Source organism: Cornus florida, unplaced genomic scaffold, assembly GCF_030987335.1.
Source record: "Cornus florida cultivar Cherokee Brave unplaced genomic scaffold, ASM3098733v1 CherokeeBrave_3.0.0_Hap2_Chr06, whole genome shotgun sequence".
Classification (NCBI taxonomy): Eukaryota; Viridiplantae; Streptophyta; class Magnoliopsida; order Cornales; family Cornaceae; genus Cornus; species Cornus florida.
The window spans coordinates 72,001,734-72,073,822 of record NW_026775576.1 but is presented as its reverse complement, the minus strand read 5'-3'; the positions used below and the strand labels follow the sequence as shown (position 1 = coordinate 72,073,822).

Below are 72,089 nucleotides of genomic sequence, written 5' to 3'. Positions count from 1 at the left end.
TTAATCAAGTACAAGTCTAAATTTAGAATCCGTTCCAACCCACTTATTTGAGTTGTATGTTATTGATTGGAGTGCAAAACAATCATTTTCCATAGGACTAAGATCACGATCACATTAATTCTTATTGCAAAAGTAGTCATTAATAATAGTTCTCACAATATTGCAATACTCATTTTTACAATATATATATATATATATATATATATAGGATTTGTGTTATCATCTTCAAAAATCTTGGTGATAGTCTACACTTTTTAGTTATGTAAATATTTTTCACTTAGATACTCTTGTAATTATAAAAATAAAGAAGAGATTATTGTGTCAAAAACACGTTAAATACTAATCTCTACTCAAAACGCAATTTAAAAAATTTAGATTTTTACTAAAAAAATGTTTTTTCTTCACCAAACACCACTAAAAGCTATTTTTAAAATTTTAACACGCTATTTTAAAAAATTTAACGCGCTTTTAAAGACTATAAACATAATTTGAAACGGATTCTTAGTCGAATTTGCATGACTTTGAGACATTCTATTATTACTCTTATTAGTTTCCTTGGCCTAAAGATTTGTTGCTCTGATCCAAATATTATGCAAGATTTTGTTTATTGCAATACTTCAAAATATAGCTGTTCACTACAAATTATATATTCCGAGTGTTCCCCACATGAATCTCTCTGTCTAATCAGAAATAGTTTGGATATGAATATTTAAAAGGAAAATTTACATAGACGTTCCCTGTAGTTTGCTATAATTATAAGGACCTCTTTTTATGTTTCAAAAATTACGCGACCCTCCCCTAAGAATGAAAATAATCTATACGGACTAGTGACAAAGTTAGAACCAAGCGTCACGACAACATCCAAAGGTGACCTTGAATCAACGAATTGCCTGCCTCAACGATTATCGCTGTCGCCGTCATAGATCCTCTCCATCACCGTCGTCGACTCATAGCCTCGCCGTTTCTCGCCGTCGCCGTCTCACAAATCCTCGCCCTCGTCGTTGCCGTTTCACAGCCTGGCCGTCTCAAACCCACCACCACAATGACTGTATATGTAAAATTCATTTCTCTTTCGAATTGTAGGTACATGAGGCATTGTGGGTTAAATTACAGAATGCAGTCATCACTTGGTTTGTCCATTTCGCTTGATCTTATAGGATTTCTATTCTCTTTTGAATTGTAAATTATTAATGTTCAGTGGACAGATTAATCGCCGTCACTGCCGCCATCACCACTGACTAAACCAGATGTACCTTTAGTAGTAAATGAAGGCTTGAAGCTCTAATGTGGCAACATATTGACCGTGGATGAAGCAGATGTTGGATATGAAAAATGAAAATAATTATATATATATATATTTGAGTTTATATGTGCGTGTGTATATATATATAATAAAGGTAGTTTGGGCATTTTACTTAATTTAGAAGATGATATCAGCAAAATCCGTCAGTCAATGATGTTGACTCTAAGAGAAGGGAAAAGTGTGTAGAATATTTTTATTCTCAAGGAGGTCTGAATAATTTTTGCAATAAAAAGGAAGATCTCTGTAATTATAGAAAATCACAGAGAAAGTCTGTAAATTACCCATATTAAAAACATGTGCTTATTTCTTGGGTTTTGAATTTTAGAATTTCGGAAGACGTCGGTGGGGCCTAGCTAACGACTAGCAAGAGCACGAGACGGCACTTTTGACTCGTCATCTGCATCGTGTGAATTCTGTGTGTGTGTGCAATTTTGCGTGCGTGACTGTGTGTGGGGATATTAATCGTGTTCACAAACGCCGGCTCTTTTATTGGGCTGCGACTACTACTAATCGGCCATATTATTCAGCCCACGCGCTTTACATGAAAGTCAACTTCTGGATTAAAAAAGTCACGATCTTGCAACTGTGTGTTCAAAACCCAATACACCGGGTCAAACCTTTTCTTATGTTGTTGATTAACAAATGTCATGTTTGTCCTTGTCTATTTTCTTTAACTTTACCTTTCAATTGAAATAACATACTAAACGTAAGGACAAAAAAATAAAATAAATAACACTGTTTATTAATTAGTGTTACCCAACAAAAATAGTTTGAGAAGAAAGAATCAATGGTTAGTGTAATTTTTGAATAGGGAGGTGTAATTTGTTTTAAATTGTATTCTAAAAATGGAAAAATTAACTTGGAGCATTGGTGTAATTAGCAAGGTTATTTCATTATGACCCGAAACTTATGTTTCCGGAAGATCAATTAGACTTATGTATTATAAATATCATATTATAAAATCATTCAACGGCTCTTTGTTTCATTTTTGTTAAGTTGAAAAAATTGAATCGCACGTATCGGCCTCTAGATCGCTATATGGGTCGCCAAAAAGGGCAACCCACATAGTGATTTAATTTTTCCAAATCAATTTTGTTGACTTTGATAAATGTGGACCATTGGAGCTGCTCTTAAAATGCTCTTACAGTGACTGAACCCACTGTAAAAGAGAATCACCAACTATCGTGGGCACATTGTGGCAAACAAAACACTAGAGTGAAAGACTTGTCCATGACCTCTTGTCTTCATGTCACATTTTGATGCATGATTTGCTTGGATGATATATATATAACATATGGTTGTGATTCTCGTGACCAGTCTGATAATCCAAATTCACAAGGCATGGCCATAAATCCAAATCAGAAAGGCCAACCGAAAAATCAAGTACCTAATGTCTGGTTGTGTGTAGAGTGTAGTAGCATTACAACCTCACACTATCAACTATCAGTCCAAAATCAAAGACAATAGTTATATATATATATATATATATATATATATATATATGAAATACCTAATGTCTGGTAGTGTATAGTAGCATTACAATCTCATACTGTCAAATAATATCAGTGTAACGTCAAAGACGATAGTGCCAAAACGTTGGTGCTTTAGTGTATCCCACCGTCCATCTTTTTTTGTTGTACAAGCTTGTCTTTTACATTCTTTGTAGTCGGATGTGACAGACTCATTATTTGGATTTATTGGGTTCCAACAATGATAATTAGCGAAAGTCTGATATATCCAATGATTCAGGAATTTTTTTTGAGAGGGGGGAGAATAATAAAAAAAAAAAAAATCGAAGATAATTTTTTGTGGCTTATCTAACTCAAATTGTATGATTTTTTAACTGTGTCTGTGATTTATAGATTACCATGTATGTGGGATGTGAAGAAACAAGAAAACAGATTTACTTTACTTTCTTTTGAATCTAAATTCAAGAATAGTGGGTATTTTAAAAAATTGAATAGGAATATCGAAGTGTGTAAGAGAGAATCATGAATATGACAAGCTGTAGAGAGTGAAAAAGAGGTGATTATCTTTTGGATTAAAGAAATCAGTAAGGGCAAGAATGTGAAGTGTGGTATTTCTACAAATTGAGAGGGGACATTTTCAAAATTTTAACAAAAGTATAGATCAAATTATTCTGCTTGTATCCTTCCATACTTTCCAAAGTTAGCAGCCTGCAAGTCAACCAAGAAGGTCTGAATATTTTAATTTATTGGATAAATTATACTAATCTCTCTAATATTTTGTTAATATACACTGATCTCTCCATTGTTCACTAAATTATACTTACTTTTTTTTAGATTTGTCTGTAAATAACAAATACTTCATCTTCGTCAACTGCTGATGATAACAATTTTGTGCATTTCATATTTCAATTGTAGCATTGGAAGGTATGTTTATTATAATAAAATACAATATATATAGACTGAAATGTAATTATAATAAACTCGACAAGTCTGCCAACAAGTCTCCAGGAAAAGTGTATAATTTGACAAATAAGAGGAAATGTCAGTATACTTTGACGAAATTAACCTCAAGAATGAAAATATAATTTACCCTAATTTATTTTATATTTATGATTTTGATTGAAGGAAGGGGCTATTTATAGATCCAAAGACTGTCCACGTTGACAAATGAATAATCACAAGTTTATAAGGTCAATTTTTTTTTTTTTTTTTTTTTTAATGGATATTCATTCTATCTACTTCTTCTTTTCACTTCTTTTTAAGAATTTTCTAAAGATGCAACTTGAATCCATCAATTTAAAGCAACTTAGAATTAATTGAGTTTCCTTGGGTGTGAGTTAAATGTTTAATTTGAATTTGAGTTGAAAATGGATTGAGACCTGAAAAAATTGACCAAATCTTATAAACAAAACTTATATTATCATTATTAAAACAACAGTACTTGAACTTAACTGGAGCAATAATCAAGCCTTCTCTAGCTAACCCGAGCTCTAACAATTAAGCTCGGGTTAGGCTTGTTAGGTTGGCTTGGGTTGAGTTGATCTAGGGTTTTAACATAAGTTCAACGCACAATATATATAATTTGTCTCCGTCACTGTTTAATTTAAAATAAAGAAAAATGTTCGGTTTGTTTCTGTCCATGCACCGAAGATAACTTTGGTCCTGCTGTGATAATTGACCAAAAAAAAAAAAAAAAGATTTAATGCACTCATAATTTATATTCATCTTGGTTTTACTTGTTTGGCTACCTTCACATTATGAAATATAAACTGTATCTGCCGTGTCAGCTGGGACATATAGTGCATGTTTGCCGGCTAATAAAGAACAGAGAATTCGGATGTATAGTTTTTGCAGCTGCATTTATTAACATATTGTTAAGTGAAGTGTGTGTGTGTGTATATATATATAAAACACAAATAAGTTAATCAAACAATATATAATCACAATTCACAAAATTCAAGATGTTTCTTTTCTTAATTCATGCAATGCACGTCATTAAGGAGATGGTTTCGCCAAAAAAAAAAAGAAGCTATCTACTGTTGGATATTGATAGAAACTTCTTCTCTCATTTCAACGGTAGAGCTTCGTAAAAGATTGCTTAATTATAGCACTCATTCCAACGGTAGAGTTTCGTAAAAGATTTGCCTAATTATAACAGAAGAGGGTTAATTTATACACCGAAAATAGTTTCGAGTTCTCACAAATGATACAATGACCGATATGTATGATAATTATGATAGAGAAATTGGAATTTGAACTCTAAACCTATTTGGAAAGGATATATATATATATGATGTCAAATGCACATTTCGGAGATATGTATTCTGTCGTTTGCCATTGATACCTTTATGCCCCAAACCGCAAACCTTGTCATGAGCTTTGATTGTGCATGGCGTATACGTTTTCATATAGTTGATCATGATATGTATGTATGTCCACATTCAAAGAAACATACAAAGTTTTTGGTTGTAGAATTTAATTTCCTACGTAATGTTTAATTGGTGCTACTCACAAAATCAAATACAACCTTATCCACCTTATCCCTAGTAGTTGATTCACAATAATTCAAACAATGATGTAGCTTTCTAGTTATATTTGCGCACACATTATATATCCTCCGCGTGCATGGGATAATTATAGAGAAATTTCTTTGAAATTGATTTCAAATTAAAGAATTTGAATTCTCGACCTACAGTGAACTTTGCTGTTAAACTTATTGGTTTTAATGGTGTATGGACCACAACTTTTCATACAATTCATGCATATCCATATTCAAAGAACTATACTTGACATCCTTATCCAACTTATTATAAAGTCTTTAATTCCCAAGAATTCAAAGCTTTATCTAACCCCACACTATATAAATATATATCATTCATGTCCCACGGTAGTGAATGAATAAAGTTGATTTTGACCAGATGTGTTGGTCCTAAAACAACGGTGCTAGACAGACATCCAAAGTCAATTTTCCACATGGAATCCAATATTAGTGAGATTTTTACTTATTTTTGGGGCAAAATTGCGAATTTTGCATGAGTTATTTATTATTTTTTTTTTTTGGAGTTCGTTGTGACTTTAAATGCCAAACTTTAAAATGAGATTTTTTTTTTTTTTTTTTTTTTTTTTTTTTTTTTTTTTTTTTTTGGGGTAGGGGTTGTTTTAATATAAGTTTTTCTTTATAGGAAGGAAGAAAATAGAATAGAAGAGAAGAAAGGTTGGATGAGACATCTTATGAAAATGATAGTGTTTTATTTTTATTCGGTTGGATGGACGAGAAAGAAATGAGGTAACTCCTTAATTTATTTGTTAAGAGAGAATGAAGGAGATAAATTGTTAATATTGGGTTTATCTAATACTTATGAAGGGTACTATTATAATTTAAAATTTTCATAATTCTTAATTCTAAACAGGTTAAGGGCTTATCCAATTACGTGTGTTTGATAACGTAATTTGAATACCACTGAAAAAGATTTTTAAAAATATTTATTTTTTAATTACCACTTAAAATCTTCAGTATTTAAAATTCAACTCTTAAAATTTTCAGTACTTAATTTTAAGTTTTATCAAACAATTACCTTCTTTCTCTTCCTTTCTTTTCTTGGTTTATAATTAAATATGTAAAACAGAAGAATGATTCATTTGTCCTATGTTCTCTTTCCTCATTCTCTCGTGTCTACCAAAATAATGAGGTTTGTTTTTTTCTTTTCTATTTTTCTTCTATCCCTTTTCCTTTCATCCTACCAAACGAAGAAAAATGTGACCATATTGCTTCAAACTTTAAACTAGACTATCTAATTCTAATTCTAATTCAAATGCAACAAATTATTTGTGGAGATAGTCAATGGATGAATTTAAATATATTCCAAAGAATAGAAACTTTGGCCCATATATTAAATCAAATAATGTATTAGGTAATATAATAGCAAAGTGGACTCTTTGTTTATCAGTAGTTGGGGTACAATTACTAATTAGTCAACTCATTCATCTAATTGTCTTGGGGGTGACAGAACAATAATGATAAATAATAAAAATTGTTAGTCAAATTGAGAAATAACTAATAATTTAGTCATAATCATAGATTTAAAAAATAATAATGTGGGACTTTAATTTCAAATCTCACCTACGACTCACTCACGTTTCGACCCAATGGAGGGGTGGAACAGTTACGGATGTGTGACTTAGTGACAGTGACATTATGGTGTTATGGATGTTCTTCTTTGGAGAAAATAATAATAAAAAATAAATAAAAAATAAAAGTGGGAAGAAAAACTGTTTTTATAAATAAATAATGTTAAAAAAACTAAAAAATTGTTTGCGAGCATGTGAAGCACAGACGTAGACACGGAATATGAAACACAAATGTAGCATGAATAAAATAAAATAAAACAACATATTATATAAAACATTGGTTTTCACTCACTTACCATGGATGTAATCACTAATTTTGAAAATCCAGATATGAACCTAAAATAAAGTTTGGTATATATATTATTTAATTTATAGTTATGGTAGACTTGTGCAATATGGGAAAAAAATGAAAAGATAAAAGAAAAATCATGAAATTTTCGAGCTAGGTTTGGCCAATTCACTAGTGTCAAGATGGCCCAATATATGAACAGTCTTACAAACTTTTATCTAAAACTTATTTGGTCATTGGCAAAAAAAAACTCACACATATATGTAGGCACAAACTTATATATAGAGACGTAGGCACGAACTTACATACAAAGAGGGGAAGCTTTTTTATTATTTTATTTTTTAAAGTTATATATCCTTAAAATATCACTATTGTTCCACATGAAATTACTAAAAAAATTTATTATTGACCCCCTCTCACATAATTTTTTGGGTCTGTACCTACTGAAAATTCAAACCCTCCCCATTTTACTTTTTGAAAAATTGAAAAGTAACAATAGCCTTCAATCCTTGCTTGGTCATAATTTAGGATGGACTGTGGCCCGGTAATCAAATTTGTTATTTTAAAAAAAAAAAAAAATAGCCAAAGGCCCAAATTGAAATGGGCTACTTCTTTTACACATTGATTTTCTTTTTGGGCCATTTAAAGATTCAAACTCTAATCTCATTTTCTATTGTTCATATGTCAATATAGTGCTAAAAAAAAACACACAAACTTTAGTATAGAGCCAAACATTTCGCATTCCTTTTATGTATTCGGTCTATAAATAATTATTCTTTGAATATTGTAGACTCTGATCAACTCTTTGTACAATATACCTTACCAATGATCGAGTTCGAATATCTCAATCTGCAGGTGTCGTAGCAGGACTGATCCGTTTTGATTTTGAGTCTGAATCCTTTACGGTATAGAGATTTTCAAGTCAGTCAAAATTTGAAATCGAGAAAAATGTATCGAGACTCAAAACACGATTTAATTGAGTTGAAAATCTCTTAAGAGTGGAGACCGGGTCTAGAGTCTAGACGCCTAGATTTGAATAATACTACGGAGTTGGGCTTACTAGGGCCCAGTTAAGTCTGGTCTATTCTTTATGTTAGGTCTATTTGTCCAAGAAGATGTAAAAGGCCTAAACCCAATCTCAATCTAGCCCAACCAAGTTTACAGCCCGTCATCTATATGCAGCGGTGATAAAATGAAACCCTAACCCATCCCATTCCATTTCTAGGGTTTCGCAGAGAGCAAAGTAGCAGCCTTCGTAGCTTTTCTTCAGTCGCATACATGGGTAAGCCCCGTACTCTTTATGAATTACGATTTCTGTAAGTTAATGTTTTGTTGATAATGTATACATATATATGTATGTATATATATATATATATATATATATAAGATTGGATTGTTGACGCATATTTGTTGCATGGTATGTGAATTGGGGGTACAGCGAGAATTAAGGTTCATGAGCTGAGAGGAAAAACCAAGGCAGAACTGTTGAGTCAGTTGAAGGATCTGAAAGCTGAACTCGCCCTTCTCCGAGTGGCCAAGGTCACTGGTGGTGCTCCTAACAAGCTCTCCAAAATGTACTCTCTCTCTCTAGATCTAATTTGCTATCGAGTTGATATATTCATATGGGTGCTCTTTTATATATATATACACACACACACATGCGTATGCATTCTTTTTTACTTAATTAGCAGAATTAGTGTTTATCGGTTATTACTTATTTGTCCCACTTCTGCTTGCTTTATATATATGTATATTTATATATGCATAGATATTTGTTTGTGTTTATATAAATGCATCTGCTTACTCTAATTAAGTTTATGTTAATAGTCAGAGACATTGATGCTTATATACTCTTATTTTTTTCAGCAAAATTTTTTTTACTCTTAATTTGCTTCTGTTGATGGTCTTGAACCTTTTATAGGCTTCAATGGAGTCGAACTATTTTTTGTTGATTTAATCATTGAATTTTGAGTATGTTGTGATTGGCTCCACTGTAGAGTTGGAGTCATCACCTCAACTATAATTTGTATTTGTATTGATGGCTACTGTTTGCTATAATGGTCTCATCCATAATGATGATTTTGTAGTATACATAAAGCACAATCTCCAAGTCATTTCCAATTGGAGAAATTGATAATAGAAGATAAAGTTGTTTGTTTTTATGGTTTTGGTTTGCTTATGTATCTCAATCTCCTCCTGTTTAGATTAGATGCCTTCAGATATTTTATGGATTTAGTGATGGTTTGTGCAATTTGATGATGTGCTTGGTTCTTTTTTTTTATGCAGAAAAGTGGTGAGGTTGTCAATTGCACAGGTGTTGACAGTGATCTCACAGAAACAGAAGGCTGCTCTTAGGGAAGCATACAAGAACAAGAAATACTTGCCCCTTGATCTGCGTCCCAAGAAAACCAGAGCCATCCGCAGACGTCTCACCAAACATCAGGTGTAATTTTACTTCTAATCTGCTGCTATTTCATCCCACCTATTTTATTTTATTTATTATTATTTTTCTAGTTTAGTTTACAATGCTGGACATTGTTCCTCTTATGCTTATTATTACTGTTGTTAATTTCCTGCATATTAAGTCTGTTTTGGATCTAAAATGGAAAAAAAATATAAGCTTTTGAATTTTTTTTTTCTTTTGTTGTCTCAGCTACCAAGACAAGGGTTAATATAACCAAGTGGATTGGGTAGCCTTTTTTTTTTTTGTTATAGTTTTTCCGGATATAAAATAATTTTTGTTGAATGTGCAAGTTAGTTGGAACCCGCATGAACTCTGTGTTGAATATTTTTAGGTACTAATTACACCTTCATTAGAAAATTTGTGCTAATTAATTGTTTTTAACTATGGAATTTGTTTGTGAGGAACAGTATAGATAAGTTTGTAAGAATTTACGGGAATTTTGTGCTTGCTTTATGTGAAAGAATCATTTATTGCTTTCTGTTTGGAAAATGTTAGGCTCCTACATCTAGGAAGCATGGACACGCCTAAAATGAAGTGTTCGTGTTGGTGTTGGACATTGTTAGACATGACCCGGCATGTTGCATACACCAAACAATTTGTCTGGATATTTTTCATTTTTTGACAGATATCGAACACGTCCCAGACGCACTGGGACACCATGATACATCGTGACATGTCACACATGTTTGATTAAAAGCTATTATATATATATGTGTGTATTGAGCAGCCAAGTAAATCAGTATCTTGAGGCGGTTCTTATCCACCAACCAAAGCATATTTTGGATCTGAACTTTCTCTTTGCCCTTCCCAGAAGACTTGCCCGTTGTTGAGAGCGCAGGATCCGATTCTTCAGAACTATTTGAATGGAATTCAGATTCTCGTGGATGGATATTGAAGATTCTTGTAGATAGATCATTGTCGCATTGGTCTATGAAAAGCATTTACTTTTCTAGTTAGAGACCAACGTCTTGGGGCTAATGTGGGATCCGCTCAAGGACCTACTGGTTTAGGTAAATATCTAATGCGTTCCCCGACTGGAGAAGTCATTTTTGGAGGAGAAACCATGCGTTTTTGGGATCTGCGCTAAGTTTTATTTTTTTCATATATATAAAATTTATCATGCAATTTTATTTACTCAAACTTTTTACACATTACTTTTTTGAATTTGTAAAAGATCACAAAATGAAAGTGATAAGTATATTGCTCTCTTGTGGACAAGCTTTGAACTTGTTCCTGATCATCAAAGTTTGACTGCCCATGAGCTATTTCATAAATTTTCTCTCAATTTTTTTTTTTCTTTTTCTTTCTGTCCTCTTCTTCAAGAAAACCTTTTTTTTTTTTTTTTTTTTCTTTAACTAATTGTCTCTTGCCTGGTAGAATTCTCTTTCCTTTTCTTCCACAGAACTAATTTTGAGAGGGTTTAGAATTTCTATATCAGCCAATTCTCTCTCTCTCTCTCTCTATACATACAACTGTAACCTTTTGTTTCCTAATGGATTTAGATTACAAAATATTATAGAGGTATTTAGCCCAATCACTCTTCTTTTTTCTCTTCTTAAATGAGAGTATTGTTGTCGTAGTTCATTAGTTATTGTGATATGGGATTCTTTATTCTTAAGTTGATGAAAAGTATTATTAGCATAATAATATATTATTGCATACATAACTTATCGAAAAAATATATATTATTGCATACATAAAAATATACATCTATTATTTGTTGTGTTTGTCAAATGTTTAGGATCTGCCGTGTCGTGCCGTATCCTTGTTGTGTATGTATCTGTTCTTGTAGTCCCACATTGAGAATAGTTTGCTAAAACAATCGTGCCCAGGTTGTATTTTGATGGATGAATGGATTTGAAATTTTAAAAATATATATAATAGGATTGACAATGAGAATTGGATTGGGAGAATGAAGGGTGACGATAGAGTGGAAGTTTGGGAGTATTCTTTTAGGGTCCTTGTGCAACTAGTTTGTGCACAAGGAGATATATTATTAGGATCCTTGTTTACCTGCTCTATTATTTTTAGTTTTTATATTTTTAAGTTGTGTAAAGTTTTTGTTCCAATTACCTCCAGCGTACATTAATTCGTGATTTCTTTGTCTGTGCAGGCATCATTGAAGACGGAACGGGAGAAGAAAAAGGAGATGTACTTTCCAATGAGGAAATATGCCATTAAGGTGTAAGTTTGGATCTCTTATGGAGGAGATTTTGGTACTCACTATAAATCTTATTCCAATGATGAACTTCTAAATTTTGATTACTTCTACTCCAATACTGGACTTGAATGAGTGTTTTAATTTGAATTAATGGCTAGTAAACTCCGGAGGTTGTCTCTCTCCAATGCAGTGATAGGCGAGAGATTGATATTTATGTATGTGTTGGTGGTTGCTTTTACGAGTTATGTTTTGTTGCCATGCTGTCTTGTCAGTTGCATTTTCTTCTGTATGCTTTCAAGGATATTACAGTTTTAACATTAGAAGGGTTTTGGGGGTGCAAAAAAGAATCAACATCCTCGCATTCATCACAGAATGAAGAAGGGGGGTATTTGTAGATTTCTCTACCTAGACGAAGGGCATTATGGATTTGAACTTGCAATGTGCATGTGAATGATGAAAAACTGTTTCATGTCTTGTTTGCTTGATAATTTAGGCTGTAGTGTATTTGAATTACTGGTGAGGTTTTGTGTGTGCGAATACACGCAACACACACACACACACAGGAAATTCCTTAGACCGCAAAGGACAGAAGCATTCTTATGGACTCCATTTTGGCCACTGGAGCAAAGGTTTCATCATAATCAGTTACAGCTTGTTGAGCATATCCCAAGGTAAAACGTAGTGCAGGATTGGTGAAATGAAAGGGATGAGTCTAGGTCGACTGCAAATGAGATTAAGGATCGCGGCTTCGCTAACTGTTTGAATTGGTAGAAAATGAGTGGACTTGGTCAAAAAAAACAAAAGAAAAAGAAAAAGGAGGTGACTCAATGGGGGAGAAGCAAACCAACATTGATTTTGAAGCTCAAAACCCTTGAACCAAGGTTGCACAGGGACTGAACACTAGGTGGAGCTGTTCTGAAAATGTGATCTGTGATCCTTGTAGATCTAGCGCCCTTTTCTTTCGGGATTTTCTCTAGGCCTAGTGTCCTGTGGACACGCAGGGGTTCTAGGATCCCTCTTCGACCCTCTATGTTGGGTAAAGTTGGACCCTAATAAGCAACTGACTTCAACCACTACCACAGCCCTCCACCGCTACCTCTACCATCAATTCACGGGCCCTAACCAACAAACCTTTGTCTTTTGAATGATTTGACAGTTGTAAATATCATTCAGTTTAGTACAATGAGAGGGATCATTTTAACATGATGTTGTTTGGAAATTGCCAAATCATATGGTAATGCACTGTGAGTCTGGCTGGTGGTGAAGATTTGGGGTTTGCTGGCTTTAGCCCTTACCCAACCAGTTTTGTGTGACTTAAAAAAGCCAAACCTCGAGGCCGGGGCCAAGCACCAAGTGGAGCAAGCTGGATCTTGGCTGGGGGCTCGTTGATTGTAAAGCCATGTATGTTTCTCCTATGTTTGGGGAAACAAGCATATTTAGTCAAATCATATTTAGTGCCTATGTTTTTGGAGGAAATAACATCTCTCTCCTTGCTCCCCTTAGTTTAAAGAAGTCAATATTCTGCCTTGTATATATAATATATATCTTGTTCTTTTTTCCACCAAAATACAGAGAGTTTTTTTTTTTTTTTTTCACCAAACACAGAGACGGTGGACTAAGCCCATATATAATATATATCAACTAGTCAACACAAACAAAGAAATTAATATTCGAAATCCATATTTCATGTAATATCAAGAAAATCAGATATATGACCAGTTAACAAACTCATGTTCGCATTATCACAAAATCATAATAAATCTAGCTGAACAAATCAATTGCATCTACATCTTAAAAAAAATATAAGGATTCCTCTCATAATTTCATTCAATACCAAACTAAAAAGTCATAAAAAAGAATAAAAAAATGAAGAAACAAATTAGTTACTTGAATACATCTTTTTCTTTGAATATCATATGTAAAATGGACCAGTTCAAAGCTGATCAACTAGATAGAACAAGCCAAATGTTATTATGTCTGCAATATTACTAGATAATGATAGTTTTGGTGGTTTTTATTGCCAATTTATTTCAAACAATTGATTGTTTATAGGAGTCCGTTCGGGATTGCTTTTCAACTACTAAAGTCTTTTTAATTTATTAAATTGTGTTTAAATATATTTTGGTAATGAAAAAATAAAAGGTTTTAGGGATTCTTGATTTTCCCATGATATGCAACATTTCACTATGAAAAATTATTACGATTTTTTTTTTTTTATATATTTTATTTTTTTATGATGCACTCACATCAAAATTCAAGTACTCTCCATAGTGCATTGTAACTAGGAAGGGTTCATTGTCAGGAAAAATAAATAATAATAATATGAAAAAAAAAAAAAAAAAAAACTAGGAAAGGTGATGTGACAAGGACATTTTTTTAATTAATGGAAAAAATATATATCTTGTAAAAAGAGAGCATTCATGCCAATCAAATTAAAGGAATAAACTGTAGGGGAAGTCGGTTTCTTTTTTCCACCAAAATACAGAGACAGTTTTTTTTTTTCCTTTTTTTTTTTTTTTTTTTTTTTTTTTTTTTTCACACCAAACACAGAGACGGTGGACTAAGCCCATATATAATATATATCAACTAGGCAACACAAACAAAGAAATTAATATTCGAAATCCATATTTCATGCAATATCAAGAAAATCATATATATGACCAGTTAACAAACTTATGTTCTCATTATCACAAAAATATAATAAATCTAGCTGAACAAATCAATTACATCTACATCTTAAAAAAAATCTGAGGCTTCTCTCATAATCTCATTCAATACCAAACCAAAAAGTCGTAAAAAAGAATAAAAAATGAAGAAACAAATTAGTTACTTGAATACATCATTTTCTTTTAATATAATATGTAAAATGGACCAGTTCAAAGCTGTTCAAGTAGATAGAACAAGCCAAATGTTATTATATCTGCAATATTACTAGATAATGATAGTTTTGGTGGTTTTTATTGCCAATCTATTTTAAACATTTGATAGTTTATAAGAGTCCGTTCGGGATTGCTTTTCAACTACTAAAGTCTTTTTAATTTATTAAATTGTGTTTAAATATGTTTTGGCAATGAAAAAATAAAAGGTTTTAGGGATTCTTGATTTTCCGATAACATGCAACAGTTCTCGATGCAAAATTATTGGTGTCTTTTTTATTTTTTTTTATTTTTTTTTTATGATGCACTCACATCAAAATTCAAGAACTCTGCATGGTACGTTTTAAACTAGAAAGGGATATGTGACAAGGACATTTTTTTAATTAATGGGGAAAAAATTACTATCTTGTAAAAAGAGAGCATTCATGCCAATTAAATCAAAGGAATAAACTGTAGGGTAAGTAGGTTTGTTTGGCTCCTAAGAAAATAAATAATCTGAAAAAAGTCAGAAAATTTTGACTTGACTTATTTTTCTTGACTTTTTAAACTTTTATTTATGTAGATATATATAATACCGGTAAAACGGGGATGTAACATGTAGTTATGAATTTTATTGTCTTCTATCAAATATAATCCAAATAGTCAACAACTCTCCATATATGACGATGATCATGCATAAATTTATAGGAGTATTGGATTGACCATTTCCCAAGTGATAGATACAGCATTTTTCTTTTTTGAAAAAAAATTAATTATAGATAGAATTAGGAGTTCTAAATAACAAATTGATCAATTTTAAAAATTGATTTTCACTTTGATTGAATTAAGAAAAATAATTACAAATGCATCAAAAACTATTGTTAAGGTCCAAAATGCCCTTTAAGCTCTTATTCTAAAATATCAAAATAGATAATTTAAAACTAGTTTGACTATTATTTAATTCAAACTCCTCAATGATGTGATGCAAATCCTTTATCATGTTAAGATTTTTGTTTTAATTTGTCTTCTGGTAAAGACGTTTAGAAGGTTGGTCTCATAATCTCATTATAACCACACACACACACACATATATATATATTCTAACTTAGAACAGAATGGTTTTTGTCTGATAAAAAAGATGCAAACTTTTGTAGATGGATGTCATTTGACTAAATAGATCATAGAATTCATCCAAATTTGCTACACCTATTGCAGATTTTTTTCCAAGTATAAATTCATTCTTAAATAATTTTCTTTTATTATACAAGTATTTACCATATTATGTAAATGGCATTCTTTCTTGATAATAGTCCTTATCTGGGACTCCCATCTCTTTAACTTATATTTAGAGTAATTAAAACCTTTTATTTCAGCTTTGGTATATGTCAAACTTTTGGTTGTAATTAACACTCGCTAAATTTAACACCTTAATATCAGCTATTAGTATTAAGTAAGGTTATAGTTTTTTTTTTTTTTTTTTTTTTTTTTTTTTTTTTTGAAATATATGATTATTGATTATAAGAAGGTTATTTTGCTATTTTACAAGGATATTTTGGGTCTTACTAATAATTCTTGATGGATTTGTAATTATATTATTTGATTCAATCAAATTGAAAAATAAACTTTTAAAATAGACTATTTTGTTATTTAGAACTCCTAAGTCTCCTTGCGTGTAGTTTTCCATTTTCATATCTTTATTTCATGCCAGACTGATCTCTTCTTCATCATTTATCACATGCTACTTGCTTATTCGACTCTTATTTTTATCTTCAAATTATAATTTATGCATAACAAAGTCAAGCATAACATCATTTAAAACAATTTTTCTTAGTACAAAATCATAATTTTTAAAATAATGATTCTGAGGACCGGCACCTCCGGATAATATGAATTATTAATTATGACCAATATAGTGCGTATTTATAAATTATTAAAAAATAATTATCTGAATTCAAACACTTGATTTGGATTCATTCAATCTTGTTTTGTGTACTATGTTCTTACTACTTTGTGTACTATGATCTTATTTGTTAATTATATATATAGATTATAGAAGCATATATCAAGAAATGCGGCTCAAAATTATTTCCATGATCTAGAAAAGAGAAGGCGCACATTCAAAGAAAGTATTAATCAAATGCCAACGTGATAGAAAGTCCGTCAGTCAGAATAAATATGACTAATTTTATTTGTGAGGAGTCTGATAATGATTTGTAATGACATCTTGAAAATGTTAGTTCTTACTCATATTATTAAATTAGTTCAAATTATTTAACATGTGACATGAACAATTACGTAGAAATTTTATAATGTTAATTAGCAACAAAGTACATCATATGTGTGTAATGGTAATGGTAAAGTTGGAATTGTGAACAACATACAAGTATATCATAGGATTATTACTTGTGATCAATTGAGTAAGTTTCAAAATGTGAGCCCGATTTATCAAAAGCATATTTTCTTTAGTTCTCAAAGTCAGTAGTTTAGTGATGTTACTTGAGCTATGTTTCATAGATATGGAATTGAATACTAATTATATATATAGAGATTATAGAAGCATGGTAAGAAATTCATAAATTGAACAAATATGACTAATTTTACGTGTGAGGAGTCTATGTCATTGTGATACCCCTCAGATCCGAGACACGGGTTAATCAGGCTCAGGCTCAAACCCGAGGGATATCAAACAATTAATATGTTAAAACGAACACAGATGACAAAATGAATAAAAGAGATAAAGTTTAAGCTGAAAGAAACTAAAATAAAATCCTCAAATAATAAAAATTAAATAATCCAACTCCAAAACCTCTAAGGGTACAACTCGGGAATTCATCTCTAGTGGACCCCTAATAATAATCCAAACAGTAATAAAAATAACTGATAAGGCATCCAGAAGTAAGTTACGAAGAGAAGTCCTACATCGTCGGTAGAGTGAATAGAAACCTCTGCTCAGCACGAACACGTCTAAGTCTGGAACTGTCGTGTACCTGAAAAATAGAAGTGAGTCAGGCCCACGCGCAAGTTCTGTATTACTACAACCCAAACAGAGGCCTAATACGCATGTATATCCTAACCAGTCCAACAATAACTAAATAGTCCGCAGATATATATATATATATATATATAATCACACTAAAGGACTCTCACTGGCCTATAGGCCGGTCTCAACCTGAGTAGAGGTAACATGCTAAAATGCACACAAAGTGGGCATGTGTAACTGACCTAAACAGGGTACACCTCTAACCATCGTAGCCAGCTATGCATCCCCATGCATATATGCTCCCTAACCAATGACTCTGAGACTCAGGCTCACATCGTGGCACCATAAAATATATAATTAAATTCCATTCCAAAATCCATAGTAGTGCCGCTCAACTATATGTTGCCTTGACACTACAAATAAAATAGGATTAACTTTTAGTTAATCCATTCCTTAATCCAGAGTAGGTAGGACTTAGCATTTTTGAGCTAATCCCTTTAGTATGACACCGTCCCATACCGGTGCATATAATCCATCCATCCAGTGTTGATAATGTATAAGACAGTAAACATTTCAACATCAACTAATCAACCAATCCATAGCAAGTATACACCATTCATCCAATTATTGGTAATATCATTGACATTAACACATATAAATATCAACATATCCAACATAGGCATAACAAGAATCTATAATTAGCATGTTTGTTTCAATACATCCAGTACTTAATTCTCTAACAAATATAAATATCCGAGAATAACTGTAACCATTCTGTAATTCACAATAAGCATAGTAATAATTAGAACAGAATTAACATGCTTACTAATAACCACCCCGTAACATCCCATAAGTTGATATAAATAATTCTTTGAAAAATATCAACTAGTTTAACCTTAAGCATTAACCGAACTTATATTAATTGACATGCTTAATCTCAGATCATTGTTACATGATTTAAACATATAAATTCCAAGTTAAAATTGCTAATTCAAAACTAAGCAATTATGATCATCCCCATCAAAATAAACTTGAAACTACCCTAATGAGTTTCAGACTATATTCCTGTTTAGCCTCTTATGATAATTTATGAATTTCCATGCCTTCTGCAAATTTACCAAGAGTTTAAACATCACTAATTTCCCCTAAAACCACTTCCAATACATTCTAGAAACTTCAAATATCTATGTACAGTAGCCTAGGTTCGCAGAAAACAAACCAAAAAAAAAAAAAACTGAAAAACTGGGGGGAGCCGGCTCCACACAAAGTGGAGCCGCCTCCAAATAATGGTGGCGCCGCCTCCACTAAATCCTAGAGCCGGCTCCACTTTGTGTGGAGCCTGCTCTGTGTTTTGGTGACCCAGTTCCTCCTCTGTGCGTCGTCTCCTTCCACTCCGGCAGTATTTGACCGCTTTGTTCCTCTAAACCAACTTCACTACTGATTAAAACTAAGCCCCAAGGTGCTCTAAAGCTATTTAAATTCATTCTTTGTTAATCAAAATTTATCCAAAACAAGAACAAGCAAAAACAGTTTACAGACGGAAGAAAAACGTATACATGAAATAATATTGTTTTGAAACAACTAACTGTTCAACCATATTAATTTAACGTTATTACTTCCTGGAACTGAATTAGTGATGCAAAGAACACGCAACCTAAGGGATTAAGTTAGATATAAAACTTGCCTTACACCGACGGTTCTTCCCAAGTTCTCCGGTAAAACCCTCTGTGTGCTCTCTCCCTCTCTGTTTCCTCTATGCCTCCACAGAAAACCCACGGTTTTATTTTATTTTTCCTTCAACCCTAAACCACCGTATAAGCCTATTTATAACCTTAAACTTTAAACCCTAATCCATGTATAATACGGCCCATTGGCAAACCTATGTTATACACTGTCGGCTGTCTATGAAAACTATAAACCCCATAAACTATAGTCACGTTGCAACCTACTGAAACCAATTAAATATCATTTAACTAATCCAATTAAATTTAATTTCAATTAAAATAATTAAATTTAATTTCAATTAAAACAATTAAATCCTTAAATAAGACAATTAATTAAAACAAATCAATTAAACAAATTAACTCAATTAAATTCAAGTAAATTAAACAAGTAACCAAATTAATTTAAAACAATTACAATAATTAAAACAAATAAGTAAACAAATGCAACTTAAAATAATTAAATCAAACCAAAGAAACAAACAAAAGCAATTTTTAACAATAGTTTAAATACCAGGACTATCTTTTTAAAATTAGGAGTATTACAGTCATCGTAACGTGAAGGATAATAATGATATCTTGATGATGTCAGCTCTCACTCACATAAATCAGTCGAATTTGTTTGACTTTCGAACTCCAAATCATTATTTATAATGTTAACATGTAACATGAAACGATTATTTTATAATGTTAATTAGCAACAGCCTCATAATGTATATGTAGATCCTATAATTAAGTACATCATAAGTATGTAATGTTAAAGTTTGAATGTTTGGTAAACATAGAATTAAAACTTCGGAATGGGAATTGGAGAAAAGCAACTAAGAAAATTGAACAAATTTTTTTTCTGATTACACTCTAATTCTATACAAACAAACATAACCTTACTAAATTTGCAAAATATATCCAAAAGTTGCTATTGAAGGGATTGTAATTTGTAATAATATTCCACAGAACTTTCTAATAATATTTTACAATCATTGGCTAATGTGAATGAAGAACATTCCAGATTCAGCCAGCTAATAGGTGGCTCTAATTTTGCATTTTACTCAATATATAGATATGCCTTTGTTCAAGTATTTTGACTAATGTAAATATTAGAATATTGATGCAATGAGCATAGGCCAATTATTCTATATTTTTAGGGCATTTGGAGTGGGAGACTCCACTTTGAGTCTCCATTCCCCTGCATAACTGCATAGACTCTTGTGAAAATGATGTTTATCATTAATTGCCAACTCCAATAATCAACATTGCAACCATATGAAAATTATCAGGGTTCACATTGTTATTTGCACCCAAGGTTTGAAAAATGACCACATTCCTTTTTAAATTTAATTATTTTAAATTTGTTCACGTTACGATGACTGTAATACTCCTAATTTTACAATAATGCAGTGGTGGGAGATGGAATGCCTTTTATCTATAAGTAAAAGGCATATCTATATAATATTCCACAGAACTTTCTAATAATATTTTACAATCATTGGCTAATGTGAATGAAGAACATTCCAGATTCAGCCAGCTAATAGGTGGCTCTAATTTTGCATTTTACTCAATATATAGATATGCCTTTGTTCAAGTATTTTGACTAATGTAAATATTAGAATATTGATGCAATGAGCATAGGCCAATTATTCTATATTTTTAGGGCATTTGGAGTGGGAGACTCCACTTTGAGTCTCCATTCCCCTGCATAACTGCATAGACTCTTGTGAAAATGATGTTTATCATTAATTGCCAACTCCAATAATCAACATTGCAACCATATGAAAATTATCAGGGTTCACATTGTTATTTGCACCCAAGGTTTGAAAAATGACCACATTCCTTTTTTTTTTTTCTTTTTTCTTTTTTTTTTTTACTTCGAAGTTGAACCTTGAAAGGAAGCTTCAAATTGATCATTATGAATAAATTTGACACGATTCACTTATAGATTAATCTTAATTGTATTGGTGTAATAATCATATTAACCGGTATACTATGTTTAATTAATTGTGTTGTATACTTATTTTTGGTCCTTTTGACTCGTTTAATTAATCATGTCATTATCGTGTCGGTTAATCTTAAACTCGTAACATGTTTAAACTTAATTATTATAGACATTTTTGTTTTTATATGCCCAAGAAGATATCATATTTGTTAATTTTTTTTTATAATTTTACTCATCCATTGTTTCATTTTTTTTTTTTTCATTATATTTGCATTTTATATTTAAGTTAATATATGAGTTACATTACTCATTTAATTTAAATGTGTTAAATATGTTTCTAAATCAATCGTGTTGTATTGTGTGTAAGTCACACGTCCTATTTGTTAATCAGATCGAATCGTGTTACCTATTAAATAAACATACTGTGTTTATACAAAGAGGTTCCGAACACGATTATTAAAAAAAGGTCATGTTCAAGTTGAATTATATAACCAAAAACCTATTAGATCCACACAATACAAATATGATTCACAAACACAAATTATCACACCTAAAGAGGAAGTTTTGGCCCCACAACCCTCTCTGTTTTGGGTGTTTGGCTTTTGGACAATACATCTTTCTTAATTCCATGAACAACGCTCGACATATATATATATATATATATATATATATATATATTAACTTGACAAAAAATTCACATATTCGTTTCGCTCCCATAAAATTTGAAACATCTGTCTTTTACTTTGGAACGTGAAAAAATAGGACTAAATTATAACTTATGATTATGAACATATTATATTTTTGCCGACCTAAACACATCGAATGTGTCGCAATTCGCAATTATTAGAATTTTTCTTGAGAACAGTCTTGAAAATTTTTCTCGATAATTGCTCGGTGCATATAGGCGGATGAACTGAATATGCTGGGTTACTCAACAGATAAAAATGCACTCAAACCTTTGAATTACTCTAATAATTAGAAAAAAAAAAATGCACTCAAATCATAGACCTTTGAGTATAGATTTATTTGGAGGTGAATTATGAAGTACTCTAATATATATGTGTGTGTGTGTGTGTGTGTGTGTGTGTGTGTGTGATGCCCTCAAATCATAGACTTTTGAGTTGGCTGACCAGACTGCATTATAGTGATCCGAATGTGTGTTGATGACGGGACCATTGGAAATAGTCAAAGTCGTTAAAAGTTTTGTTGGTTTAAATAAATTGGACCAGAATTGATCCAAGTTCGGTTACTCAACAGACCCCGGGGGTCAGTCAAACTGTAGATTTGCCCCCCATCCTCCACACCCACTTGAGACACTCTCTAGATCTCTCTGCAGAGTGAATGCACGAACCACCTCATGACTTTTCACATTCTAACAACTACATTTTCTCAAGTCACACCTTCCTCTGCATGGAAGGCACGTTCAAAGAATTCATTGGTCTACCTCTTTAGCACGTGATGGTTCGGTTTGGAATTATTTTAAAACTTCGTTTGGATGGAATCAACTAGAAAATAAAGAAACAAAGAAAATTTTTAAATTTTTTTTAGTTTCTCGTACTTGTTTATTTTCTTCCCAAAGTATTATTTTGGTGTGAAATGAGTAATTTTCTATGATTAAAAATCTTATCTGGGGACTCTAAATTGATACAATTAAATAAGTAGAGATTATCAAGCATGAGCCAAATCTTTTCACGAAATTTATCAAAATAAAAAAGTTCAAGCTCAAGACTTTTACTTTAGCAAGAAATACTCACACGCTCACTCTGTCCCTATACAGACTCTTAACACTCGACCGCCTACAATGAGAGATGAGGAAGTACCACAATGTATCCTTTGTTGGTAACTTGACTTCTACTCGATAAGTCGAACTAGAACATTTTTTTTCTTTCATTCTAAATTCGAGTTAAATTCATTGATCGAATTAGTCTGATCTTTCGGTTATTGAAGACCTGGAAATGACGCCCGACTTGGTAGACTAGAAGAAGAAGATACATTTATTAGCATATGGGTTTACTAATAACATTCCTCCTAACAACTTCCATGTTGCTTCCTCTCACACCCACACTAGGTTTTTCTCCTTCCACCATGTGCGCACATACAAAAAACACACACACAAGAAGACTTCAACAAAAATATTTTACAAATTATAAATGAAATTATTTTAATGCTTAGGATCGAATTTCTACGTGCCTCAATATGTATGTATGTATGTATAATGTGTATATAAAATCTATGTATGCTTATGTGTGAACTCCTTCACTAATAATTGTGCATTTCAAATTGGAATTGTGTGCTTGACTGGACAAATTAGTATAGGAATTACACTTATATATGTATATATATATATATATATATATATATGTATGTATATATATATATATATATGTATGTATGTATGGTTGGCCCGGTATTACGGTGTAGAATATTTACGCATTTAGAAGTATTATAATGTATGCTCAATAATAAATTACAATGGATACATTTCTTCCTCAAGAACCTAAATATGTGCTAGAAGCTAGAGCAAAACCTAAACGTGTCTTTGCAGCTGACGCATACTACAAGTCCAGTCCTCTTCTAGATTGGGGAACCAAATTATCTACTCTGAGAAAATTTTAACACACACACACATATATATTTAGAATTGAAAAAAATTTAATGCAAAATTTCAATTAAATTTATTCCAATTTTAAATGCAAGGAGCCGATTAAACGTAATAATTATGACGTCCTTCCTTTCTTCTCTAATGTTTTTTTTTTTTTTTGGGTCAATTTGACTATTGGATCATATAAAAATCAAGTCAATTGGATATGAACAAGAGACCAGATCCAAAAAATAAATAAAAAATATCCCGTGGTTGGAGTTTCACAAGCTGAATTTTACTAAGAGTTATTGACATTGATTTATTCTTGCACCAGATATAAATAAATCATTCATATTTATTCTCATTCCTGCAAGTTTAAGAAAATAAGATATTTTTCTTAGTAAGTGCTTTTTTTAATTAAAAAAATAAGATTATTCAACAAACAAATTTATAAAAAACAAGATCAGTATTCTCATTGGTAAATGGTAGCCTGAAACAAAATTAATCTAAAAAATAAGAGGCTTCCTGTCAACATGTAGATTATGACCATCTTATGCATATTTGCAGCTAGGATGCTGAACACACACACACAACGTTTCCAAGTTTGCACACATGCAGCCATGAAGAGAATCATAAATTTTGTTTTTCATAAATTTAAAGAAAGCTTAAATGTATCTTTGAACGAAGGCCGGCAGGGGGCTTGATCTCTAATGGTGAGTGAAGGCGGCGTAAATGTGACACGCTTGATGTTCTTCTTCTTCAAAAACTTCAAAGTTTTTACTGAGTGAAAACTTCCTAGGCCTGACCTATTATTATTTTTTAGGTATTTGTCTGAACTCGAGAAACTATAAGGTTTACTACCCACAATTTTCTCTTCTCTAGGGAAAAATCGAGAAATTCATTTGAAAACAAGTGTGATGTGTGAAGCAAATTTACAGCAACCTCATAATTTTTTTGATCGTCATTGTCAATCGTCCAATACTACACGTAATCATCCATTTAACCTGACATGTATACAGCTAACTGAGTCAGTCAGTCAATCACTATAAGGTCCCACATGCCAAGTCAACTCTCGCTTCCCCTAATGGAAACTACAGCTTTCCCTCCTCTATTTAAACTCAGCCCCACAAACTCTCACCAATATTCACAAAGAACTCTGCAATCTTTGAGTTCTCTTGTGCATCAGATAACTTAAAATGGGAGTTATTGAAAACCCTAAAAGAGAGATATCGCCGATGACCCACCAACGAGTACCCACTCCATTCTCTTTCTCTAAAACCTCGAGTTCACTCTCTTCGTTCTCTTCTTCGTTTCCAGTACCTAAAATTCCTTCCTCACCTCTCCACACCTTATCTGAAGCCATGATGGAAGAGAACATCAAAAACGCCGAGACCATGATCATGAAATGGGATCCGAACTCTGCTTCATACCATAAATTCGTTTATCTTTTTCAAGATAACCGGAAAGAAGCCAAAGCGTTCCTCAAATGCGTCAAGGACCTGCGAAGGACCATGCATTTCTTGATCTCAGAGGATTCAGGTTCTGACAAGCTCTCACTCCCGCAAAGGTTGATGCAAATAGCCATGAAACGCCTCGAGAAGGAGTTTTATCAGCTCTTGACAGTCAATCGCCAGTATCTCGAACCTGAATCAGTTTCTAGCCGATCATCACGCATGTCAGGACAGTCACGATCGAGCAACTCTGATGATGAAGCTGATGTTGGATCAGATGAGGAGGTTCAGACAGCAAGTGAATCGATATCTGAGGTTGAACGGCTCTCAGAGCTTGCCATGTCTGATCTTAAATCAATTGCTTATTGTATGATCAGCTCTGGTTATGGCAAAGAGTGTGTGAAGATATATACAATCATTCGAAAGTCGATTGTCGATGAAGCACTGTACCGTCTTGGGATTGAAAGGTACAGCTCTTCCAAAGTCAACAAGATGAACTCAGACGTCCTGGAGAAGCACACCAAGAATTGGCTGAATGTGGTGAAGATCGCCATGAAAACACTCTTCCACGGCGAAAAGTTTCTCTGCGATCATGTGTTTTCTGCATCCGATTTGATCAGAGAATCCTGTTTCAGCCACATAGTGAAAGAAGGAGCTATCAATTTATTCAAGTTTCCAGAACTTGTATCGAAGAGTAAAAGATCACCAGAGAAACTTTTCAGGCTTATAGACTTGTACGATTCAATCTCTGATCTCTGGCTGGAGATTGAATCAGTCTTCTCATTTGAATCCATCTCCAAAGTTAAATTACAAGCTAACAACTCATACCTTAAACTTGGTGATGCGGTCAGAACAACTCTATTGGAATTTGAGTCATCGATCCAAAAGAACTCGTTGAAAACAGCGATTCCAGGTGGCGGAATTCATCCGCTGACAGTATCTGTGATGAATTACATATCTTTACTTGCCAATTGTAGTGGGGTCCTCACTGACATTATCGCCGATTCAACATCGCTGACACAATCACCGCTGCCGGAGTCGTATTTCGACAGTCCAAATTGTGATGAGAATCCGACATCATCCATGTCCTTACGTCTCGCCTGGATCATACTTGTTCTTCTTTGCAAACTTGACAGCAAAGCCGAGCTCTACAATGACATAGCTTTGACATATCTCTTTCTCGCCAACAATCTTCAATTCATTATTGAGAAGGTCCGCACAACCAACCTCAAGTACCTGCTAGGCGATTACTGGGTTTTAAAGCATGAAAACAAGGTGAAGCTGTATGCAGCAAATTATGAAACAATGGCATGGAGTAAGGTGTATCAGTCCCTCCCAGAAAATTTAACTACAGCAATGTCACCGGAGACAGTGAAGATGTGTTTTATCCAATTCAATTCAGCTTTTGATGAGGCATATCGGAAACAGACATCATGGGTTGTACCAGAGAGGAAGCTAAGGGATGAGATAAAAGTATCAATTGCAAATAAGCTTGTGCCTGCATATACCGGGTTTTATGATACATACTTGCTGACTTTGAGTGGGGAGAAGAGTATTGAGGTGTTGGTGAGGTATTCGCCAGATAATTTGGGGAATTATTTGTCAGATTTGTTCCATGGAACTTCCATTTCAGGGAGTAGGAGTTCGTCGTCATCATTCTCGTCATCACATTCGCGTGTATCACGATGTATTCCCTAGGTGTTACAATACAATAAGACACCAAGGTTTACAGTTTTCATGGGCAGTACTTCAGCTATGTTTCAAATTTCATATCCATATACTCCTTTTCTTTTGGAGTTAATTACATCTCTTTCTGTATAGAAGCCAGTGGGTTGTTATGCAGGGAAAGAAAACACTAGTAATTATTTCAAACTGTTATCTATCATCAACGTGGTTCATTGTTTTTACTTAGCCTAGTTTTAAATCTCGGAAAATAATTTAAAGGAGTAAACAGGCTTAATTTGAATTAAATTAGAGGCCTATAAGAGTCGATAAGAAAATTTGTGCAATCCACTTTCCAAGTAACGTCACGAGCTTAAATAGAAAGTAGGTAAAAGGACCACTGAAAAGAAGAAAATAATCAATTTTATATATTAAGAAACTGGAGAGACAAAAATATAGAATGCCACAATTGATAACCATCAAGAAAGCTCTGAATCTCATAATATAGATCATATGAGATAATAATATTAATATCAGCAGCATAATGTTGGAGCCGTGAGATCCTAATATCAAAAGAACGAATTTATACCATCAGAAACAGTGAGAACACAATTAAAAAATGTCCATCTGGTGTCCCAAACAACACCCTGATTTCTGCCATCACGTAATAATTTATTTTATTTTATTTATTTATTATTATTTTTTTAATGGCAGAAATCAAGGCTGTGTTTCGAACACCAGATGGGCCTGATATTTTTTATTTTGTTTTCACCGCTTCTGATGGTATAAATTCATCATTTGTTGACATGATAACGTCTGCATCTAACCTTTCCAAGTCTGCAGGACAATTATGAGCTGAGAGATTTACATTGTAGAACATGTACGTCCAGGAGGTGTTATTGTTCGAGTGCTATGCAACCATTATCTGCTCTGCTGGTCTTGGTATGGATTGCCAACCTGTACAGATCTGGAGAATAGTTCTGAGAGAATCGGAGGCAGCTTCAACTGTCCATGTTGGATAATATTCACTGGGATGGAACATGCATTCTTCACCAGTCCCTGTTAACAAGTGTGCTCGGGCTCCAGTCAGGAACAGGTCCCCTTCAGACCTTATCAAGCCAGACTTTGCCACTTCCTTATCTGCTGCCTAGAAACCGTCACAACCAGCAATAGTAACAATTTATGTCATCAGTCAGTAAGATTGGAGTACCATTAAACTGGACCCATAATACAATATAATCAGCATATACTTCTGCATTAGAAAATTTGGAGAGGCCAAGTAATCAGAAAATAATACCAGCTTTTACCTCTTTACAAAATTATCCATAGGAAGCACTTATGTAATAGGGTTAAATAAGTTGACCTCCCCTGAGATTTGCTCTAATTACACAGTAAGTGTAATAGGGTTAAATAAGTTGACCTCCCTGAGGTTTGCTCTAATTACACAGTGCTGAAACTTTTCAAAAATCTTGCATCGTGTTCCCTTAACGTTTGTTCACTTGCTACAAATACTCCACTCCATCCAAAAAACCGTTAATTCCATCTAAAAAAATACATGATCCGACCAAAATGTCCATCCCTCCATGTGAAATAACTTTGTTAACCTTACAATAGCATTTAATTACCAAAATTAACCTTAAGCTGTGAAATGACTATACTTAGTGGACCAAAAGATTAAATGGTTTTTATATTTGTTATTGATCAAACACCTTCAACTTGAAACTTCACGTCATTTGGTTGTAACATTTTCTGGTCACTGATCGAGGCTACATGGACTAAAACCAGGCTATGATGGATCCACCATTTTGTAGTTTGGCGACACAACTAAAAAATAAATAAACAAATTTTAAAAAATGTAGCTGACTGATAAGCCAGCACTTCTTACAGTCTTACCACTACTCAAAGCTACCCTACAGCATTTTTTGGAACAGACTAAAGATATTAGCAGTAGAGGGGAAAATTTAAGGGTATCCTCAACCTACTTTCCTAGAAAATGCCTAAATGTTTTCATTCACATATCAAATTTTTTACCTAGAATAAGGTGTTTCTAAGGCTCTACCAAGTTAAAAACCAACTGATAGCTTCTCTCTACTTGAGATAATATCTAATCATGGTAGTGACAAAGGCTTAAAATTGAAAATAGAACATCACCAACTATATGGATTAACAGGAGTGGAACCTTGCGGTATTACAGAACAACACATCTAACTGAAGGAAGAATTCTCAAAAGAAATTGAAATATAAACTTCGTTATTTAAATTGAAATTATTAAAACAAACAAAAAGCACTATGTAATACACAAATAAAAATGATGAGATAGATTTTAGTATGCAAGAAAAGGTAATAAAAAAATTCCTGTGTATGTAGATAGATATTGATAAGTAGCACAACTTGGGGTGACAGTGAAAGATGAGAGAAAGTAGCAAAGATTGCACAGTGACAACTAAGAAATGCAAAAAATCCTGTGCCACTGAAAAGAAATGTGATTTACATTGAAGGCTCTAGAACAACAAGAAACCTTGAAAATTGTAGGATGGAGAAGTAAAAGAACCTGACTTCTTATCATTTAATTGAGAAGTTAAGGCGGTGTGAACAAAATCAGTGTTTGTGCAGCCAACTCATACAGTTGGGAGAAGATTTAATCTAATTTTTAAGTCATTTACTGTTGTAAAGCATAAAACGGGAGCGAAAAGATAAATAAAACAAGTAGAACACAGATATTACGTGATTCAGCCACAAGGGCCTACATCCATGGCACGAAGAGTCCGAAGGACTACATCACTTTTATAATACTCTCTCAATTCATATATAATACAATGGTGGAGGCTCCTTTATATAGGAGAAGAAATTATGAGAATGGAAAGAATTAGAAAATAGGAAACAATGAGGATTTTTCTCCACCGATTCCTCTAGTAACACCAAATTTTCAATAATAGGAAACAACATCAATTACTGAAAGATTTTCCTCCATTAAATCTTCAATACTCTCCCTCAAGTTGGAGGGTGAATGCCCAACTTGCCATTGAGATGACGAGTAACAACAAGTGTGAATGATGAAAAGAGGAGAGAAGACCAAGAACAATGCTACTGAACACACCGACAACCCAAATAAGTCAACAAAAACTGCCGGAGACACGGCAAAGGCGAGGACAATGTTATCGAACATACCGGCAGCCCCAACAAGTTGATAAAAACTGCCGAAGACACGGCAAAGAAGAAGAACATTACTGCCGAACAAACCGGCAGCTCATACAAGTCACAAATAGCACCAAGAAACCCTTAGCAACATTTCAGATGCTAAGGGAATACCCCAAAATAGGGGTCCGAACCTAGGAAGAGAAATTAGACTCTGATACCATGTTGTAAAGCATAAAACGGAAGCAAAGAAATAAATAAAACAAGTAGAACACAAATATTACGTGGTTCAGGCACTAGTGCCTACATCCACAGCACAAAGAGCTCGAAGGGTTACATCACTTTTATAATACTCTCTCAGTTCATATATAATACAATGGTGGAGACTCCTTAATATAGGAGAAGAAATTATGAGAATGGAAAGAATTAGAAAATAGGAAACAATGAGGATTTTTCTTCACCGATTCCTCTAGTAACACCAAATCTTCAATAATAGGAAACAACATCGATTACTGAAAGATTTTCCTCCATTAAATCTTCAATATTTACATCCAAAATAACTTAAAATTCTGATTCAATGCTAATTTGTAGCTGAGATGGGCAGTCAAGTGGCAGAATTTCCCATTGCGAAATTGCATTGACTCATATAGAGCAAGAGTCACTAACTAAAGTATACAGTTGTTTTACAACATAGGTCCAGTATACCATGTAAATTATGTTTCTTGTCCAGTCTAGAAATGAAATTCAGCTGATATGACAACAAAATTGAATATGAAATTTGTCCACATAAGTTTTATTATCACATCTACACAGTCTGTAAGTCAAACAAAAGATGAAAATGACCACACAAATCTTGAGCTATGTAACAAAAAGCAAAAGTCAATTTACCTTTTCTGTGTAATATTCAAAAGTTTTCTTCTTCTGTCCTGCTTCATAGATGTTGCATTGAGAGTATATCTAATAGAAACAAAAGGAAAAAAGTAAAAGATATCCTGTAGTTAGAATCACCACAATGGTCCATCCACATAAGAAAGAACCAAATCATCATTTACCTGTGACTCTACACTAGCACAGATGGCGTATATGCCCCAATTTCTGGTGTAATTGTTGTACAGATGAACTTTTCCAAATCTAACACGAGGGTGTCTTTGACGTGTACCATTGAAGAAACAATGGTGAATGGTCACTCTTATGCATCTGTCGCCAATGTGAGAGGGGTCTGCTCCGATGAGCATTGTCTTGTCATGTTGTGTAAAGTTACACCTGGTGCAAAAAGTGAAAGAAATCATCACAATCCATCATTTACTCGCAATAGTCAATTAAATTGTGGAATGTGCGAGCATTGACCAACCTAGAAACTGTAATATCTGTGCTTTGTCGTGTTATATCTATAAGTCCATCATCATAATCACGCAGGCTACAACGGTCTATCCATATGTGCCTAGAATTTGGTTTGATTTGAATGCCGTCAACATCATGCCCTCTACCACCTTCAAACTCCAGGTTGCATATAATTATGTGTTCGCAGTCCTTCAGTCTTAAGCCTTTATCCATGAGTTTTATCCGCTGGCCACGACCATCAATTGTCTTATAAGATGACACATTCAAGTAAGATGACAGATGAATTGTGCCTGAAATTTCAAACACAATCCACAGTGGTTCTTTCTTGCGACATCCTTCCCGAAGTGAACCTGGCCCATCATCTACAAACAGAAACATGGGCATTGAATACATCACACAAACTTAATATATAAATCCGAAAACCTTCTTAAAGCCATGCAATATTACCAAAACCAACACATAAGCTTCCCAGATTATCACTATCAGGATTGAAAGTAATAGATGCCTATGGCAATCCAAAAAAACAGATTTGACTGCACAAGCAGTCCACTTCCTATTCCTCCCAATTACCATAAATAAATGTTAATTGCTAAAAAACTATCAAAAAAATAATCACAAAATTACATGTTGACAATAATGAACATAGTAAGAATTTTTTTAGATGTGCCCTAAATTGAGGATACACTTTACATACAAGTATCATTATTGCCAAACACACAAATAGCACTTCTTATGAGGACATCGGTAAATGGAAAATCATATAAACAAAAATTAAATAATTCAATTATTCATTTCTTTTGTGCATCCAAAAAAACATCATCATCCACAAAAACCTTTTTCTTTCCTTTTTCCGCATAAACACATCCACAAATTTACATTGGGTGTCAACGTGTTATATGCACACACACACATATTGACATATATATACTGAAACATTGAAATGGAAAGCTAAACCTAGCCCTAAAAGGCGACAAGGACAAAGACATGTAAAGAGAGAGAAAGGGAGAGAACCGGCCAAAGTAGTGACGTAATAGAGTGGTCCGTGGAGGCCGCCGATGGCAAAGCGGCCGAAACCCTCTGCCCGACCGGCCAGAGCTCTCAAGCTGAAATCGACGTCGGCGTACGGTAACGACTCCATGTTCGGGATTTCACTGCACTGCTCAGTCGTAACTATATATTTGGCGGGTGGCTGACGCGGGCAAAAACCCGTAAGGAGGCTCCGACTGGATAAAGGTATGGTCTAACCGTACTTCGGATTCAGGTTAGGAGAGGATTTATCGGGTACATTCACTTACCTCTCCTCGTGAGGTATGTTAGCATTCCACGTGGACCACCAAAGGGCCTTGGGCCCATAACCTCCTCGTCTTTAAAGGAGGGAGGGATTTGAACTCGGGCTTGGGCAAAAAAGTATGTATGTATGCGTTTGTTTTATCATCCAAAAAAAAAAAAAAAAAAAAATTCCACGTGGACCTTTTTATGTTTTGTAATTTGTTTCTTATAAAGTTATGATTTATGTAACAGAATCTTCCTTATTGCTAGGCATAGGACGAGAATAAATAAAATCTACTCATATAATTAGTCTTTTACTATTTTAAAGCCTAAAATGACAGCAGATCTTTCATAAACAAAAGTTATAAAATACTAAAATAACACACCATCGTTATTAAGTTGGACATTATAAATGAAATTATGAAACATGCGTGAGGTCTACGTGAGATATTCACAAATTTTAGAAAAGGGAGGTGAAATTTATTGGTTAATTTTTGAGCCATGATACTCCAGAGCCCAAGGTCCGAATGAGAGAGTGGGGTTGTCCTATTCTAATGTGCTATTTTTTTTTTAATGAATTTATTAAGATAAAGAAAAACTTAATTCTTCCGAATATAGTGATTATATGGTATCACCCACTAATTATTCATTGACACATCAAAATAGATATTTTCTTACTTATATGTCCGTATATAATTAGTGCGTGATATCATGTTGTTACTGAATTCGGAGCAATTAAAATTTTCTTGTTGCAATGGCTCTCATGAATGTCACCTTGATTGTGAAGTACTCAAAAAGTTAGGGGTGGTGGTGCTAAATCATAAGAAAAAATTTCATAAGATGTTCAAGAACGCGCTAAATCATAAGAAAATTTTTCATAAGATGTTCAAGAACGCTTTAGCTATGTTCGGGTGAAGCAGCAAATTGATACAGTAAATTTGAAATTTGAGTAAATTTAGTTTAAAATTCAATGTAAATTTTCTCTAATTTTAATTTCAAAATACTAATTTGGTGTTTCTAAACACAACATTCATTGTTTACAAGCCATTCAATAAGATTGATGATGTGCATTTACAATTTTCACTGTTCTTAAAAGGTATGGTTGTGAAAAGGTTCAATGTAGTACTAGAGTGAAGACAGGGTAACACTTTTGCTTGGTATGACTTCAACCTCGTTTAAAGGATTCACCTCTTTAAAATTGCATAGTTGGTATGACGTCATCCTCTCAAAAGGAAATTTCTATTTTGGAATGGCTACCATTTTCTTATCGGCATGTTCACTTGTTTTCTTATGTGCAAAAAAAATGTATGTACACATCATATATTAGCCGTCAAATCTTATTGAATAGTTAAAAATGCAGTTTATGTTTCTCCATTCAATGGTGAGGATTTAATTGGTGGATTAATTCTTTCTACACTAGCAAGCAGGTGAACATTTGTACATTTTCTTATATGGCTACGATATAGCTAATAGATACATAAAAAGTTCCATGGAATATGTCAATAGGGTTCTTCAAATTCAAGTGTCATCCTAAATCTATTCAATTTCTATTAAACCAAAAACATCCTCATGCCAAAATTACACAAGGGAAGGTTAATTGGTCCATTCAATGGTGAGGATTTAATTGGTGGATTAATTCTTTCTACACTAGCAAGCAGGTGAACATTTGTACATTTTCTTATATGGCTACGATATAGCTAATAGATACATAAAAAGTTCCATGGAATATGTCAATAGGGTTCTTCAAATTCAAGTGTCATCCTAAATCTATTCCATTTCTATTAAACCAAAAACATCCTCATGCCAAAATTACACAAGGGAAGGTTAATGGCAAGGAAAAGAGAAAAAATGGCAAAGAGATCAACAATGTATAGTGAAACTGTTGGCATCAAAACTTGGCAGCCATCTCAGCGATGACGTGGACCAATAAGAGCGAATAAGTATTTCTAATATAGAGTCAAAGGGATCGGCCAGTTTGAAAATATTAGGAGCAAATATAGAAAGATATATTTCAACCACCTAATGATATGGCAGTTGCTGAAATATAGCAACTCACATTTGACTTTTTTCAAAATGGGCTGTTAACAGAAAAGGAAAAGGCTAGAGTTTGGATGAAACTCAATAACTAAATTCCTATAAAATAGGAAGTTTAGTTTGATGAAAGAAGGAAAGCTTTGAAGACATGTATAGAAGGTTGGCAGCATGAAGTGAACAAATCTAATTGTGACAAGTGGCCTTGACATGGCACTAAAGGATGGGCCACTTGGGATAGAACACGGTTGCCAAGTTTATAAAAGGAAGTTGCTAGAACTTAACAACTTTTCAGCAACATTCTAGCAACTTACATTTGACTAGCTCAAAGAGAGTTTTCAACAAGAATTTTCCTATTGAAGCAAGGAGCAAGACAAGATAAGAAGCAATAGAATATTGGATTTTGACCTAGTTTGAATAACAAAGTGAAGAAAATCAAGGGAATGGGAGATTTTCTAGCAAGAAGTTAGGAAAATAAGTTGAGAAAGAATTCTATAAATAGGAAAGATGTAATCTTATTCCAATTGTCCAGCACCACCACAAAACATGCATTTCATCTAAAATGTTTTCAATTGACTCTACGTCATTTTCCTATCAATTTCTTTATTTCAATTTAATGGCAATTGATTAGATCCTCATCAACTATTTCGATTCAGCCATTTACTTTCTTTCAATTTCAATTATGCCAATTTTAATTACACAATTTTAGTTAGGCTTTCAATTCAATGGCAATTGATTAAATTCTTGTCATTGTATCGTAGTGACAATTGATTAAATTCTTGTCATTACTTGGCTGATGGCAATTGATTAAATTTTTGCTATCACGTTTCAGTGGCGATCGATTAAATTCTTGCCATTGTGTTTGGCTGATGGCGATTGATTAAGTTCTCGCCATCATGTTCGGCCGGTGATCGATTAAGTTCTTGCTGCCTGTCTTCACTTGGCCATTCCATTCAAACATTCATCAGCCGTTGCATTTCTTTAGACACTCTAAAAAGTCCTTGCTACAAACAAGGCATAAAAGAACCTTGCTGGGAGTTCTTACTAGTCTCTCTCCCATACAATTGCCTGAGAGTCAGCCTTCGGAAAAAGGGATAGGCTGGTGTTCAATTACATATTTTGGGAATTTTGTACAAATACTCTGGCACGCCCGCGAAGAGCCCATCGACCGGCGTAGGGAACAAAAACCACTTGAACACGTTTTGGCACGCCCGGTGGGACCACTACTAGAGTGTTATAAAAGAGGCAAATATGCCGCGGCCCACAAAAAATTCTAAGGCCGTGGCTACTGATGAAGATTTGGAGGAAGGCGATCAGCTAGTACAGGCTGAAAACTCTGTAGCAGGTCCTACTGATGAGTTAGCCGTACTTCAGGCACAGGTTAGCTCCTTGGTAGATGCAATGGGAAGGATGGGAGCACGCTACAACGACTTGCATGAAAATATGTCCCAACTCTCAGCCTTTATTTTGAACAAGCCGACTCAAGCTAGCAGCTCCAACAATCAGGAATCGGCTTCTCAGCCGAATCTATCACAAGCTGCTCGGCCAGAGAGGGCCATTAAAACATCACAGCCATGGCCGCCAGTAGTGACACTCCAACCAGGTGCAACATCAAGTCAGCCGGTTCATACGCTACTCACCTGGGCAGAAAGCTATCCTCAGCCTACGTTGGCAGGTTCTAATCAGCCACCAGTAGCAGGTTCGCGGCCACAGGTAATTCCACCAAACCCTCCTCGGATGCCTTTGAACTCGGGGGGCAATCAGATCAGGTGGAGGCCACCGAACCCACTGTATACTCATGTGCCGCCACAGGTAGGGCTCGGGGGGCAGAATATGGCTAATCAGCCACATGATTGGCCGAATTGCTATCAACCAGCGGCTAATCAGCCGCCAGTTTTTAATTAGGTACCACCAATATTAAATCAGCCACCTCAAGTCATGTTAGATAGAAGACAATTAGCTAATTTACTCACAGAAGAATATGGCCTGGAACTTAGAGGTGCCGGTCGACCAATTTATAGAACTCCTTATCCAGAAGTGGTAGACCAAGTTGAGTTCCCTAGAGGATATAAAGTCCCTGACTTTGTAACCTTTAGTGGAGAGGGGAATCAATCGACCGTGGAACACATTGGCCGATTCATGGTTCAATGTGGAGAGGCCAGTGTTAGCCCATGGTTGAAATTGAGACTTTTTCCTAACTCTTTGACAGGGGCAGCTTTTTCATGGTATATTCGTCTACCTCCTAACTCTGTTTTTAATTGGCCACAGATGGAGGAATTATTCCACAATCAGTTCTACCGTACGGAAACAGAACCTACTCTGGCCGATTTATCCAGGCTAAGTCAATTGCCTAGTGAATCGGTCGAGACATTCATTGCAAGATTCAGGAGAGCAAGATTAAGATGTCGTGTACCTCTTCCAGAACAGGAGTACATTCGTTTGGCTTTGAACGGCCTTGATTTTGAACTTCGGAAGAGGTTTGAAGGAGTTCCATTTCGTGACATGTATGACCTGGCCGAGAAAGCTACTAGGTATGAGTTGGTTCTCAAAGAGGAGAAAGAACGAAAAAATTCCTCTAAAGGTGCGTACTATAGGGACCCCAACTATGAAGTTTATTCAACTGATGTGGTTGAAGAGGAAGATTTTGAAGCTAATTTAGCCGAAGTCATTCTAAAGAAACCTTATGTATGTGACGTTTTAACAAAACCAAATGTATCCACCAGTGGTACTCAGCCATCGACTTCATCGGCCAGGAAGGGTACGGCTGATACTGGTAAGGTTTATACGTTTGATCTGGCCAAAACAGAACAAATTTTTGATCATTTGTTGGCCGACAAACAAATCGTTTTGCCAAAAGGACATAATATACCATCGACCAATGACTTAAAAGGAAGAGAGTTCTGCAAATTTCATAATTCATGGAATCATACTACTAACAATTGTTATGTATTTAGAAATGTATTGCAGAAATCTATCGATGAAGGTGTATTGAAATTCCCTGAAAAGAAGCCAGATGTAGTGGGGGTCGATGGCGATCCATTTCCTAATATTGTTAGTACCAATGTAATCAGCCTGGCAATTGAAAAAGCAGCTGATAATGGTAGACAGGAAAGATTACCAAAAGTTCTTGGTAGTTCATCGGCCAGTAATAATGAGCAGAAAGTTAAGGACTTGGAAATTCAGTTAAGAGAAGCTCAAATTGCCCTCATCAACCATGGTTGTTGTCCAAATTGCAAAGGCCGAAGAAATGACTCAGACAAGAGGGGCTATTTCCAATCAACCAGAAAGCACAGTGTCCATGAAAGGTTAGGCCATCAGCCTAGACAGAATCATGAAGAAATCAATCGATCAATATTTAGTGAAAATGGGCCGAGGGCAGTGAGAATCATTCGGTCATCGGTGGCCGATAGAGTCCTGAACAACATTTTTATCCTAGTTTCAAAAGGAAACCAACAATTCAGTCAGAAATATGGGTTCAAAAAGGAAAAGAATCTAGCCGTGTAAGAACGGTTAGACCTCCTTTGGTTGACCATGGCAAATGGACTCGAGTAAGTCACCCAAAGTTTCCTAAGCAGCCTCCTACACGTACCCAAAAAAGGGGGATGCAAAGGAAAAATGCAGAACTCAAAAGGAAAGAAGACAAGATCGACCATGATCAACTAGAAAGGAAAAATGAACCAGTGGTAGCTGAAGACATGGAGGTCGCTACATCAATTGAGAATAAGGCATGCTTTTATGAAGAAAAAGATGATCAGCCCAACCAGGATCCAAAGCATGCGGCCAAGTACAGAATTCGTTTTGGTTCTCTCCCGGATAAGGTAAATTGTAACATGGTATTTGTTTTGCCTTCTGTGTTTGAAGCAAGGATAGAACCAACGATGAACAGGGATGTTGAGTCAGCCAAGCAAGAAGAAAAGGCTGAATCTTCAGAAATTAAGAACGATTCGACAAGTTCATCGGCCGGGATAGGATTGATCTCTCAGGATCAATCATCTAAGGCCGATAAAATCATTTTCGAAAAACCACCTTTGTCCATGACACAGCAGTTGAGGCCATTGTATGTTAAAGTATGGGTTGAGGGTTAGCCAATCAATAGGGTTTTGGTTGACAATGGTTCGGTGGTGAATGTCATTCCAGCAACTACTTTGAAGAAATTGGGTAAAACCATGGACGATGTAGTTCCAACCGACGTGGCCATCAGTGGTTTTAATGGAGGATCTAGTAACACCAAAGGTATTCTACCTTTGGAAATTACTATTGGCGGTAAGACATCCTTTACGGCTTTCTTTATCATTGATTCAACCGCGGCCTATAATCTCCTTTTAGGCCAAGATTGGATTCATCCTAACATGTGCATCCCATCAACCTTGCATCAAATGTTGATTTTTGGGGATGGAAATGAGGTAAAAATTGTTGAGGCCGATAACAAACCCTTTATAGCTAGGGTGTATTCGGCTGAGGCTGCATTTTATGATGAAACTGTTGTACCTATCAAATTTGTTGGCATTAACAGGATGGGACGACCAGCAGCGGCAACAATGAAGAAGAATTTAATTAATGCTGATATTAAAGAATTATTGTCAGAAGCAGCTCGGCCGAAAATTGATATTTTCAGGTCGACCATCAAGGACATTGAAAATGTTACTGATGGATCACAAAACCAATGAAGAAAAGAAGCGGCAAGCTTTCAGGGCCGCTTGCATAAGACTGAAAGCATATCTGGCTGAGAAGAGACTGGCCAGAGAAGAACAGCTATATGAAGAGGTATCGGCCAGCACAGCCGATATAATTGAAGAAGGTTTCGAAAAGCTGGATGCAATCCAACTTGAAGATTTGGAGTCAGCCCCTTCCAGGATGGAAGATAATAAAGCAGAGGTGCAAGATCCTTTATTGGAAATAAATGTTGGTACTAAAAAAGATAATCGGACATTATTTGTTAGTGCTTTGCTTGAGCCTAAATTCCAGGCCGATTTGATTAAATTATTAAATGAATATAATGATTGCTTTGCTTGGAGTTATGAAGAGATGCCTGGCCTGTCTAGAAAATTGGTAGAACATAGATTACCGATCAAGAAAGATTTTCAGCCATATAAACAACTACCAAGAAGGATGTCTTCGGAAGTAATGCTCAAAATTAATGAAGAAATTGAGAGACTTCTTAAGGCAGGATTTATTTGAACAGTTAGGTATGTTGAATGGCTGTCTAATGTTGTTCCGGTAATGAAGAAGAATAACAAACTTAGAGTTTGTGTGGATTTTCGTAATTTAAATAATGTCATTCCAAAAGATGAATATCCAATGCCTGTGGCCGATCAACTTATTGATTCGGCCGCTAAGCATGAAATATTGTCTTTTATGGACGGCCATTCAGGTTATAATCAAATCTATTTAGCCAAGGAAGATGTTCATAAAACGGCTTTTAGATGTCCTGGGTCAATTGGTACTTTTGAGTGGATTGTGATGCCATTTGGCCTAAAAAATGCTGGGGCTACTTATCAAAGGGCAATGAATTCTATCTTTCATGATATGATTGGCCGATTCATGGAAATATATATAGATGATGTAGTTGTGAAATCATCGGCCAAGAGACAGCATTTGGAACACTTGAAAAGAGCCTTTGAAAGGAAGAGGATTCACAAATTGAAAATGAACCCATTGAAGTGTGCATTTGGAGTTTCAGCCGGGAATTTCTTAGGGTTCTTGGTACATAAACGAGGTATTGAAGTTGATCAGAACAAGGTCAAAGCTATTATAAATGCTAGGGCCCCAGCTAACAAAAAACAAGTACAAAGGTTCCTCGGCCAGGTAGGTTTTCTTAGAAGATTTATTTCTAACCATGCTGGCCGAGTGCATGTCTTTTCGACTTTAGTAAAATTAAAGTCACATGAGAAATTTCATTGGGACGAATCCTATCAGAAAGCCTTTGACAAAATAAAAGAGTATTTGGCAAACCCCCCGGTTGTAATGCCTCTAAGAAAGAAGTGGCCGTTAAAGCTTTATTTATCGGCCGCAGAAGAATCAATTGGTAGTATGCTCGCACAAGACAATGAACATGGAAAGGAGCAGGCTGTCTACTACCTAAGTAGAGTACTAACTGATGTAGAATGCAGATATTCCTCAATTGAGAAGCTTTGTTTATCTTTATACTATTCGGCCATGAAGTTGAGAGTATACATGCGGCCTGCTGATGTTTCCATTCTTTGTCAGACTAACGTGATCAAGTATATGCTATCAAGGCCATTGATCACTGGCCGAATAGGTAAGTGGGCTTTGGCTTTGATGGAATTCAATTTTATCTACGTCCCACAAAAATCAGTAAAAGGAAGGGTTCTGGCTGATTTTTTGGCCGATCATCCTTCAACTGATATTGATCCATGGGTTTATGATGAATTGGAGTCATCAACTATATTCTTAACTCCTTGGATCTTGATGTTTGATGGATCAAGCACGGCTGATGGAGCAGGAGCAGGTATTGTTATTATTTCGCCAGCTGGCAGAAAGGCTTCATTATCTTTCTTTTTAGATTTTAAATGTTCAAATAATCAGGCCGAATATGAAGCGCTTATAATCGGCCTGGAGATTTTAATTGAAATGGCTGTTAGAGATGTAAAGATTTTGGGAGATTCAAACTTAGTCCTTAGCCAAATTTCTGAAGATTTTAAGTGCCTAAGTTGGCAATTAAGGCCGTTTCATTCTCTGGCCACTTCATTAATTAATCAATTTGATAATGTTCAACTTAAGTTCTGGCCGAGAGGGCAGAATAAGGAGGCCAACAGCATGGCCCAAGCAGCCTCTGGAATAAGAGTACCAGCCGGAATAGAAGATCAGTTGATAAAGATAACACGAAGATCTTTGCCATCGGTCGAATTGAGAAATACTATGTTATTTGATACTTGGACAATTGATGTAGAAGATTTGGCCGACGATGACTGGAGGATACCATTTATAATGTTTCTTCGAAATCCAAACATCAAGGCTGATAGAAGTATTAAAAGAAAAGCGATCAACTTTGTGCTTCTAGATGGGGATCTATACAGAAAAGGGTTAGAAGATGGGCTCCTACTACAATGCATAAGCAAGGAGGAATCACTTCAGGTTATGGCCGAGGTACATGAGGGCAGCTGTGGGGCTCACCAAGCTGGGATTAAAATGAGATGGCTGATTCGCAGGTATGGATATTATTGGCCGAGAATGAGAAAAGATTGCATAGATTACTCAAAAGGTTGTCAAGCTTGTCAAAGACACGAGCCGATTCAAAATGTACCAGCAAAAGAATTACAGCCAATAATCAAACTTTGGCCATTCAGAGGTTGGGGCCTTGACCTTATTGGTAAAATTAATCCACCATCAAGCGAAGGCCATCACTGGGTGATTGTTGCCACAGATTATTTTACTAAATGGGTTGAGGCCAAGGCTTGCAAAGTGGTTGATCAGCAAACAGTGATTAATTTCATGGAACAAAACATCATCCACAGATTTGGGATTCCAGAAACACTTGTTTCAGACAATGCAACAGTATTTAGGGCAACTGATGGCTAATCAGCCAGAAGGCTGGCCAAATTATTTTTAGCCACAACCTTCGATATTCGGCGGGCAGCCGATGGCTAATTAGCCACAAGGCTGGCCGATTTACAATCAACCATTACCAGAAAATCAGTCGCCAGTAATATATCGGCCAAAACCTTTAGTATTTAGGGGCAGTTGATACCAAACTAGCCGCTAGTGGTAAATCAGGATCGACTAGTCATTGATCAACCCAATCAGCCAACGACGGTCGAGAAGGTTCAGGTAACTGATATTATTAAGCAAGAATATGGTAATGGCCTTAGGGGAATAGGCCGACCAATGTACAAAAAGCCAAAATCAGCCACATCCGGCACTCGAACATCTACCGTATCGGCCAAAAAGGGAGCGAATGATGAAGTCATTAGGGTTGACAATGATCTTTTCGTTGCAGGTAGTAATGTGATCGGCCAGGCTCCCAAAGGGAAGGTTGGTGAAGGGAATCAGCCTAAGGTTGCCGAGAGGACACCATCAGCCATTCCAAATGTCAAGGCTCTCATACAACATGGTTGCTGCCCTGAATGGAAACATATTAACCGAGGATCAAATCGGCCACATTACCAGAATTCTTGGCTAAGAGTGGTATCTAATCCTTAGCCAGAACCATCATTGGCTGAGAGAATTCTTTTAACTCGTCATCCTCAACCGAATTTCAAGAAAAGAAAGCGGGGAAGGAAACTAAAAAGGGTTAAGTGGAGAAGAAATTCGTGGAAGAAAATAAATCGGCCAATTAATGCAAAATTTTGAATGGCCGATGCAGTGCTACACGGAGAGAATTTTATTTTGTTCAAAAGAACGAATAAAATGAAGCGATCAGCATCGGCCATTATGAAAAAAAGTCTGGCCGAGGGGTTAATCAAAAAGGTATTTTGGCCAAGGATAATACTTCATCGGCCGGTTGTTGAGGTGACAAATAAAGAATTAAGGAGGAGTCAGACTATCATGGCCGCTGACATTCTGAAAGCTTACCTGGCAGATAAAAAATCGGCCACAAAAGAAATACCATTCTTGGTATTTTCAGCTGATATAACTGAAGTCATTAAAGAAGATGACTATTCAAAAACTTGGGATGGCGTACTTTTAGAAGCTCCATAAGAGTTTAAAAATTCAAGAAAGTCAGCCATCAGAAAAGCTCCATACTGGCAGAATTTTGTTCTTTCAATAGAAAAGCCAGTTAGATCGGCCCAAATGACATTACATAACAACCTGATCTTAGCCGATCATGATCATGCCTTACTAGTAGAGTTGGGAAACTTCAATGGTGAGGTCTATTATGGGTTTATAAATGGCCAATATTTTGAGAGGTATCAGCTAGCTTTGTGGGAATAATAGAAGAACTAAGATAGGCCAGTCCTGGTTGACGCAAAATAAAGAGCAACTTAGAGGTGGTCCGGAAGAAATAAAGTCTAGAAGCTCGTTGGCTGCAAGTTTCTTTCATGTTATAAAAATTCCAAAAATCTAATCGGCTTGAGTGGCCGATAAGACATTTGAAATTTGGGGGGCATTTGTTGGCACCAAAACTTGGCAGCCATCTCAGCGATGACGCGGACCAATAAGAGCGAATAAGTATTTCTAATATGGAGTCAAAGGGATCGACCAGTTTGAAAATATTAGGAGCAAATATAGAAAGATATATTTCAGCCACCTAATGATATGGCAGTTGCTGAAATATAGCAACTCACATTTGACTTTTTTCAAAATGGGCTGTTAACAGAAAAGGAAAAGGCTAGAGTTTGGATGAAACTCAATAACTAAATTCCTATAAAATAGGAAGTTTAGTTTGATGAAAGAAGGAAAGCTTTGAAGAAATGTATAGAAGGTTGGCAGCATGAAGTGAACAAATCTAATTGTGACAAATGGCCTTGACATGGCGCTAAAGGATGGGCCACTTGAGATAGAACACGACTGCCAAGTTTATAAAAGGAAGTTGCTAGAACTTAGCAACTTTTCAACAACATTCTAGCAACTTACATTTGACTAGCTCAAAGAGAGTTTTCAACAAGAATTTTCCTATTGAAGCAAGGAGCAAGACGAGATAAGAAGCAATAGAATATTGGATTTTGACCTAGTTTGAATAACAAAGTGAAGAAAATCAAGGGAATGGGAAATTTTCTAGCAAGAAGTTAGGAAAATAAGTTGAGAAAGAATTCTATAAATAGGAAAGATGTAATCCTATTCCAATTGTCCAGCACCACCACAAAACATACATTTCATCTAAAATGTTTTCAATTGACTCTACATCATTTTCCTATCAATTTCTTTATTTCAATTTAATGGCAATTGATTAGATCCTCGTCAACTATTTCGATTCAGCCATTTACTTTCTTTCAATTTCAATTTTGCCAATTTTAATTACGCAATTTTAGTTAGGCTTTCAATTCAATGGCAATTGATTAAATTCTTGCCATTGAATCGTAGTGACAATTGATTAAATTCTTGTCATTACTTGGCTGATGGCAATTGATTAAATTCTTGCTATCACGTTTCAGTGGCGATCGATTAAATTCTTGCCATTGTGTTTGGCTGATGGCGATTGATTAAGTTCTCGCCATCACGTTCGGCCGGCGATCGATTAAGTTCTTGCCGCCTGTCTTCACTCGGCCATTCCATTCAAACATTCATCAGCCGTTGCATTTCTTTAGACACTCTAAAAAGTCCTTGCTACAAATAAGGCATAAAAGAACCTTGCTGGGAGTTCTTACTAGTCTCTCTCCCACACAATCGCCTGAGAGTCAGCCATCGGAAAAACGGATAGGCTGATGTTCAATTACATATTTTGGGTATTTTGTACAAATACTCTGGCACACCCGCGAAGAGTCCATCGACCGGCGTAGGGAACAAAAACCGCGCGAACAGAAACTAAGATTCATGGTTGCATCTATGAGAAGTGACGGTAAACAAGCATATCAGACAGGTGAAAGAGAAGCTGTATAAGAACCGTTGCAGTACTTCAAGCCTTTTAAAAAGGCAGAATGCAAGTTAGGAGAATGAATGGCGTTTCGGATGCCAAAAGCATTACTGGTTTCTTGCAACCCTTCTACTGCTGTAGCTTGAGGATCGGGTTTCTTGCAAACGATTTCAAGACCAACATTCAACCCAATTGAGGTGGGTTCCGTCACAAAGCTGCATATTGCACAAATAAATGCATAAGCCAACAAGGTACCAACTAGATAATCAACAGGAATGAGTAAACAGAACAAAATGGCATACACTTGAAAAAAATATTATTCTGTATAATACTCCGTAATACCTATTGGCATTGTCTCCAGGAATGGCTAAAAGAATGTTTGCAAGTGCACAGAAGAGTAAAAGACCCTAAAGTTGGAGGGTAGGATCCATGGAAAAATAAAGCAAACAAAAAGAATTTTTTTTTTCACTTTTTTCCCCCTTTTGCGAGTTAGTAGATGGAGATGGTGCTCAGGCTCTTGGGAAAAACTATATCCAGATCTAGATTATGACATCCCAAGTTACACATGAAACTAAATAACTGATGCCATCTGGTACAAAGAGATAAACCAAATGTGTTGAGACCATTAACTTCATCATTTTATTTTGCCTTGATCTAAGTCAATTATCATCCGATAACAATTAACTTATTGAGCCAAGTTCTGAAGTAATTCGTCCATCAGAAGGAAGTAGTGAAGTAAACTCATGATTTTCAGAATTTATATCCCTCATTTTACTGGGTGTATCACGTTTGCCAACCCCATTTATATGAAATTAAGCAAGGAAGATGATATGATTAAAAGTGTTGGGCTTTTAAAAATAGTATGTACCGGAAATGAGAATGTTAAGATGGATAGTCGAAAAGACTGGATAAAATAGAGTTACTAAAAAAAGAGAAAAATTAGGAGTGACACCTATTAATGAGAAAATGTTGGAGAGTAGACTTTGATGGTACCTACACATACAATGAAAATCTATAGATCCACAAAGTAAGAAGAGGATGACTAATTTGTAAAGAAGGGAAGAGACAAAGAAGGCGTCCAAAATTAACATGGGATGAAGTTATTAGAAATGAATCAATGATTAAAAAGTTAAATATAATAGGTGAGATGGCGTGTAATACAAAATGATAGAGAGAGAAAAAAAATATATATGTAGAATTTATGTGGCCTCCGTCCATATGAGACTAAGGCAAGGAGAATGAGGATGATTTTACTAGGTGTTAGGAGAAAGCAACATTCTTTGACAGTTCAAAAAATGTTTACTGATCACAAATTCAACGAGGCAGGTTCCAAGTGAACATAGGTTCTAATTATAGCAGTTTAATTTAGACCAAAAACACGGTCTTATGACCACATCCATACTACCAATATAGTGTTATTACCAGTTAAGATAATAACCAGTATGTTACCTTTATAACAGCTAACAATCCAAGCAACCTCCATCAAAACCAGTAATAACAATTATTTTTTACCGGCCACTGCGATACTTTAAATTAAGTCACCGCAAGAAAACCCCAGAGACAACCTAAACCCACAAGTTGTCTGACAAGTGGAATTTCATTATAGTGTAGTGTTATCTTTTTTTTTATATAACTAAATGATTTTGCAAAAATGGTCCAATTGCTTAGAATTTTTGTCAAGGCAAAAGAATTTCATACCTTGCCTCAAAGGTTGTTGCCTTGGAGCCCATGGCTTCGCACACACTACAAATTATCCATGGTGGAAGATATGCATCCCTGATTTCAATGCTATAGAAGAAATCAGCAGAGGAATCTTGATTGCATTCCTCTTTCACATCAAATTCTTTTAGAGGAAAGGAAATATGATTAGCTTTCCTCACCTTCTTGCACCTAACCCATAAACAATGTGCACATAATTTTATCAGCTAAATTATTATTATTTTCAATAAGAATTGTAAGGGGGAAAAAGAAAAACTGACTAGCCTGACTTCAAAAATATAAATTTAATGACAAGAGAGGGGGGGGGGGGGGGGGGTTGGGGTTGTAAAGAGCATAATCCTCTCTGCAGCATACAGTAAAACAAGAAACCGATTTCAATAAGTTTCAATGTAACAAAGGCAATAGGACAGTCATGAAAAAGAGGCTGAAAAAGAATGCTTGAACTGTAAATCGCAAATATGCCCCCACACCTCTTTCTAAGAAGTGCGTCGGGCACATCCCATACCAAAACCAGTGTTTTGTTTAATCTACCGCAAATATCTGTGTAACACAAAGGCTAAGAATGGCATTATAAACGATAACATGAATGAAACAATACTGCTTTGCAAGGATGTAAAAGGTTAAGGGTAGATTTGGGAGGAAGATGACAAACCCGTATCAAGTTGGGGCCGGGGACAGGGTTAGGGCTCCACCCTGCCCTCCCCCAGTTATATAGTAGTTACTTCACTGACACCTTTGTAATTTCTGAAACCCTTCAAATGTCTCATTTTCTACTTTAATGGTTTCCAAAGTAAATTCAAATTCTATCTCTCACACATATAGCCAAAGGTTGGTGTGTTGCAAAGCCGTGGCGGTGTGGCCTGTTATAACATTCTATACCACCATAGAGTCAAAGTAATTGTTGAGTGATACTGTAGAATAAACTCATCTCATTTAGCCAAGGTCAACATGTTGCATGGCCGTGGCTGGTTAAAAATTTTATATAAAACCATAAAGTCATAGTAATTGCTGGGTGATATTATAAAAGAATAAACAGTTTCCATTTTTACGTGAATAGGGAAAAAGAAGTTGAAATGCTTGTTTACCAAAGTCAAAACACTAAAACAAACCCACCTCTGGAGCATAAAGAGTAGCATTTTGAAATGGCACAGGTGAATATAATATAGGGACGTCCCCACCACTCAATGAAGTTAAGAAAAATCTGGAGAAACAAAGAGACAATTGAATTCCTGTGACAAGAATAAATAGACCATAATTCTTAAGGGCTAAAATCATAAAACCCCCCTCTTGTTTCCAAAAACGTCATACAACCCCCTCAATTATCAAACAACCCCCTGAACTAGCAAAAACTATCACGTTGCCCCCTTTCCGTGATGGAACCGTTAAGTTGTTGCGAAATGACAATAATGCCCTTGATAATATATTAATATTTTATAAACTGAAATTATAGTGTGAGAAGGGCAATTTCATCATTACGAATTACAAGGTTATTTTGGTCAGCAAAATGATGCAACTGTTGCACGTGATTTTCACGTAATACGATACCGTTAGTTTTAGACGGGAAACTAACGGGGAGGGGGTGATATGATATACTTTTTAAAACATCAAGGGGTAAAATGATAGTTTCTTTAGTTGAAGGGGGTTAGTTGATAGTTTTTGGAAGCACGAGAGGATTTTATGATTTTAGCCCAATTCTTAAATAGCAATAGAATTCTAAGCAATTGTAATCAAGATCTACCTTCCCCTTTTTGATAAAAAGAAAAAAGAAAAAGATAAGCTATTAAAGGTACATACGTTTTTATTCAGACATCTTAGTTATGTACTCACCTATAATTTAACAGAATATCATATAACCCATGTACATTCTCATTTCCACTAAATGCCAGCAGAGATTGTGGGCAGTCATCCACATCAGACATGGAAGCTAGGCACCGAATCTGCAGTACTTTCAATAGAAGAAATCAATTAGTGAGAAGGTATAAGAAAGAACTTAAACAGTATCCTAATAGGTCAAGGTCCTTGGAATGATATTATTAAATTATACAAGGACACTCAACGTGAGGCATCCAAGAAGTTGATGTGTGATTCATAAGCCTCCCACTTAGGAAATCTTTTGTTAAATGTTGGATGGAGACCAATATCACTTTACATGTGAAATACTTCAAGACTGTCTTTTTATCTGAAGTCAAACAGATAAAGCAATTAAACCAGGAAAGTCCTTTAGTAAGATTATCCAGAGATTGGTTTGATTTCGAAGAAGGGCCCAAGTTCAGTGTGTCCAAATGATGACGGCCTATAGAAAATAAATAAGCACAGGGATCAAACCTGGCCCAGATTCTGTTTCTCAATCTCTGAAAGCTCAACTAGGTCTTCTTTAGTAACTTGCTCCACTTTAGAATGGCAAAGAGGCATAGAGAAACAAATATCCTAGAAGCATAATTTAAAACCCACAAAAACAACTAACAAAAAGTAAGATCCAATGCAGTATTTTCTAGACACTGAAAATGTCCATAACATCAAAAGTAACAAATACAAAAAGGATGCAAAGTGAACCATCTGGTCCTACAATTGCACTGTAGACATTGAAAAAGTTCATAACACCCTAAAAACAAAATCTCTACGTACATTAGAGGAACAAAGCAGCCAATTTTATAACCATAACGATTTAATGCTAGGTAGATATAAATAGGGCATCTCGATCTATAACAATCTAATATGTATGTACAGTCACATTTACGCAAAAAGAACCAACAGACGTAAGTGCATACTGTGCATGAAGCTTTGGGAGGAGAAATGACAGATATATGGAGATTTAAGTGGCTGGGAAAGTAACTGACTTTGTTGAACAAGGTAATTAAAAGAACCAACAGACTTTTTTGGGTTCTAGATATTGCATAAACAAGATAATATTGTCTCAATAAACTTGTTATAGTGTCATGGGACAACTAATGAGACAGCATCGTCTCAATTAAAATGAGAAAGCCTTCTGTTACAGGGCGAGATAAAGTCACACAACTAATTTCTTATACGGCATCGCATATCTGTCTCAAATCGGCCTAGTTGTCATGGTATTGGACAAGACTTCACACAACTAATTTCTTATATGGCATCGCATATCTGTCTCAAATCAGCCTAGTTGTCATGGTATTGGACAAGACTTCAGACCATGGTGAGCTCCTATTGGTAAAAATCAAGATGAACAAATTAGAATTTGACTCCAGCAATTCAATGACACTTTTTTAAAAAAGAAATCCACTATTAGTAGTGCTCATAATCCAATTCAGCATGACCACACAAAGCATATCGAAGTCAATCAACATTATATCAAATAGGAACTAAGTTTTCACCTCATATAACTCCATTTTCAAAACCAGGACGATTTCTAGCACGGCAAGAATATCTTAGCACGGCAACCAATGACACTTCGTTTTAAAGAGGACTTTTTCATAGCATGGCAACACTTACTGATGCTTCTACTAAAGGGAAACCTAACAAGGCTTTTTCAAAACATCTTGTGCAAGCTGGAAATGTGGAATGTGTAAATTGGCATTTATCATCTTACATTGTACCAATAATGGCATGTTCATAAATGTTAGCACATATTATGAGGATGAGAGGAAACCCCTCATCTACCATTCTTGCTTGCCTTTTTATTCTTTTATTTGTATTTCCGGTAATCCAACTCACTTGGACCAATCCAGCACTCACCAGTCATTGTTCTTTTATTATATCACCATCAATATCAACCTGAGACTCCAACATCTCGGTTAAGTACCACCACTAACTCAACCACCTCCTCCAATCTCTACAACTATCTCGTCCATATCTGTTTCATTTCAATCATCATTGCCAAAACACCGTCATTGCCTACGTCCACCAAGCAAATAAGAATATATAACTAGTCAAAGTGGCCCACAAATTGTAGGATGAAATTGATAAATTTGAGTCATGGCGGTTGGCGCTCGTTGCTTCGACATCAATTCCAAGTTAATAACTATCCAACACAATACCTCACTTTTTTAAATAGCAGTTTGTATCAAACTTATTGGCAATATGTAAAAAGGAGGGGAAGATAGAGATAGATAGATAGAGAGAGAGAGAGAGAAGCATCAGAAGCAGCCTAGAACCTTCTGACATGGAAGCAGACAAGGCAAGAAAAGCATCAGAAGCAAACGACTTCATCAAAAGCATTGAATTCGGAAATTTTTTTATAATAATTTTTTTTCCTTACTATTTTGGCCAAAAAACCATAATATTTCTTGGTTTCAGGATCAGCATGAAAATCCACCACTTAGGCCATGTCTGTTGAGAATCTTCGGACCTGCTCACCCTTTCAATCTTTTTCTTACATTTGTTTTCTTTTATTTTCGCAAGTCATAGCTTTATAGAAAGGGACATGCCACTACTTCATTTGACATTAGATGTCAAAACTTTTACATTCACTGAATAAAAAATTGATCACCATTACGGAAATGAAATAAATAAAATGAATATTAACCAATATTGGTAAAAGAAATTGATATAAAGAAAATGTAGGATAATAAGATCAAACTTCAGGGAATATACCGAAACAAATTGTAAAATAATAGTCATCAATGTTCAACCACTTAAAAAGAAGCTTAGATGAAAAAATAAAATAAAAAGAACATCTTGCATGCTCTCTCAACAATGACCTTAAGCCTCTGGTTGACTGGGATATGTAAGCATTGCATGAGCGTTTTGTTTCCATTGGATCATCAGCAGCAGAGAACAATACCACAAACTGTGCAGTGCATACTATCAAATTTTCCAATAAAAATATCTAATCAATGTAAATTATTTGTTGCTTACTTTAATATGCAAAACAATGAATAGTTCACATGTTTATTTATTTAAGACACCCCAAGAATGGGAAAGGATGCAGGACACCAAAGATGAAACTCATTATCCACTTATTCCACGTCTATTTTGATCAGAACAAGAGAATGAAGCTTGGCACTACACAAATAATCACAAAAATTCATAATTAGAAGCACTAGAGTACAAAAAAATGGATTTCGTGAATACCATCCAAATTCTACCTAAGTGAATCCCTATACCCCCAGTTCACCATGTTGAACTCACTATCCTGCAAGGCTGCAACAGGCCCAATGCAGGTGCTATTACAACAAAAGTGCACGCTTGGCCACGGCGAGTGTTGTTTAAAAAAGTGTTTCTCTAAGTCACTGACTAAGAAGATTAAGTTGACTAAATCACCTCTGCCTTTAAGGAATTTTTTCTTGGTGCACCATAAATGCTAACTAGTTAAAAATTAAAATCTGGTTCTATCCGCTCTTTAGCTTCTTGTTTATCACTGTGCATAAACATTTATTGTTACAGAAGTTGAACAATATGTTAGGATATATGTGGAATACAAAATTTTAACGAGGTTAAAGGGGTCTTCTCGTACAGTCCACTAAGTATTTAACTTTGGTCTATTGTTCTACAGCTAAAGGTCTTACTTTATCTTCTATGGCGTCATTTACTGCAAAAGTGCAGTGTTGCACAGTAGCATCAATTGGTGTAGAGTTCCCCATACAGTAATGAGCAAAATCATTTAATACTGATAAGCAGCCACAAGCATCAGGACTACAATAAATTACAAATAATAATTTCATATGATTATAGTTTACATTCGTATTATGTCTTCTAATTCACCAGGAACACATTTTTAATACCTACTGCATTCAGTTAATTTATGTAGATTTTCAACATAATCAACTGTTTCAGCAAGTTATTGCCATTTCCCAACTTCTTCATTCTCAGTGAAGATATTGACATTAGTAGATACATCTATAACACTTAATTTAGAATCCACAACCTTTAATTCATAAAGGACAATAAGAACCTCAATCTTAACCATTTAAAAAACATCTTCCACACATGTTCATAGACTCAAACATAATTTTAGGTAAAAGCAAAAGGTTGATATTTTGCTTCCAAATAAATGTTAGAATCAAATTGTGTCAAAACAAAAGCAGAATCAAAACTAATGAATGTCTTCTCTGTGCAGTGTATCTCCAAATTGGACAATTAGTAATTTTTTTAGGCTCTTTCCCTCACACTGTCTTGTTTAACTTAACTAGATCTAAAAAGGACATATTATGTTCCCAGCCTGAAAGGTACAAAGAGAATTCAAATCCTTTTGAGGAAATTATATGTATACTACACGGACCAAACAGACCAAAGAAGAATCAATATGAGAACATGGCCAAAAGAGAATAATAATATACTCCCTCCGTCCCAAAATAAGTGTCCACCTTTCCATTTTATCCGTCCCAAAATAAGTGTCCCATTTGAAAAGTCAATGTATTATTTTTTGTAATATTACCAATTTAATCTTCTTGCATTGAACCTATAAAAAGTAAACCATCACATCACTGTGGACTCACTAAGAGTAAATTTGATAATTCATTCACTACTAATACAATAAAAAAATAATAAAAATCATTCTCTTAAAAAGTTAAATTCCCAAAAAGGGATACTTATTTTGGGACGGAGGAAATAATATATAAACTTAAGTGTAAAGATACAAAAATCAATTGCATAAACACAAATTTTATAAGATACAATATATATATATATATATATAACCAACTTAAAAGCTTTAGTGCATAAGATACGAAAGCAAGACATGACAGATAACGAGTAAAGGTCATTACCATAAAACATGTTGCAGGCATTCTTACGAAGCTTGTAGTAAAGGCACCGAAATGAGTCCTCCCATGCCAGTTGTCGTTTGCTCAAGAAATCCATTTGCGCTAAATAAATAGGACATTGTTGGTTGTAAAAATGAGGAGGAAGTAAAAAGGCTTTGACATTGTCAAATGTCATAATTTTGGTTTACATACCTCCCTCTGCTGCAGATAAAGTTAGAGCGGATATGACAGAAGATGGTAGAGAAGATTGCGGGTAAACCCATGAATATAAAGCCGTTGAATTATGTGATTGGGAAGTGGAAGTGAGTTCTGATGAGCAGCAAATATTTTGACCCCCAGAACAACCAAACTGAGACATTAACTGGTCCATTCCAAGAGTATCAGACATCAGTAGTCTGTGAAACCTACACAATTGGAAACAAATACAATTGTCAACTTACGGTAACACCCCCAACAGAGTAAAACTGAGAGTCAAGAAACCAACTAACAATTAGCACTCTAACTAGAAATAAATAAATATGGGGCTGGCATTTTGGCAATAATAGTCAAGAGAACTACTAAAAAATTAACAGCAAAAAAAAAAAAAAAAAGAAATGTTAGGGGTCGTTGCTTAAAAAAAGGCTGCCATACTTTGTTCAATGACGGGTATAAGGAAACAGTTTCAAGTTTGAGAGCAATCACTTTGTACAAAATAATGCTAAAGGTTATGTATGCTCCAATCTTCTCCTCCCACAACAGCACTGGATAAAGGCATTTTTTAACAGCAAAAAGGGGAAATCAATTCACAAGCAATCAAAGGCAAAATTAGTGTCATGATGTATTAGTAAATGTATACTTTAGGATATTTGATATATGTGAGAAATTGGTACTCGATTGTTTCATTACCCTTCATATTATAAAGTTGCTGCTTTTGGTTAATGTTTCTAAATTCTAAGAGTCCTCGTATCCTACTTTAAGATGGGTTAAGAGTGTTTTTCTTGGCTGGACTCCAAGCCTATTACTTGTATAGAAACATTCTACTTCTCTCGGGTTGAGTCTAAACCGACAACTTTTGAACTGATTTTAGCCCTAGAAACAAAGGAACCAAGGCTGTCCTGTTTTAGTTTTTTTCCTTTTCTTTTTCTTTTTCTTCCCTCAATAAGCTTATTTTATTGATAAATCAATAGTGTACAATGTTACAAACAAGGGTATACCCTTGGAGAAAACAAAGCCACAAGGCTAGACAAACAACTCAGCAAAACAGCAAGAAAAACAAAGAACTCTAACAAAGTCAACAAGGTGAGAATCAGTGAGGTCAATGATTTCCCACCAAATAAGCCTAGCTAAGTCAGCTGCAGTCATTGATTTGCACTGATGTAACCTCAAATTTCTCTCAGTCCAGATGTGCCAAAGGACTGAAGAGAAAATGAGCTTCTGGTCAAAAAGCTGTGAAACAAACCAGTTTGCAAGCTGTAGAAGGCTAAGACAATGAGGGATGGACCATGATAAAAGCTCAGCAAACCAGTCTCAAATAGACTTTGCAAAGGGGCATGTGACAAAAAGATAATCTAGATCATCAGAAAACTTCTAACAGTTATGGCAAATAGACACCAGGTGAATACCTTTTCTTTTCAAATTTCAAAACACACTGTCCTGCTTAGTTGTTATTAAACTAATATGACCCTACACTTCTCGTGCATAGAGTATATTCAACTAAGTTCTGAAGTGATTGTTTATATAACTACTTTGGTTGTTCTTTGTATCAACATCATGAGGATTTCCAATAACAAAGTTTTAGCATGTTTGAATTTTTTAAAAAGACTGCAGAGTAACTAAAAATGGGCCGTTAATAGGCTAATAGAGTCTAGAACCTATAAATGAGAATCTAAGTCACTGCAGGAATATCAGTATGTAAGAAAGCAGCCATTCAAATCACCACATCCTTTTAAACATAGTAACTTTCTCAGAAGTTCTTAAGCTATCGGTTTAAGCTACACATTTAAGGTGCATCAATAAAATCTGGCACGGTACCAAGATCATGCAATACTGTGGCCCATCGGCTAAGTAAACACGTTTTGAAAGAGAGAGTTTCCATTTTTTTTTTTTTGATAAGTAAAGAGAGAGTTTCCAATTTAGATTGGAATTTATGGCCGAAATGGCTCATATGCTGTGCATCTTGATTGTATCTCTTCTTCTTTTGGTTAATCTAACTTTCCCTGTTTGGGAAAAAAATAAAAGAAAATCTAGCACAAGCACATGAGTTGAAATTGAGATATGCATTGTTAAGAATCAATAGATGGCAAAATTTCTCTAATCATGGCAGCATATTTAAAGAATAAGGAAACAATAAGATATATACCAGTAACCTCACCAATTCATTGAGGAAGAGGACACCACCCGCATGGTAGTTTTCAATGTAAAATCCAATGGAGTCCTTCTCCCGGTAATATGGAATTCAGAGCAAAAATTTACTGATGTTAAATCACCACTTCTTTCAGAAGAATCAGCATGTAGTGTGGTAACCTTAGGAGGTTCATGCGCAAGTAGTCCTTTAAAAGCATTATCCTATAAATAATAATGATTAAAAAGAAAAAACAAAAAGTAGTTTCTCTTTTAGAAGATATATATTTAGTGTAATCATAATATGAAGATGCCAACAGGGGAAAAAAAGTACCAAATCAACAGTGCCCAGGCCAGGTAACTTTTCACACCCCAATGATAGCTCTTTAGGACCACAAAACTTTTTTTCAGTACACTTGTCAGTTGATTTAAAAGCTTGAGCTGTACCATCTTTTGCAACCACCGTTGAAGCAAAAGAATCCTCTGGACTGCAAGAAAAATGCGCAAAAAAAATCAACAATGAAAAGGTAGCCTATTAATTATACACAAGAAAGTCCTGCAAAGACATACCAGGAAATTTGTTGTTGAATTTTTGCAGCCAAATCTAAAGGAGAGGAGATATTCTTCATGCCAATGTTCTGCTCAACAAGAACGTTTTTCTGCTGCTGATAAAGTATTTATTAGATACAATGAGAGTAACTGACAAATGATAGCATTTTCAGGTCACATTCAAAAATTCAAGCTAACTAAAACAGATATGTTAACAAGATACACTAGATAAACTAGAGTATGAATTACATTTAAAACTAAAGTAATGACCTTATCGTCTTCTTTTCTAGAAAGTATCCTGAGCCTAATGCTGTTTTTTCTCACAGGGAATACTTCATCGACATGGGTGTCTATGTATCTTGGAATCCTCGATAAATCTGGTTTCTTCATCCCACTAATTGCCTCACTATTATTTCTAAAATATATATAGGAAATTTGTTAATGAATTATATTCTGAAGTAACCAAGAGAATTAAAAAAAAAAAAAGGCAGCAAAGCTTACTTCAAAGGACCAGTCAAAGAAGCTCGAGATTCATCTACAAGCTCCACAACTTTCCTTCGCTTTAATTGCTCTCCCTGTCATAGGCACACAATTATATAAGAGCCTTTTCCCCATTATGGTGTGTATCCAAATAATTGGAAGCTTTTTATAAGCTAAATTGAATAGAGATGCATTTCTTTTTTCTTCTTAACCTCAAATTTTGAAGTTAAATTCAGTTAAACTATATAAAACAGTTTCACAATACATTAGAAGCGAGAAAATGCAGTATGCACAACATTCAGTGACAGGATGTCACACATGAACGTGTGGATGCCATCAGACAGGCATTTTGCTTGATATGCCAGGTTACATTTTTCAAAAAATTCTAAAGATTTGATCTTAATATGATGGAAGCGTGTATATTTCAGTATGCAAGTAAAATGTAACAAAGAAGATGTAAAAAAAAATAAGTAAATAAAATGGTGTGTCGGAAAATTGGGATTAAATGAGAAACTAAAATCTTGTGAGGGCAGCAGGGCAATAAGGATGTGCAGTCTTCTGATTCATTTACCACTCCAATCCATTAACAACAAGTCATGCATGTACATTACCTTAACGAAAAATTCAATGACAGCCCATTTTCAGATGATAAACAAGGGACCATGATTTATTACCAAGAAATAATTAATAATTTAAGAAGATGAAAGCAAATTAGCTATCAAGTTCAGATAGATTCATTCCATTCCATTTTTAGCACTTATAATTCACGATAAGCAATATATCAGACTGGAAGGACCACCATAAGATAAAACAGAATAAAGTCATGAGTTAGGAAACTTACCCTCAACTCCGAAGGTGTTTTTCTTCTAGCTGCAGTGGTGACATTTAAAGCACCCCCACCAAAATGAAGAGGATTGGTAGATGATGGACCCGGAACAGCAACCTTCGCCATGCTAGGGGTGTGTGTGTGAGAGAGACTCAAAACAACGAACTCCTTATACAATCGACACTCTCTGTAAGCATTCGGTTATAGAACAATGGTGGATTTATTCAAAATAATATAAACGACTCCATAAAACAAACTACAGAGAGAAGAAGATTGAGAATACTTTATTGTTCTTGACAGATGGAACCACTTTCAGTCTCAATTTGGGAACTGGATTTCAAATTAGACATAGAAAACGATTTACAAAAGCAATTCAAGAGATCAACAATTTTCAAAAACCGATTCATACCTATACAATATAGAAACTCCGAGAAACGAGGATAAGAAACCCTAGAAGGTCATGTATGGACTTATATGTGAATCGACATTATGTTATCTGAATCTATTTGCCCTAATAGAGATGTTTAGGGCAAATCTGTGTGTATCTGTGTGTGGGAAGAGTGCACTTGGTTTCGTTTGAAATGATTTTGTTTCCCTCGCTGAGCCTGACGCCGTACACAAGACGTTAACGTCCGTTTATTTATCAACCCATGGAAGGGTGTGTTTGGTACGTTTCAACAAAAGCTTAAATAGTTTTTTTGATATAAAAGAATGAAAAAATATGCAAAAAATATAAAAAATAATATTTCTCAATTTATTTTTATTATTTTCTCCACAGCAAAATCTTCCCAAAAATTTTTCCCACCCATTCTTTGAAAAACTTCATTTTTATATGTATAAAAAAAGCAACCAAAGATCGAGGATTCAAGTCCCCATATGGATACTGGGGTTGTGCACATATAATTATTATTTTTATAAAAGAACAATGATAATAAGTCAATGTTATTGTTAACAATGATTTCTTACTCAAGTGGTATAACCTTCTTATCTTATTATCAGAATTCGAGTATGGTGTGGGAAAATAAAAAAGTGTGATTTTTGTCGAGGTAAAAAATAATTTAAAAAAAAAAATTCATAAAATCATTGCTAGCTTGAAGGGAAACGAAAGCCATTTTTCTCACAGTGATTTTTTTTTTTGGTAAAAGCTATATAAATTTTTTAATAAAGCAAACATATAGGAAATCTCAAGTTTCTAGAAAAACATATTGTGTTCGAGCTTAAAGAAAAAGAGTACAAGTCTACAAATCCAGAAGATCCAAATGATTCTCAAGGCCAGAGAGGAGACAACCATCAGACTAAGCCCCCTGGGGAAGTTCATGCAATTATATATTGATTGCGACTAAAAATCATTAATGCTTTGATCCAATAAAAATGTCAAGGAAGCAACTATCTAACGTTTGAAACTGTCTACATTAATTCTCTAACGCAGACAAAATTTTGTCACAAAACTCAAAATCATTTACTTGCTGCCATAGACATTCTACTACCATCTGCAAAAGCTACCGGAGACCGAGTGTGGTAGCAGCACCCAAGTAACCAAGGGCGCTGGTGGTGCTTGCAAGTTTATCTGATCTGATCTTTATACCAGTAAGCTGATCAATCCCGGTGTCAGTTCACGTAGGTTGATTTAAATTTCCCGGATATATGCAAGTAGATGAAGGCCCAAGCAAATTGAAGTGGCATGGTATCCCTAGAGGAAAACAGATTTTAACCAGAAACACCGGCCAGGGCAGACAGCATAAAGTTGCAATTGCTTCAGCTTTGTCCAAAACTCAACATACGCCTCCTAGTTGATCTTCCTTAGCGTGTTCACATAAGTGTAACTGGAAAATGATACAAAAAGCTTACGAAACCTGCACAATAGAAATCAACATCAGTTAAAATAAAAGCAAAATAACCGGTACCATGTATAAGCTCCGGGTGTGTCTCATTTAAGAGGTGGCCTCTAGAACTACAGCATGGGCCTAGCATGATTGACTCAAAAGAGAAGGAAAAAACACACGCACATATACACACATAATACAGCAGGTATCAAAAAAAATAAAAAGTTTATATATTGGCTCAAAGGAATCTTGTTCATATCTCACAGCAAAAAGAAAAAGAAAAGGAAAAGACATTTCCATTCGTTTTTTGAGTAATGAGAAATGCATACCAAACCCATTGGCTCATGTGTTGTGCCATTGCAGCATAACTTTTTTGGGGATGTTTGTTTAGCAAGCAATGCATCTGTCCACTTGAATAATACATGGCATACACGAAGGAAAACCAGATGTCAACAGGTCCACTATACTTCCGTAATATATTAGTACTGACCTGAGAATAATGGATACAAAAAATCAAAAATTGAGTAGTAGGAAGCAAAAAAAATGTCAAACTATGATGAAGAAGGAAGTATTTTAAGCCCAGAAAATAAAATTTTCAGAAGATTCTTCATTTGTTGTTTGGAAACTGACTATCACGATACATGAATATTATAATTAACTTATCACCGTATCTGTCGAAGATATTAACAAGGAAGACATGTCATATAGAAATTTAGGGTAGGTAAACAAGGAAAAAATACTCTTGATTCTGAAGACAAATAACCATAAGAAAAATATGAACGAGAAAGATCAATTCGATCAGTAACTTCAGATTATTATTTTTTTCAGTGACATGCAACAGAAGAGTAATTAAACTCCAGCACAAGACAAGTATAAGAGAGGAGGAAAAGAAAACCCACAAGTTCCCAGGCTTCAATATTCCTTTGCAATGTATCATGTAGTAGCTTGCTACAAAGGAGGAAAAAAAGATCAAATTCATAACATGGCATAGCATTTTAAATGCCTACTAACCTGGCGATAGCAATAGATCTAGAAATGGTACGCTCACTAGAAATGGATCTAGAAACTCGTATTGGTAGAAGTAAAATAGTAGATGGTAATAGATCTAGAAACCCCTATTGGAAACAGTACACATACTTGAAAGATAAAACATAATACTCGTAGTTAGCCTTCAGCAACAATATAGATAAAAACCATTAATGGAAGTTCAGCACTCATTTCACACACACCAGTGTCAGTCATGTCATGCTTGATAGAGGTAATTTGCCCTTGCCCCTGCACCCCTCCCCCCCTTCTTGCATTTGTGGAGTTAGTTAAACGATTTTTTTCGAATAGAAGAATGAGAGAGATGTTAAAAAGAAGATGCAATACCCTCTCAAACAAGATCAGCAATGGCTGAAAGAAAAATCAACCAACCTAGCTATAAAAGAAAGGAATACCCCATTCATCAATTACATGAACCGCAATTTCATTTATAGAGAGAAATTGATCTACAGACATCTGAACTACTGATGAGTCATGACCACCCACAGGGGCACTTCACTTATGCTAAAAAGTCGAAAAAACATATATTTTGGTTTTAGTTTCCATCTTGTTGGAAGAGAATCCTATAACTTTTTTGAACAAAAGAAATTGATCCAATGAACCAAAAATACTGAAATAAACTTACCTTACTCCACGATTTACATCCTGATGATTACAATGACCCGAGACACCATAGTTGTCAAAAGTAATTATCTGTAAGCACCATATATAAAAGGATTTAGGAAAGGGGAAATAATTTCAAGAAAAAGATAGCAAAGGTTTTGTGAGATGTTGTAAAGCACCGAAACTGAAGCTGGTTGCTACAACATGAACTACGAAAATTTCCATTTTTTAATCACATGCAAGTACACAAGTATACAAGACATCCTAAAAAGCCACCTAAACCAACAAACTATGGAAAACAAATCTTAGATTATTGATGGAACCAGATCTTACCACATCAATGACATGAGTAGAAATTTCCTTCTCAATAATCTTTGCAAGTAAATTACAGTCCCACACTTTGCCAAAACCATCCTAGGAAAGACATTCAAATTACATCCAAACTTCTGTCTCAATATTGTATTTCAAAGAAAACTAAGATGTGCCGGATTTTCTAGAGACTTTTAACAAAGGAACCTGCAAATCTGGATGATCCAGTATCTTCACTTGTTGGAGTGGAACCTGCATGTAGATTTAAATGTCATAAAATTAAAAACCAAGGAGCTGAGATAAAATCCTTTCTAGGGTTTCCAGTTTACAACAAACCAAGTTTAAAGGATGATTAGCGCCAATTTTATTGTACTTTGTAGAACTGGAGGAGAGGAAATATTAAAAAAGTAGTAAGAATACAGAACAAAACTAGCCTGATACTTATATATATATATATATATATATTGGATTTTGAGCCACCAGCACTACACCAGAAATGAGCCACCAGCACTACACCAAGAAAATTCTAAATGCTTAATTTTCGTGTCAGATCGCACATCACCTTAAGAATTGCAGAAGCCTGATAAAGCTCTTCTTTTCTAATATTTCCCATGCCATCTGCATTACCTAAACAACACAAAATACTAAATAAAATGTAGGAGCATCCGTGAATTAATATTTTGAAGAAGTAAACATGTGACAGTTTTATGTGTTTAACCTTAAGTTTCTAGGAAAGATACTCTGCAAAGTAAATTTAAAATTATCTCACACTTGCTTTTTGTAAAGTTAATACAGAAATAATGCTTGAAAAGTTTTGATGGGAAACTCTTTCTCCTCCACTAAGAAAAAGATTGGCTAAATTATGGTGGGTTTAATACTAAAGCAAATCAATATCCATTGAAGGAGCAAATTACATCCCTATATAATTTATTCTGAGGTGCACACAGTCATTAATGTTCTCAATGAAATTGAAATCCCCAGCTCCTATTCTATAAGTGATCTCTTAACTATGAGAACAAGAATGGGTGAAACAAGGAGTTGAAAACCTTCCATCACTTGTAGGAGACGCATTGAACACATGATTACATAAAAGAATAAGGCAGAGAGAGAGAGGGAGGGGATAAAAGTTAAAAACTAATATAATAATAATTTGTCACTCAGTTGTGTTGCCTAAGAAAACTAATTTGATAAATCAAATCCCCTTCTTCAATTCTTGTTAAAAGGTATTGCATGCACTTATTACTGGGTCAGTGTATTGCTCCAGAAACAACGGCTGATGCCCCAAGCCTACAACAAATTGTAAGCATATATTATGAAAAGACAGAAGAATCCTCAAAAGACCAATGGATCCATCCAAATTGATTTTATCTCCCTCCCTCCCTCCCTTCCCTAATCTATTTCCTCTCTCCTCCTTTCCACTCTGCCTCCCTCCCCCACTATTTTCTCTCTCTCAATCAGAAAATCCACTTCTTTCTCCATTGTCCAAGCAAAAAAAGATAACGGTACAACCCAGCTTCCACTACTGCCTATGGAACCGTGTCCTATATCTTTTCTAGATGCTTGAGCTTTTCAAAAGAAAACCAGAGTATTACCAGTTGAAATGCACAATATGTGAATATTATGCCCCCTTGAAATAAGATAATTAATTGTTGGAGTAAAGAACCTGCATAACGCAATACAAGGTTTAAAAATGTAATATTTAACATAGCAAGAACATAAACATATCATTTAAAAGATTTAAAAACAAAAGATGGCGCTCCTTCTTTAAAAAACACCAAGCCCTGCTGTCAAATTTCATGGATATTTTACTAAATAATATTCACATAGTTGATGTTACAAAGTATGGTTGTTATTTAGTTAAAGTTGAAGAAGTTACGGTTTGTAGAAGTAGAGAAGAAGAGGAAGAAGAGGAGAGAAAGAGAGAGAAGAGTGTTCTGTGAAAGGTGAGTCAAAAGATTTAGGGTTTCCCCACACCTCTCACCTATAATAGATTAAGTAGACATAAAGACAATAGTGCCCTTGATAAATAAAAGAAATAACAACCACACTCTCTAACAGTTGACAAGTCAGCAATATAAATGTAATCAAGAGCAGAAATGATCTTTATAAATGTTGATAACTATTCATAAAAATATTTGGGACATGCTTTATTAAAAAAATTCAAAAAGGAGGTTGTGTATAATTATACAACCATAATAACATGACTTCTTATAAGTAATGGACACATAACCATGTCCTAACCATTAAATATATGTTTGGTGTTTGTGAGAACCATGCGAATCACTACACTACTTGATTCTGTTAACAACCACCTACTCTAAAAGCTTAAGTTGTTAGAGAGGGTGTAAGTTAGATATATACGCACCCTCACGTGTGGCCCTCTTCTGGTCCAACACTTGTTTTTGAATTTTTTAATTAGGGTGACGGTGAGGTTTGAACTCGAGACCTTTGGCTCTGATACCATGTTAACAACCACCTACTCTAAAAGCTTAAGCTGTTAAAGATGGTGTAACTTAGATATATAAATCCTTCAACAGATTCAAATGGTTCTCGCCAGCTTACACAAAGTTTTGTTTATACACTGTACTCTGTTTGTATTCGTCAGGGCCCATCTTGAATTCAACTAGACATTAATGTAAATGAACCATAACTATGCAGCCTTATTCCTAATAGATTGACTCTGTGGTGATATGGTGTTGCTGACTTGCTGGCGAGTTGGTCGTGACAAAAAAGACAAGTCTTGAGAGATTTGATAGAAAAAGATGAGAGAGATCATCATGCAGACCCCCTCATTTCAGGCATATCGGTCTTTTACATAATTAAAATTGACTACGCTATTGAACTAACAACTGGTTGTCTTATAATAAGCACTGCCTAAATGATATTTAAGACTGTAATGAAAACATTACCAATTTCAAATCCAACCTGAAAAGCAGGAATTTCATGATAATATTTATTCAAATAATAATAATAATAAATTAGTCTTTTTAAAAACATATTTTATTTAAAAAATGCAGTTGCATTTCATGTGCCCACCACAGATATTTGATAACCTACAACAATGGTTTAAGAGAAGATTTTAAGCTGCCTCTAATAACATTAATATATTAGTTAGAGTTAGCATACTCAAAGCAATCCTTTCGTACATGGGCACTTAGGGAAGCCAGCTATGATGCCCCAAGGCAAGGTAGAGTTAGTAAAGCATTGTACAGGCAAGTGGATTGTCAAGAGTGCCAAGCGTTGAACAACAGCTCTAATAATGTTAAAGGTTCTCTTTGAAATGTTTTAATAGCTTGAAGTAAACAAGGCCCCTTACCTTCAACAAGGGCCATTTTCATCCAGTATGTTCTTGCCAAACCAACTGAAATAGACCTCCATTTAAGTTGACCATTCTATAGGGTGTGTGAATTTTAAGCAACTTTAAATATATATATATATATATATATATATATATATATGATGATTTTGATAATATCCAGAGCTACTTTACATGATTTTTAACAAATGTCAACCACAAGCAGATTGCACTAGAAGTATTGATAATTGAATTTCTTAGTGTGATGATTACAATGATTGTACTAAACTGTATATTGTTTAATTTAGATATAAACCAATCTTAATTTCTGGTCAATTATGAATTATTCCTAGATTACTGGCCTTGTTTCACTCAGGTGGTTGCCTCATGCCATGGGCAATGTCAGGTCTGAGTGCCTTGATGGCACCTAGTCTTTAACTCTGCTGCTTCAGTTCATTGCGTGTAAATAAGTTGTAATCTAATTAGTATTATTTGCAATGAATAATAAGACTCAGAAAACCAGTAAAATGCAGTTACCAGACGGGAAAAAAAATTAGCACGGTCTTACATAGACTCATCATCAGGATGGGAAACAACCAGCAAGACATTTCTCTTATGAACAGAATCACCTGAATTTGATAGGAAATGGGTATTAAACCAGAGCAAAACAAAATCACATAAAACAATCCAAACGTGCGAAAAACATATAAGCTATGTTTCGGAGCACTAAATCGGTATCTTGGAATTGGAATTGGAATTAGAATTGGAGTTGGACGAAATTTAGTTCGAACTTTCAACTAAATTTCCTCTAGTTCCCATTACAAGCCACCGATTCGGTGCTCCAAACACAACAATATAAATCACTCGCCATTATTTAGGAACATAGCCTTGGACGGTGAACATGACGCTTGGAGAATTTTGCATAGAGACGCAACCCATAGTACAATCATTGAGACAATGACCACGAGCCACTCCATCTAGCATGTTCCTACAACAGATTAAAGAGCATTATGTTGTGATTTTAAAAAAATAATAATAAAAAAAAAATCAAATAAGCTGAAAAAAAATATATATATAAACAACAGATTTGAAGAGAATAGGGATCTTTTAGGCTTCATGTAGATGTATATGAATTTATATACATATAATTTCACTTTACTAATAATTTCATGTATCAAAGAAGAAAGAAAAACAAAACGAAAATTTCCTCTCTCAAGTTCTTCTCTTCAAAGTCTAATTTCTCTCACTATACCCTATATCAAAACCCTAGAACCAGAGACTGAATACAACAATATGGTAAGAGGCCATAAGATGCTAAGACTACCATAAGGATCAAAAATTCATTTCAAATATCTTATGGCCTCTCACCATATATTCTGCATCTTGATGAATTATGATGTGTGAAGGAATAAGGATCCCGGGGAAATGGGTTGATCTGCAAAGAGAGTGGATATGTCGACATATTTATATATAGATATATATCTCTGCACACACACATATAAAGATACAAGTGCAGATACATATATCTATACCTGAAGAGAGATATTTTTTATTCTATATATATCAGATAGAGTTCTAGAGAGAAATTGAGGGACAACCAACCTGAACACTCTTTCCACAGATGGGCCGCTGTTGTTTGCTCAATAGGATTAACTAATGAAAATGGTTAAAATAAGATTGATCTCTAATTAATTTTTCAAAAAGGATGAAAATTTATACAAAATTGTGGGACAAAAGTTAAATACACACACACACACACACAAATGTATCATTTTTATGGATTGTGTAATAATGGGTAATGAATCTAATGATCTCTTGCTCACTGGTGAATAAGAAATTCATCTGCAACATGCTTGGATGTAAAAAAGGTAATTACTAAAAAAAACATAGCAATCATATCCAACGGTCACTATACATGGAGTGGATGAATCATTTCTAGTGTAATCACTACTCGATGTTTATCTCTTAACTTAAGTTAAAAAACTTGTCGAATCCACTCCGAATTCGTCAATAGAAATTAAAATTACAGGTAAATTTAACTCTTGAAATATAATTGATTGGCTAAGTGGCATCACAAGTGAATCCCAATTAACATTTAAAATGTATAAAAATTCTTTGAAACTAATCAACTAACTCACCTGATTGCATAATCAAAATGGTTTTCATATATATATATATATATATATATATATATATATATGATTTACTGAAAGGATTATATTGCCAAAATCTAAAAAATAAAAATAAAAATATATTTATGTAATATATCAACCAAATATCTCTAAACATTAATCATAATGTTTTAAATATGTAGAAGCAATGTTGAGGCGATTTTTTTTCCTTCTTTTCCACCCAAGTGATACTATTTATCTTATCAACTTTTTAAGATTATGTATATGTGTATTGACGAAATTAAATATGTAAAATCACAACTCCTGAGGGCAAAGCAATTGAAGTATCTAATTTAATAATACTACTAGTATTCCACAATTATATGATCCATGAATGACTTTTCAATGTTCCTAATTGTTCCAAATATGCAAAACCTTTTTACAATGCAAATGTTGTTGACTCTGTTAAAAATGAATTATCTGAACTAATTTAAGAGAAGAAATAAAAAAAAATCTTAAGCTTACAAAAGGATATAGATATCATATTGAAGAATTTAATCGATTAAACTTACCAATAGAAACTGAAATCCTAAGCTTCACTTTCTCTCTCCGGACCAGGTTACTCTCTCTCTCTCTCTCTCTCCCCAATACGAGGAATGATTAAGAAGGCTTTTCTCTCTCTTCGAATGCGTTTGATGTAAACGAAGGAACGGAAAAGGTTGTTCGAATCGGGTATTTTAACCCATTCGTTAACCCGGATTGAAATAGGTATAATTGAAAGGGTATTTGCAGGATTTTCTAAAACTTAAGAGGTTTTTGTTGTTTGTTCAAAGAGTTTCTTGCAAAATATTACTCCTTTCGTTCCAAATTTAGTCTCATCTTTGATAATCGTAACTCACACAGTTTGTTAACAGTGCTTTTCTACGGTGGACTACCGAAAAGTCCTAATTTGTAACATTTTTAAATTTTTAAAGGAGTTATATATTCAATGCAAAAGAATGATGTTATTTGTTTAAAAAGTAAATCTTAGAAGTGTTTTATATACTTAACCGTATAAAATTATTCTAACCTTGAATACAATTTGACATTTCAAAACCAAGAAACATTTTTAAATTTTAATAAGTTTTAGGCTTTCAATAAAAAGCATATGAATTTAAATGGAAATTAAATCCAATTTATCAATTTCTTATCAAAATAATTGACAAGTATATTTTCAAAGCTCCATCGAGCTTTATTTTTTATTGTGTAAATTACACTAACATCTTTAAAAATTATTTTTTATTGCATAAAATGCATTAACACCTTTTAAAGTTTTGTCTTAGATTATAAATTTCTTAACTTAAGATTTTTGATTTATTTTTTGGTCAAAACAATAAGTGTTATATGTTAGATTAGGAGATGTAGAAAATCGAAGTTTAGCACTCTAAGATTTAAGGGGAAACACTATTTTATTGGGTTATCGAGGCAACTACAACACCATTAAAATTATATAAATATCAAGTAAATAACTTTAAAATTAGCTACATGCCCTTTAATTTGTAAAAAGACAACTTTAATACAATTTTTAAATTAGCTACATGTCATTTAATTTGTAAAAAGACAACTTTAACATGTTAAATTATCAATTTGCCTCAAAATAATTATTTTTGATGGATCAAAATGCCATATATGGCTTATACTTTGCAATCATGATACAATTGAAATGGTTTACACTATCTTAAAGATGCAGGTGAATAATTGAGGCATTCCCATGTAATGAAACCAAACAAGGCATATACAAATTTAACGAACTTGAAAATCAACATTAGTTGACTTTGTCAAAAAGTTTATTTATTGAAAAAAAAAAAAAGAAAAAAGAAAAAAAAAAGGTCGATGTTAATGGACCCAACAAGCCACGCAGGCCCGACACCCCATTTGGAGTTTGCAGGCTTGGACCAAAGAGCCCATCTTTCCAAACAATTACAAGACTGGGAGCCCAAAATGCACAATATACCGAGAGGGTATCCAAGACTGAGAGCCCAAAATGAACGAAGGTATCCTAGCCGATAGATATTCATTGAAATTCTTATGTTGCTCTCATACGGAAATAAAAATGTAGGCTGTGTTTGTTTAGATGTAAAATATATTTTTTAAAAATATGTTTTTATTTTTTAGTGTCAGATTGTTGTAAAATATTTCTGAAGGGAAAAAAAAATCTTAAAATTTAACAAAAACAACTTACCTATTAATTTTCGACAAGTTATTTTTCACTCTCTGTTTGATGTACTTGATTTTAACTTCGATCTAGACCTTTATTAAGCGCAGAAAAATAAAAATTAAAAAAAATATTTTACCTACAAAAATATTTATATTTTTAAAGAAAAATATTTTAAATTGAATGGTAGAATTTTCAAGAAAAAACACAATTAATTATTACTAAATGCCCCTAATCGGAGTACTGTACTCGGAGTATTGTTAAAGAACTGCATACAAATACAGACATTGATCACCGATTCATGCACCCTTTACTTGATTCAATAGTAGCTAACGTAAGACATTATAGCTAAACCTGATGTCCTTTTGGTCCTCATTAATCTTCACAAACGTCACCACTTCACCGCATCGATTCTGTCTCTCTTCGGTAATGAACAATAGTTTACAATCTAGCTCCACAAGGTATTTCCAGTGTTTCTGACAACGGATAATTCACCTCTTCTGCAACTCTCGCAACAGCAAATGCACTATCAGACCATTGGTCATGGATATAGATGACAATATTTGACACGACATGCTAACATGATATGAACACGACACGAGATGAGATGGTTTGGATTTGGCCTAATCATGTTCGTGTCGTAATCGTGTTGACACGAATTGACCGTTAACTAAACGTGTCATGTTCGTGTTTTCTGCTAACACGATTGTGACACGATTATCCCGATTAATTAAATGTGTCAGATAACTGTGTCGTATTCGTGTAAAAAATGACCTGTTTAGCTAAAAGTGTAAAATAAATGTATCGTATTTGTGTCAAAAATGACTTAAAAGTAAATTTTCATGTCATTTCGTATCGTATCAAGTCTTGACTCATTTATTAAATGGGTTATGCATGTCGTGTCGTGTTACACGTATAATAATTGTGTCGTGCTCGTGTTAATAGGTTTTGACACGATTAACCGTATTTGTGTCGACTTTAATCGTGTTCGTGTCATAATCGTGTTGACACAAATACGACCCGTTAACACGAATTACTATCCCTACCCTTTATTCCATTGTTTAATATTGAGGCTGATCACTCCCAAACAAATCAACTTTGAGCAGTGATATATTCGAGCAGTGAAAATATTTGATTGACCATTAATGTAAGAGATAAAAAAGTAAAGAATGCATTAACCAAATTAAAAATAACAAGAAGTAAAATTTTTCATAAGTTAATTAAAAATAATATTTAAAGTTGAGTAAAAAAAAAAATAGATCTGTCTGGTTTAACTATAAAAAATGGCCAAGTATAACCCATGTCTTGTATTTTTTTAAGTTTAAAAGAAATATCAACTTTTTATTAGAACACGTTACTATGAGAACATAATTTGCTTTGATGAGACATAATTGAAGCATTATCCTTAAGACAATAGGTCTAAAAATTATATCCAACTCGTTGACTTTGAAATCATTTCCCATCAACTTTTGTCGTCCATTACTTCTCATGTAATCACAGTACACAACATCAATGGCCTGGTGTATATATATATATGTGGTACACCTAATGTACGTTTGGTAGTAGCAGCCACTAGCAAATTTATGAGTAATACTGTTTTTTTCTCAAATTTAATTAATATCCAACTACCTTATTTTTTACTCTGCTGACTTTTTTGGTCATATACAACCTTCAACCAATGACCATTTAACACACGATACGCAATCCAACTGAGTCCACCTATCAGTACTTCTGCAACGTACGTAGTCATTTTCTGCACTTTTTATCACATAACAACAAATTAACCTAAATAATATGTTTTTGAATAGTTATTTTGATATAGGTGCTTTCTACTTAGGAAGCGAAATTCGCACTAGTTGTGTGTGTGTGTGTGTTTACAGTATATTTATGAAACAGAGTGTGAGAATTGAAACCTTTTTTTAAAAAAAAAAAAAAAACCTCTCTCTCCACCAGTGGCAGATTCAAGGGAGGGCTTGACCCCCCACCAAAAATAATTTTTTTTTAATTTTTAGTATAGGTATATTTAGCCCAATGTTTTAAAAAAGAAAAAATTAATAGTACTATTAGTCCCTAATTTTAACCCATCCAAACAGGCCTAATATCTAAGCCACAATTTTAAAATAAAGGCCCAACCAAATAGGCCCAAACCAAACAAGCCCTAAATAATCACTAAGTCAAAGCACAGAAAACTCCTAAATTCCTAATTTTGCACAAATCAGAGAGCTCATTTCTTCTAAAAAATTTCAATTCTTTATACTTTCGATCCCCAATTCCCCTTTGTTTAATATTAGCCTCCCATTAACAATTCCTGGATTCACCCTTGCTCTTTATGTAATCTTGATGGTCAAAAAAAAAGTTTGGTTAAAAAATAAATATAAACATTTAATGATATATGAACGGTAGGCTAACAGATATCCATATATTAATTGCATTCGTTAGTCAAAGTTTGCTTGAACTTGTGTTAAAAGCACTTTTTTCCATATTCCTTTTGGTTTGATTTCTTGTGGAACTCTTCTTACTTTCTTAAGTACGTCCAAAATCTATACCAAAGCTAGCACTAATGGAGGATTTGAATGGAGAGCCTTTGCAGTTGGTTTGAGGAGTTAATTTCACGTACTTCACATTTGCTTCTCAAATGCCTATATAAAAAAAGTTCAAGTCTCAGCATCAACATCCATTCATCCATCCATCCATTTCTCTCTCCCTCACACGCGCATTGAGCTCCTCATTATGATGTTATTATATGTCCTTTCTCTCTTGTATCTTCTCCTCTTCCTATTCAAGTTAGTTGATCAATACAGACACCAAGGCTGCTACATACTGCACTATGAGTGCTTCAAGCCCTCTGATGATCGGAAACTCAACACCAATCTCTCCGGCTCCATCATCAAGCGAA

At 34.5% G+C, this 72,089-nt stretch overlaps 6 protein-coding genes across 10 annotated transcripts in view; 4 read left to right on the top strand and 2 right to left on the bottom strand.

Annotated features, from left to right (window-relative positions):
• The first annotated feature begins 8,324 nt into the window (after positions 1-8,324).
• Positions 8,325-12,072, top strand: LOC132312002 (large ribosomal subunit protein uL29). Its single transcript, XM_059810205.1, has 4 exons — positions 8,325-8,471; positions 8,628-8,763; positions 9,476-9,632; positions 11,767-12,072. The coding sequence occupies exons 1-4, from the start codon at positions 8,468-8,470 to the stop codon at positions 11,839-11,841; spliced, it is 372 nt and encodes a 123-aa protein (XP_059666188.1). The 5' UTR covers positions 8,325-8,467; the 3' UTR covers positions 11,842-12,072.
• A 12,764-nt stretch (positions 12,073-24,836) lies between these two features.
• LOC132311999 (exocyst complex component EXO70H1-like) lies at positions 24,837-27,284 on the top strand. Its single transcript, XM_059810203.1, has one exon. It carries the CDS (start codon positions 25,081-25,083, stop codon positions 27,031-27,033), a length of 1,953 nt encoding a protein of 650 aa, XP_059666186.1. The 5' UTR covers positions 24,837-25,080; the 3' UTR covers positions 27,034-27,284.
• Positions 26,506-32,788, bottom strand: LOC132312001 (probable pectate lyase 4). Of its 2 annotated transcripts, XR_009483148.1 has the most exons (6): positions 32,485-32,788; positions 31,484-31,835; positions 31,185-31,395; positions 31,021-31,089; positions 27,825-28,144; positions 26,506-26,571 (listed from the first exon to the last, which is right to left on the bottom strand). XR_009483148.1 is itself a non-coding variant. In XM_059810204.1 (5 exons), the coding sequence occupies exons 1-5, from the start codon at positions 32,609-32,611 to the stop codon at positions 27,908-27,910; spliced, it is 996 nt and encodes a 331-aa protein (XP_059666187.1). In that variant the 5' UTR covers positions 32,612-32,788; the 3' UTR covers positions 27,399-27,907. The 2 variants fall into 2 exon arrangements, 1 of the variants encoding a protein (XP_059666187.1); XM_059810204.1 differs by lacking the exon at positions 26,506-26,571 and having other exon boundaries at positions 27,399-28,144.
• A 6,151-nt stretch (positions 32,789-38,939) lies between these two features.
• LOC132314320 (uncharacterized) lies at positions 38,940-42,312 on the top strand. Its single transcript, XM_059813195.1, has 4 exons — positions 38,940-39,257; positions 39,358-39,679; positions 39,956-41,370; positions 41,515-42,312. The coding sequence occupies exons 1-4, from the start codon at positions 38,940-38,942 to the stop codon at positions 42,310-42,312; spliced, it is 2,853 nt and encodes a 950-aa protein (XP_059669178.1).
• A 16,794-nt stretch (positions 42,313-59,106) lies between these two features.
• On the bottom strand, positions 59,107-67,691 carry LOC132311998 (uncharacterized). 4 transcript variants are annotated; one of them, XM_059810200.1, is made up of 12 exons: positions 67,572-67,677; positions 66,491-66,541; positions 65,757-65,876; positions 65,457-65,517; positions 63,186-63,256; positions 62,156-62,220; positions 61,801-61,845; positions 61,618-61,698; positions 61,307-61,374; positions 60,537-60,585; positions 59,967-60,127; positions 59,107-59,667 (listed from the first exon to the last, which is right to left on the bottom strand). In XM_059810200.1, the coding sequence occupies exons 3-12, from the start codon at positions 65,863-65,865 to the stop codon at positions 59,601-59,603; spliced, it is 777 nt and encodes a 258-aa protein (XP_059666183.1). In that variant the 5' UTR covers positions 65,866-65,876; positions 66,491-66,541; positions 67,572-67,677; the 3' UTR covers positions 59,107-59,600. The 4 variants fall into 4 exon arrangements, with proteins under 4 accessions (XP_059666183.1, XP_059666182.1, XP_059666184.1 ...); XM_059810199.1 differs by lacking the exon at positions 66,491-66,541 and having other exon boundaries at positions 67,572-67,691; XM_059810201.1 differs by lacking the exons at positions 66,491-66,541; positions 67,572-67,677 and having other exon boundaries at positions 65,426-65,517.
• Positions 67,692-71,891: 4,200 nt separating this feature from the next.
• LOC132314918 (3-ketoacyl-CoA synthase 12-like) overlaps positions 71,892-72,089 on the top strand; it is a 1,520-nt gene continuing 1,322 nt past the window's right edge. Inside the window, exon 1 of the mRNA XM_059813689.1 lies at positions 71,892-72,089. This exon is cut by the window's right edge and continues 1,322 nt beyond it. Within this exon, the coding sequence (XP_059669672.1) occupies positions 71,924-72,089 (166 nt within the window). The 5' untranslated portion in view covers positions 71,892-71,923.

Coding starts and splice junctions, on each gene's coding strand:
- LOC132314320 (XM_059813195.1), top strand. CDS start 38,940: ATGGACGATGTAGTTCCAACCGACGTGGCCATCAGTGGTTTTAATGGA. Junction 39,680..39,955: donor TTTATTGGAAATAAATGTTG/GTACTAAAAAAG, acceptor TTATTTGAACAG/TTAGGTATGTTGAATGGCTG. Junction 41,371..41,514: donor AGATTTTAATTGAAATGGCT/GTTAGAGATGTA, acceptor GTTCAACTTAAG/TTCTGGCCGAGAGGGCAGAA.
- LOC132312001 (XM_059810204.1), bottom strand. CDS start 32,611: ATGGAGTCGTTACCGTACGCCGACGTCGATTTCAGCTTGAGAGCTCTG. Junction 31,836..32,484: donor TTACGTCACTACTTTGGCCG/GTTCTCTCCCTT, acceptor TTCTGTTTGTAG/ATGATGGGCCAGGTTCACTT. Junction 31,090..31,184: donor GTGCTAGTGTAGAGTCACAG/GTAAATGATGAT, acceptor TGTTTCTATTAG/ATATACTCTCAATGCAACAT.
- LOC132312002 (XM_059810205.1), top strand. Junction 8,764..9,475: donor CCTAACAAGCTCTCCAAAAT/GTACTCTCTCTC, acceptor TTTTTTATGCAG/AAAAGTGGTGAGGTTGTCAA. Junction 9,633..11,766: donor GACGTCTCACCAAACATCAG/GTGTAATTTTAC, acceptor TTGTCTGTGCAG/GCATCATTGAAGACGGAACG.
- LOC132311999 (XM_059810203.1), top strand. CDS start 25,081: ATGGGAGTTATTGAAAACCCTAAAAGAGAGATATCGCCGATGACCCAC.
- LOC132311998 (XM_059810199.1), bottom strand. CDS start 65,865: ATGGAGTGGCTCGTGGTCATTGTCTCAATGATTGTACTATGGGTTGCG. Junction 65,518..65,756: donor GGCTATGTTCCTAAATAATG/GCGAGTGATTTA, acceptor TATCAAATTCAG/GTGATTCTGTTCATAAGAGA. Junction 62,221..63,185: donor CATATTGTGCATTTCAACTG/GTAATACTCTGG, acceptor TGTGTTGTTTAG/GTAATGCAGATGGCATGGGA.